Source organism: Ornithorhynchus anatinus, chromosome 1 (genome assembly GCF_004115215.2).
Source record: "Ornithorhynchus anatinus isolate Pmale09 chromosome 1, mOrnAna1.pri.v4, whole genome shotgun sequence".
Classification (NCBI taxonomy): Eukaryota; Metazoa; Chordata; class Mammalia; order Monotremata; family Ornithorhynchidae; genus Ornithorhynchus; species Ornithorhynchus anatinus.
Genome location: NC_041728.1, coordinates 40,765,513 through 40,826,141, shown reverse-complemented (window position 1 = coordinate 40,826,141; position 60,629 = coordinate 40,765,513). Strand labels below are relative to the sequence as shown.

Genomic DNA, 60,629 nt, shown 5'->3' with positions numbered 1-60,629 from the left:
CAAGAGTATTTTTTTAAATATTTTATCATGTTTTTACCGAACGGGCATTGAATGTGTTGTGGTATTGCACAGAAAAGTGATGGCGCTACGGTCCCTAAAACAGATCAGTTCTAGTGTTTTTAATTGTGTCGAAGTTTGTGATGCTTTTGTGCATTCTTGTTTTCTGACTTCTAAAATCTGTTAATAAACTTTTTCACTATGCAATGAGGCCTTGTTTAGCATTACTTAGGAGTGGCGGCTCACTTAACTATCGGTGTCTGACCGGTGCACCCCCAGGAATGGCAGAGGGACCAAAAAAAAAAAAGGCCCACTGTGTGCACAGCACTGTTCAAAACCCTCAATAAATATCACTGATTGACTATTGGATTTTCAGTCTCCCACTCATAAATACAGTTACATCAGCAAAGTTATCTTTGAACTGCAGCACAACTCTACAGAACTCCAGAGTCCAGAAACCCATACACCTTTTCAAGAAGCATTTCTGTGGAAAAGGAATATTTAAAGACATGATACTCTACTTTTTACAACTGATGTGTTCAGAGCTGGGTTGGGCATATTAGTGATGTACTTTGCATCAACGCTAGAGTTCTGGGAAGAACTTTGAGTATTGCCTGGGGCATGATTTCACAAAACGACTGAAGGTGTGGAGAGAAGTCTTGCATCTGGTCCTTAAATGAACCAATTTCCTCTGGAGTCGGTACCTCCCACGCTTCCCTGCAGATCCCAGCCTCCTCCCATTTATGCCAATCTGCTTAAAGCTGGCCTTGTTCTGTCTCCTTCAAGTGATGAAGTACATCAAGTATTCTAAGAAGCAATTATACATGGCCGGCGGGGGGTGGAAGGAATGTAAACCTAATTTCTCCTGCAGTGATTTGTGTGGGTTTCACACGCCTCTGGGGTATTATGTGATGATGTAACATTCTCCTTTTTTTCCAGTTTATTCTAAAAAGTGAATGTTGAAAGGAGGGAAAGTGATTTAAAATTAGTCTCACTTTAAGCAAATGGTAGCCACCAAGTAACACCTAGGAAAAAATTAAGCCATTGGCCAAACACATGCTGGCCCTGCTAAATTTCAAACACAACAAAAAATCCAGAGGAAAGGGCAGATTCCCTGGTAGTACCCCCTTTCAAAGAGGAGATGGAGTGCTAGAACTGCCACTCGCTTGGCTGGCTGGGACCCCCCAACCCAGCCACTGGGAGCTGGGAAGAATGGGGGACTCTCAGTAAAGCAAAGAAATCAGCTTCCCACTCATGCCAGCCCAGACCTTGTTCAGGGACCCTGACTCTCCCTCGTGATCTGACTCCTCCTCCCCTCATCCTCCCCATACCCCTATCTCTTTCTCTTCTCCTTTCCTCCCTCCTCTTCTTCCATCCCTTCCTCTCCTCCACTCTGTCCCTCTCCCTCCTCTTTCCCCCCTTCACTTTCTCCATCTCTTTCTCTCCTCCTTTTTCCTCCATCTCTTTCTCGCTCCTTTCCCTCCTCCACTCCTTCCGTCTCTCTCACCTCCTTTTCCTCCCTCCACCTCATTCTCTCCTCCTTTTCCCCCTTCTTTCCCTTGACTTCTTTCTCATCTTCCTCCTCACTTCCACCTTTGTGTCCCTCCCTTCTCCTCTTCTTCGCCTCCCTGCCTTCTGCCCTTTTTGTCTTCCAAGAAAACACAGCCGTATGTCCTACCACATGCATCTGCCCCTGCACTTGCCCAAGCAGCTGGTGGTCTTCATCCTGAGCTCCTGAAGTGGCTTTACCCCAGAAATCAGCATCGCAGTGGAGATGGTGGTGAACTCTGATATGTAGCCACCCAGAAGCTTGGCAGTCTGGCCCCTGACTCACAGTAGGTACCTAGGGGAGGGAAGAGGTGAAAGAAGGGGGAATGGGAACTCTTTGGCTATGAGATCTAGAGGAGAGGAGCAAGAAGCCCCCTCCCCCCCAACACCACAATAGTGGAGTCCCCTTGTGCCCAGTGTGATGGGGGATTCAACAATGTCCTTTGACTTAGCGGATTGGGGGAATTCAAACTCCTGTGTTCCCTTTTCTGGATCTGTTGTGAACTTTGTGTCTCCTTGGGCTCATACTCAAGATGCAGCGTGTCCTAATGATAAGATGGCCAACTCAGGAGTCAGGGAACTTGGGTTCTAATTTTGGCTTTGCCATTGGCCTTCTGGGTGACCATGGGCAAGTCACTTCACTTCTCTGGGCCTCAGTTACCTCATCTGCAAAATGGGGATTGAATTCCTGTTCTCCCTTTTAGACTGTGAGACCTTTTTGGGATAAGACTGTCCCCAGACTAATTATCTGGTATCTCCCCCCAGCACTTAGTCAACTGTATTGAGCTGTTACTGAGTACGGAATGCTATACTAAGTGCTTAGAAGAATACACTAAAACAAGATAACAGGCGTGTTCCCTGCCCATAGCGAGCTAACAGTCTAGAGGAGGAGACAGACCTTAATATAACTAAATAAATTACCAATATGTACTAAAGTGCTCTGGGGCTGGGAGGGGGAATGAATAAAGGTAGTAAATCAGGGTGATGCAGAAGCGAGTGGAAGAAAGGAAAAGAGGGCCTAGTCAGGGAAGGCCTCTTGGAGGAGAGGTGCCTTCAATAAGAAGGCTTTAAAGTGGGGAGAGTAATTGTCTGTTGGATATGAAGAGGGAGGATGTTCCAGGCCGGCGGTAGGATGTGGGTGAGATGTCAGCAGTGAGATAGATGAGATGGAGACACTGTGAGAAGGTTAGCATTAAAGGAGCGAAGTGTGCAGGATGGGTTGTAGTAGAAGAGCGAGTTGATGTAGGAAGGGTCAGGGGATTGAGTGTTTTAACGCTGTTGGTAAGGATTTTCTGTTTGATGCAGAGGTGGATGGGCAACCACTGGAGGTTCTTGAGGAGGGGGGAAACATGGACTTAACGTTTTTGTAGAAAAATGATCTGGGCAGCAGAGTGTTGGAAGGAATGGACTAGGGAGAGGCAGGAGACAGGGAGGTCAGCAAGGAGGCTGATACGATAATCAAAGTGGGATAAAATAAATGCTTGGATAAATATTAGAAGTTTGGATGGAAAGGAAAAGGCAGGTTTAAGCAATGTCATGAAGCTCAAACCAACAGGATTTAGTGATGGATTGAATATGTGTGTTGAATGAGAGGAGTCAAGGATAACCCTAAGGTTAAAGGCTTGTGATACAGAAAGGACGGTGGTGCTGTCTACAGTGATGAGAAGGTCAGGGGAAGGACAGGGTGTGGGTGGAAAGATAAGTTCCATTTTGGAATTAAGTTTGAGGTGACATGACGCAAGGACCTCCAAGTAGAGATGTCTTGAAGGCAGAGGAAATGTGAGACTGTGGACAGAGAGAGAGAGCAGGGCTGTAATCATCCACATAGAGGTGGTGGTTGAAGCCTTGTGAGCGAATGAGTTCTCCAGGGAGTGGGTGTAGATGGAGAATACAGTGCTTGGCACATAGTAAATCTTTAACCAGTACTTATTATTAAGTAGAGTCAATCTGCTGATAACACTGGGCCATTGTGTAATCACGATAGTTAGTCCTGGGCAAACCCCCGTATGGTTGCCCGATGCTTGTGATTCTTAAATCTGGTCAGTAGATAAATAAATGTCATTACTGAAGCCCCCAAGCTGTAAAACTAAACTTCAGTATTCCCAGGCCTCCTTCCTTATGCTTCTTGTTTGACTTCTATTTAGTGTGTTATTCTGACCTTGCCAGGAGCTCTTTTCTAATGTTGAAATGTGAATTCCATAAAGTTGATCTATAGTGTTTTTAAGTCCCCTTCTTAACCCACCAGATAAGAGGTCTTTGAGTGGAAACTAATTTTTCTCAGTATATCCTCAAGTACTTATGCACTGGAAGGGCACAATAAATGATTTATGAAGGTAAGGATTCAGCCTTTTATTATTATTATCACTATTGTTGTATTAAGCTCTTACTATGTGTCAAGCACTGTTCTAAACATGGGGGTAGAGACAAATTAATCAGGTAGGACACAACCCACAAGGGGCTCACAGTCTTAGCAGAAGGGAGAATAAGTACTAAATCCCCATTTTACAGATGAGGAAACAGGTCCAGAGAAGCAAATTGATTTGTTCAAGGTCCCACAGCAGGCGACTGGCTGAGCCAAGTTTAGAACCCAGGTCCTCTGACCTCTGACTACTAGGCCCTTTCTCTTCCCACCAGGCCACGCTGCTTCCCAGATGTGGATTACTATGACTGAAATGCTCCCAAGAAGCCCATGTTCACACTTAGGTGATTGGGGAGGGTCCCGCCTCAGTCCTGTCAACTCCTGAAACAGGTGCCCGGTAAGAGAAGGAGACTGGAGGCCGGATGTATCAAAGGCTGCCTCGAAACAGGTCAGTTCTGCCAAGCTGCTTCTTACCATCCAGACCAGAAAACCCCCTCCTGAAGCAAAACCTAAAATCCACCCACTGGCTTTTTGACAAATTCTCTGTCCCTCAGTTTCCCCATCTGTAAAATGGAGACTTGACACCTGCTCTCCCTCCCTCTTAGACCGAGAACACTGTGAGGGACAGGGTCTGTGTCCAACCCTAGTGCCTAGCAAAGTACATGGCACAAAGTGAGGGCTTAATGAGTACCACAGTTATTTACTTTTTATTATTGTTCTCCTCTCAGCCCCTTCAGGATCTTGTGATCTTGACAGTTTGTGCTTACTCCTCCCTAGAAGACACCTCCTTCCACATCAGGGCAGGGCAGCATTTCCAAAGAGAAACCAACCCTATTCTCTCCACTGGGCCAGGCTGTTGATGGGGAAAATCCTCACTACACTTTATCAACCACCCCTCATTTTCCCTGGGCCCAACACTACTTGCTCTTTTTCTATGGATCGATTTAACTTCCCCTCAGAGGCTGATGGCATTTTCCAGTAGCACTCCATCCCGGCCAACTTCTACCGCTGGACCTTCCCCATCGTCCATCCTGCCTGACCTCAGTGGGTGTCTCATTCAGGCCCAGATGGGACCTGTGAGGTGAGCAGGTAAAGGGGAGGTAGGCATTCGGGTGGGGAGATGCCCTGAAGGGGAGATGTACCTGTCAGCTGTGGAAGGAAAAGAAACCTCTTATCTTGAGATCCAGTGGTGTTCTTCAGCCCTCAGAATTGGAAGAGGTTGGGGAAGATTTCCACATCTACCTCCGGGCCTCTAGTGTGCAGTTGCCCTTGGTCCTCCCCTGTTTACACCCGTGACCCAGTAGTTCTATGAGGCGGGGGTGGGGGTGGGGGTGGGGGGGGCGCACCATCAGCACCGCCTTTCTGTTCTAGCTGTAGAGTCAATTAGCCATTTTTTCCCTAGGGAAGGAGTTTAAACACCCACACCCGTTAGCTTAATTCAAATTCCCTGCTCAGATTTTTTTTTTTTACTGGAGCCGATAACAAGGAGCTATCAGCTAAAAGGAGGCATTGGCTTTCATTTTTCTCTTTTTTTCTCTTTCCCTGCCTTTCCTGAACACACAAGTGAGAAGTTTATTTAGCTACAGTCAAAATCTCAGCATGCAATTACGCCAGATGCCAGGCTTTCTGACCCGTAACCTGTCCCGGGGCTTAGCCGGACCTAGAAAAGGACAAAACAAAGTCTTCAGGCATTTTCTTAAGTTTTTATTAAGCTTCTTCCTGCCCGGTTCAAACCAGAACAGAATTCTCTCCCTTTACAGGGCCAAACGGAGAGATAGCTTTTTCCTTCTCCTGAGTGACAGTGTGGAAAGGGGACTGGTGTTGGGTGGCAGGAGGAAGAAGGCATAGGTCCTCTGGTGGCCTTGCTGCTCCTGGGCATTCAGGGCCCTGTGCCTGACCCGGTTCTGTTCAGCCTGACCGACCACCACTCCATGATCCTCTGGGGAGGGGAGGGATGAATCAGGCTGGGCTTCAGGCTCGCAGCTCTGGAGGCGTGTCGGGCTGCCGGCAGGGGTGGGTCACTTGAAAGGCCTCAAGGTTCAGCAGCGCCTCGTTGATGCGCTTGATGGTGGGGTAGGGGGCAAGGTTCACCTTAAACCTGTGGCCAAACAGCAGCAGTGAGCGAGGACTCCAAGCAGGCAGAGGGTTGTGGGGGAAGCCTGTTCTGGGGGACAGCAGCCCTCCCCCCAGTCCTACTGGTACTGCTCACCAGCATGCCGACTAAAAGGGGTTTCCTCTTTCTTCAGGAACCAAAGGGAAGGGGTGGGGCTTCTTATGGTTTTTAAGCACTTACTACATACTCAGGCACTGTACTAAGCGCTGGGGTAGATACAAGGTGATCAGGTTGGACACAGTCTATGTCTCACGTGGGCTCACAGTCCATTTTACAGACAAGGTAACTGAGGCCCAGTGAAGCGACTTGCCCAAGGTCACACAGCAAATGGTGGGGTGGGGATTAGAACCCAGGTCTTTCTGACTCCTAGGTCTGTGCTTTATCCACTAGGCCACACTGCTGAGCTGCAGCTGGTCAGGGAGCAGAGCTGTTCCAGCCTGCGACGAAGTGCTTGCTCATCTGCCTTGCTCCAGTTCAGCAGCGCTGGGCACGAGGATGGCTCGTGGTATAGGGGAGGAGGGGTTGGATGCCAAGGAACGCTAACACACTCACCTCTCAGCATTGGCTACCTGAGGCACCAGGCAGAGGTCCGCCATGGAGACCTGCAATGCAAGTTGAGCTGGTTCAGAACCGGTGGCTGCCCTTTTTCACCTTCCCCACCCCTCAGCCAGCCCCCTCCGCTCTGAGGACAGCTCTGCGGCCCCGATGTCCCACATCTCCCTCCCTCTTGGCAGGACCTATGGGGTCACAGACACGCCCTCAGGCACGTGGTGCTGTCACCTGGGCTGTAAAATGGGTCCTGCAGCTCAAAACCACAAACCTTTCCCTGCACTTCTGCAATGCGCCCCGTCCCTTCCCAAATACTGGCTCCTGGCATTCCAGGGAGACAGTGAGGAAGTGGCTCCGCTCAGGGAAAGAACACAAGACTGGCAAGCAGAAGACCTGGGTTCTAATCTATGCCATTTGCCTGCTGTGTGATCTTCAGTAAGTCCCTTAACTCCTTTGTGCCTCAATGTTCTCATTTCCTGAAACTGAACTCCATGTGGGACAGAGACTGGGTCAGACCTGATTATCTTATCTACCCCAGCATCTAATACAGTGCTGGTCATACTAACAGCTTAATGAATAACACCTATTACTAGTGCTCCAGTCTCTTGCTGCAGGTTCTCAGAACTTAGACTTGCCTGTCACTTGAGCCCCAGCATGAAGGGAGGGGTTCCAAATGGGGTGGAGTGAGGGGGACACCCTTGGAGCCCCATCTAGTTGGTGGAATCATTTTGGAATCAAATGTCACCCCCCTGTGGGGACCGGCAGGTGAGAGGGGCCAGGAGGGTTTAGTTTAACTCCTGTGTTTTGAACTGTTGCCCCCTGGGTGCTCAGGCACCTCTTGGGAGGCCACTGAGGGAAGGATGTGGGGGAAGGTGAGGAGAGGGCGAATGCTGGTGAACAAGCCAGCCTGGGCCTCAGCTTCCTGTTTGACTTTCTTCTGGCTTCTTAGCAGCCTCAGGGAGAGGCCTGGGCTGCTGCTCAGGGTCTGGGGGGCTTTTCCCCAGGCAGAAGGTAGGGTGACGAGGGGAGGGAGTGTGGCGGTGGTGGAGGAGACGCGGGGGCACTAGCAGCTGGTTTAATTCCAAAGGGCATCACGTCTTCTATGGCCGGCAGAGCAAGGCAAGTTCTTCCAGCCTATGGCAGAGGGGCCGCCAGGAGGGATGTAGCTCCCAGCTGCGACTCTAGTCCCGGGGAGTCCTGAGACTGTTCTCTTCCTCTCCATCTCCCTGCTTCCCTCCCCCTCAGATGCTGGTGGCTGCAGTGGGGCCCAGCTGGGGGAGGGGGCTCCTGGGCCTCCCCCAAGGGAAGGGGCCACAGGCAGCAGCCTGCCCTGGTCCCACAGGCCCTACTGTTGCCAGGCTACAGGCTCGACTCGCTTCCCCTCTGCTTGGCGCCCTGGGCCTGGTCTGAGTTGCCGTGGCCGCTGACAGGGAAAGACAGCCCCAGGCCTACAGAACCTAACTAGGGGTGGGATGCAAACAAGCCCATGTCTGAGACCCTGGATGAAGGTGGTAATAACCATACACTGGGAGTTGGGCCCCACAGCCAGGCCCTGCCTCTCTGCAAGGGGTCAGACCATTACCCACTACCTGCTTTTCTTGACTGCCTGTTGTCTGGCAAGACATCACAGGCAAACTGGACTGCCTGCAGCTGAGGAAGGGGGAATCTGAAGGAATAAGCTGACCCTGGACATGGAGGAGGTGGAGGCAGCAGAACCCTCTCCCTCACAGACAAGACGCCACCCCACTGTTGAGCTAAGCGGGGCAGAACGGAAGGGTGGGCCGCGGGCCCCTTACCTCATCTCCCATGCAGTACTTCCCGGCCGTGCCCTGCAGGATCTGCTCCAGAGCTGGGAGGAGACCAAGCCCGTTAGCCGGGGAGAACTGATTTCCGCCCTCTCGCCCACCCCTCCGCTTCTTCCTTCAGCAGGGATGGGAGTTTGTGGGACACAGGGTGGAATGAACTTGTGGAGTCAGGCTGCATCTGAGGAGCATGGAAGCTCTCCACATCAGGCACAAACTCCTGACCTCCCCCTGTTTACCTTCCCTCCTCTCCTACTCCCTCCTTCTGCTTTGCTTCTCAAGCCAGCCTATTCACGGAGTCTCATTCTCACCTATCCTCTGACCTCTTGCTCCCACCCTCCTGCTTCGTATGTGGAGGACCACTATTCTCCCCATCTCCAAAGCCCTTCTCAAATTCCAGCTCCTCTGGGAAGGCTTCCTTGATTTGCTTGTATCCACCTCAGTGCTTATCACAGTGCCTGGCACAAAGTAATTAACAAATACCATTATTATTATTACTCTCTCATCTCTCATCTTATCATCCCACTGCCCCCCACCAAAGCCTAGGATACTCAGTCCTCCCCAGTCCATACAGGCTTTCATTCTTATCTTGGAAACCTTACTGCCTCCCCTACCTGTTATTTCAGTGTTTGTCTCCCTCCCTAGCTTGAAAATAGTATCTAATAATAAAACTATTTGTTAAGCACTTAATCACTCTATTGTATTCTTCCAAGCACTTGATACAGTGTTCTTCACTTAAAAGCTCAATAAATATCACTAATGTGCTTCCTTATCTTTCCTATTAGATTAGTACTTCTATTGTATTTTCCTAAGCACTGAAGTGCTCTGCAATAAATGCCATTGGTTGATATTTTTTGAAGAAGGGGGAGGTGTTTCACAGTCCAAGAAGTTGCTTCTCTTACTAAGGAATTTACTTGTCCCCCTGACCTTGATCTACTCATCTCCATCCTGTGGCGGGCAGCCTCTCCTAAGCCCAAAAGAGGGAAGAGAAGTCAACTCAAAAGGGCCAGGGGACCTGGTCACAGAATTCCACAGCAGTGATAGTGGGGAAGACTAGATTTTCACTTGCCATTAAACCATGGCCCGATTAACCCCAACTCTCTTCCGAGCAACCCCTCTCGAGCCCAGTTCCTGGGCTGAAAAATTATAACCTCATCCTGTCGATGACTTCTTTATCCTGGGCTTTGGCACTCTAGGGCGCTGATACCACAGGGGCTGTTTAACATGGCCTAGCAATGTCTCAAAGTAAGATGGGAAGATGCCCTAATTGGATGAGCCACGGAACTCACCTTTGAAACCCTGGCAGATGCACTGCTGTGCCCAGGCCAGCTGTTTCTCCTGTTCCACTTGCTTCAGGACAGACAGGTTCTGAGAGTCCCAAAGAAAACCCACAGTTAACATTCTGGGACTTCATTTGCTTCACCAATTCAGTCCCAGGAACCAAAATCGTCCCCACCCTCGACCCCCAAACTTCCTCTTACCTGTAATTTATTTTTACTATCCCTAAAGCTAGGGATCATGCCTACTAACTCTGTAATACGTCTCCAAAGTGCTTAGTACAGTGCTCTGCCCACAATCAGTGCTCACTAAATACTAATGTTTGAATATACCCACACCGGGTCAACACTCAAGTCTCCCTTATATTTCAAAACAGAAAAACACAAAAAGTCATTCTACTGGGCTCCCTGGCCACTCTAGTTTTCTCGTCTCCTTCGGTTAAAACACCTAGAATGGGTAGACTATTCCTGCAGCCATCACGTCCTCTTCCCCTGTTCTCTTCCTGACCCGATATGGTCAGGTTTTCAACACCCTCTCTTCCCCAAGTCCCCACTTTCCGAAGTCACCGATGAACTTCTCACAGTAGAGTCTGACGGGCCCTACTCCTACCTAATCCTTCACTTATTTATTTATTACTTATTTTATTCACATTAATGTCCGTCTCCCCCTCTAGACTTGCAAGCTTATTATGGCAAGGAATGTGTCGGCTAATTCTGTTGTATTGCACTCTCCCAAGTGCTTAGAACAGTGCTCTGCATATAGTAAGTGCTCAATAAATACCACTGATTGATTGATGCCCCTCTGAAGAATATCTGATCTTGGGGGTTTTTTATGGTATTTGTTAAGCACTTATTATGGGTCAAACACTGTTCTAAGCTCTGGGATGGGTACAAGTTAATTAGATCAGACACAATCCCTGTCCTGCATGGAGCTCACAGTCTAAGCAGGAGGGAGACCAGGTATTTTAATCCCTGTTTCAGTTGAAGAAACTGAGGCCCAGAGAAGGGCACAGAGACTCGTACAAGTTCACACACAGCAAGCGATTGGCCGAGCCAGGATTAGAACCGAGGGCCTCTGACTCCCTGTTTTCTGATTGCCAACTCTCCTGGTTCTGTCTTTCGGATGCTCCTTCACTGATTGCCCTTGCACCTCACCCCCTTCCCATGGGTGCCCCCAAGGCTCTGTGGGCCAGCATTCAAACTTATTTATTGAGCATTTACTGTGTGCAGGGAACTGTACTAAGTGCTTGGAAAGTACAATTCGGCAACAAATAGAGACAATCCCTATCCCAGTTTAGTACAATGCGTGGCATTTAGTAAATGCAGAACAAAGACCACAATTATGATCATTTTCATCAAATACTCTCTTAAAACCTCTTCATCTCAGAAGTTACCACCACCACCCTCCCTGTGCCTGAAGCCCCCAACCTTGGACTCATTCCTGATTCCTCACTGTCATTCCGCTCTCACATTCAATCTACTGCTAAAGCCTGCCACTTTCACCACCAAAAACATTTTGCCCACCTCCCCCTTCCTCTCCGCTCATCCAGGTGGTTCAAGCAGTCCTCCTGTCCCGATGGTCTCCTCACTGATGCTCCTGCCTCCGGCCTCACCCCCGTTCAGCCCATACTCCATTCTGCTGCACAGATCCTCTTTCTGAAATGTCACCCTTACTCCCAGCCCCACAGCACTAATACATATCTGTAATGATTTATTTATATTAAACTGTAAGCTCTAGATTGTAAACTTGTAGCAGGGGATATGTCTGTTATATTGTACTCTCCCAAGTACTTAGTACAGTGCTCTGCACACAGTGAGTGCTCAATACATACAACTGACTTACATGGCTCCCCCTCCTCAAAATCCTCTTATGGTAACCCGCCTCCCTCTGTATGCAGCTAAAATGCCTTTCCGTTGGCCTTAAGGCTCTCCACCTTTCTCATCAGCTTTCCTCACCCCCGGTTCTCATCTTCACACTCCTCCCTCCTCCCAGGAGGTCTCCCACTTCCTCACTGGGCCCACTCTGATCTGCCCTTAGCTTTCCCCACCTTCAAAATCCTCCTAAAATCCCACCTCCTCACCTATGTCTTCCCCAACCAACTCTTAGTACCACGATCCTTAACCCTACGGCTGGCTCTTTTCATTTATGCCCATCCTTAGTTCTAGTGTATATATGCAAAGCCAGTGTTTTTCCAAGTCTGTGTCCCCCGATAGGGCAGAGTACCTTGTCTTGGGCTTCTGTTGTGTCGCCCAAGCACATTCAGTATATTACACTGCACTCAGTAAATGCTCAATAAATACCATAACTACTCCAGTAGCCCAAAGCCCAGTTCCTCAACTCTCTCTGGTGCAGGGAGGCAAAGAAATGAATCAGTGAGGAGCAGCATAGCCTAGTGGATTAAGCATGGGTCTGGGAATTTGAAGGACCTGGGTTCTAAGCCCAGCTCCACCACTTGTCTAGTGTGCGACCTTGGGCAAGTCATTTAACCTCTCTGTGCCTTAGTTACCTCATTTGTAAAATGTGGATTAAGACTGTGAGCCCCATGTGGGACATGGACTGTGTCCAACCTGATTACCTTCTATCTACCCCAAAGGTTAGTACAATGCCTGGTACATAGTAAGCACTTAACAAATACCATAAAAAAAAAAATGTCCCAACACTTCAGCTGCCCACGTGTCTACCACCCACGGGGTTTGAAAACACCTCAAATTTTTGTGAGTGGAGTAGGAGAACACAGAGGTATGTGCCAGGGGCTCTAGACAGCAGTGGTCAGACATCCCTTGATTGAGCACTTACCGTGTGCAGAGCACTCTACCTCACTCTTGGGAACACAGTTGGCAGTCACCATCCCTACTCAGGAGCTAACAGTCAAGCTAACAACTTCCCCTAAGACGAGTTAGATGTTCCAGCCCTTCCCAGCGATGCCTTTGGGATCCCCTGGCCGACCCCATCTTGGGATCGAAGTTCAGGGTCACCGAGTTCCCCTGCGAGGATCTTCCCGTTGCCTGGCCATCCTCGGGGGACGGGCCCCACCCCGGACCTCCCGGCTGACCTGCTCCACGAGAGCCCGTACCTGCAGGGGCTGGATGCCGGCGGCAATCACGTTGGAGATCATGCGGACGCTGGCTCTTTTCTTGGGATCCCGGGGCAGGATGCTCGGGCTGGGCCGCGTCTCCTCCAGGTACTCGATGATGGCCAGCTGCAGCCGTGGGAAAGGAGAGAGAGGAGAGGCGCTCAGCTGACGGCGGGCCAGGTAAGAGAACCGCTTCCAAGGGAAGGATGACGTGGCCATAGGAGATGCCAAATGGGCTCGTAGCCTCACTAGGACTATGGACAGGGGAGGCCTTCAGTCTGAAGTCCTTTCTTTCCTCTGCCACCTCCAGTAGGGGCTTTGCTCTCCCCTTCCTCCTTTTCTGAGGGAGAATGATTCCCTGTTCGAGAAAGTTCCCTGCTCTGGGGATTCACTTCTTGTAGCTCTACCAAACTCTCGGTTATAGAGCTAAGGCCATCAGGTGACCCAAACCCAAAGTTCTTTGATACCAGACACCCCTAAACTGGAAACTGAACTCAGGCCCCCAGTCCTTCACCCCCTCAGGAATACAAGTGGAGACTGAGGTGTTGGGATCCCGAGCCCAGACTGGCCCAGCATACTCACTGATTGGGAAATGGTGATGCCATCGATCTTGAGGGCTGGGACCTGCTGCATGGGGTTCATTGCCTGGAATTCGCCCGTGAACTGCAGAGACAAACCTGGGGAGTCACGGCTATCGCTGGCCAGCAGGCGGTGGCCCTCAACCCGGGATCAATGGGGGCTTCTAACCTCCTGCAGGCTACCCCCCTGGTCCTGCTCCCAGACCCTGACCCACCACCCTGTCTCAGCGCTCTTGTGGGTTCTGAGCATCTCTTGTTCTGCCAGATTTGAGCCCCACAGAGGTTTTGGATCATCTGTGGAGATTCCCCCAGTGGGAATCCATCAGAATGATTAAAAAAGAACAAAACCCCCCCCCTCAAACCCAAACCAAACTCGCTCTAAGGCATTTTTAACTGACTTTCCCCCACTCATTTTGGCATGGTTGGCCAACAGGCCTGCCCTTTTCTTGGTTCCGCTGTTTTTCACCGTAAGATCTAAGATCTATATCATTTTGTCTGTTGCCAGACACACGAGTGCCCCGCTGCAAGCTGTGTCCAAGCAGGTTCTGGGACTGGCTCCTGTAGGGGACATTTCCCAATTCTCTACCGGTTTTCTGGCCAAAAACAAATGGGGAAAATATGTGCTAAGACAGAACTGAGTGAACATCAGGGTCCATGCCAAGGAAAGCAACCTATCACCCAGTTCCCCTAAGTTCCCTTAAATTCCCCTGTCTCCCAGGGCCTCTGTGGGAGACAGAATTCTGGGTGGAATGGATCATTGATCTGATCCAGTAATGGCATTGCTGACATGCCAACTTGCTCGACCTGGACTTCATTCACTCCAAAGAGCTAAGACAAAAAGGTCACTGTAAGACCTAGGAGGAAGAGACTAAGAGCAATGAAGCGCATGACAGGACCATATGGCTGATAGGCGGACCCTCATTGTCCATTCAGAGGCAGTGTGGCCTAGTGGAAAGAGCACGGACCTGGGAGTAAGAGGAGCTGGGTTCTAATTCCAGCTCAGCCACTTGCCTGCTGTGACCTTGGGCCAATCACTTCACTTTCTCAGTTTCCTCCTCTGTCAGATGGGGATTAACTGGTCTCCTTCCCCCTTGGGCTGCCAGCCCCATGTGGATTCGGGGCTCTGTTCAGCCTGATTATCCTGCATCAGTCCCAGCACTCACTACACTGCTTGACATATAGGAAGCATTTACGGAATACCACAGCTTCTATCATTACTCTGCCCCACCGCAACTGGCATTGACCTGAGCCCTCGAGGGCTGGGGAACTCCAAAGAAAACAGAGCCTGGCTCTCTGCTCTGGAAGATAAGAGGTTGAATGCTAAATATTTTTATGGTATTTGTTAAGTGCTCACTATGTGCCAGGCTTTGTCCTGCTACGAGCTAAACAGGTTGGACACAGTGCCCCTCCCACATGGGACTCAGTCTTAATCCCCATTTTACAGATGAAGTAACTGAGGCACAAAGAAGTAAAGTGATTTGCCCAAGTTACAAAGCAGCCAAGAGGCGGAGCCAGGATTAGAAGCCTTGGTCCTTCTGACCCTCAGGCCTGTGCTCTATCCACTAGGCCACGTTGCTTCCCCCAATTCAATGACAGCAACTAACCCCCTTACCCAACCAGGCCTCTAACATTTGGGTCCACCTGCTACACTCCTTACCTGCTGCCCCCCGTCCTTGATGAGGTTAACTGGGATGGTCTCATAGGTGATCCCTTTCAGGGCAAGAGCTGGTGGGGAGAAAAAACAACACATCACGGGCAAGCGAGGGGACAGCAGTATATGTGGGTTCTAATCCCGCCTCTGACACTTGTCACTGTCTCTTCTTCCTCAGACTATGGGCCCCATGTGGGACCTAATCACCTCAAATCTACCCCGGTACTTAGTAGAATGCTTGGCACATGTAAGTACTTAAATGCTACAATTATTATTATTATTACATAGTCAACATAGTAATAATTATGAAGTTTGTTAAGCACTTACTATGTGCCAAGCACTGTTCTAAGCACTGGGGTAGATACAAGGTAATCAGGTTGTCCCACAGAGGGCTCAGAGTCTTAATCCTCATTTCACAGATGAGGTAACTGAGACACAGAGAAGTGAGTGACTTGTCCAGGGTTACTCAGCAGACAAGTGGCAGAGCTGGGAGTAGAACCCATGACCTGCTGATTCCCTGGCCTGGGCTCTATCCCCTATGCCATGCTGTACCTTCTACTCCCCCGAGAAGTTAGTACAGTGCTCTGCACACAGTAAGCGCTCAATAAATATGACTGACTGATTGATCATAACCCAACTGCCTTGTGCTTTAGGGATTCTCTCCCTGCAGCCTCGCACCCTGAGCCTCCAGCTCCCCTAGTCCAGCCCTGACCAGGTCAGCTCTTGTTTAGCTTGCATTATCTAACGAGATAAGAACCGGCAGAGGCCTGGCCGGACGCCCGGCCACCCCCCTGCACCTTGGCCCCAGGCCCCTACAGACAGCGGACGTCACCCGCCAGAGACCTACAGATCTCACTCGTTTTGTACAACTGGTTCCAGAGAGCGGAGCCAGGAGAGGACTTGACTGTCTGAGAAAAATGCCCCCCATCCCACATCAGAGTCCCACCTGTCTTCCAGCCCTAGAAAAGCCAGGGTGAGGACAGCCCAGGGCAGGAGACCCCAACCAACCAGCTGAGCGATGTCCCCAGTCTCCGGCTTCACCTCCCCCACAACTCCCACCTTCCCACGCTAACTGGGCCGGGCCTGGCATGGAGGCCCCGAGAAAGGACGAAAACGGCTTTTACCTATGCGGACCCTCCAGGAGCAGGAGCTTCGGAAATAAGAGTACAGGATAGGCTGAGGAGAGAAAATGCAGGGGAGCAGTTAGCCGGTGCCTTGGTTCCCCAGAGTCCAAAGCAGTGGGACAGGATGCTCTTTCGGCCCGTTAGCACCCCACTGGAGGTCGGTGGGTATGAAGCGGGCCGGCTCTCCTGGGTGTGACCCCCTGTCATCCACCCCTCACCCCCCAGGGCCCAGGACCGAGGCTGCCCCCCGAACCGGCCGGCCGGTCATCCCTGCGGAGAGGCAGCTGGCTATGGACCTTCCTACCTTGCCGGGCTCTGCCATGGTGCTAGTGTGATCCTTGCTCTGCTCAGGCACTTCCCCTGACTCTGTGCTGTGGAGAGGGGAAAGGGGGTGGAGTGCCAACAGCCAATGGGAAGAGCTAGCGTGATTTCATCTAGAGCACTACACTGGGTGACTTTGGCCCAGAAAAGGGTTCATTAGGCTGCATACCCTTCTCTCATCCCCGGAGCCCTGCAGCCAGATCTCGAATCCCCAGTGCCTTCACCCCCCACTAAGCCTGCGTAGATTTCTCCGCCCCATCCCCTCTCTTTGGACATCTGTCCAAGTGCCTAGGGCAGGATCTGAGCAGGGGGGAGTAGTTATGGCTTGATCCCTTGATCTAAACTGAGCAAATTATTCACTGAAGTTGACAGACCACTACTATGGTCAGCAGAACACACTTCCACCCTGCAACTTCCTGCAGAGATTCAAAGTCAGGCTGCAACTCCTCATTTAGCTAACGTTGTGAGGCTGTAAGCTTGCTCGGGGCAAGGCATGTGTCTATCAGCTCTGTTATGCTGAACTCTCCCAAGCGTGTAATACAGTGCCCTGCACAGAATAAATATGACCAGAAAGAGCTCAGAACTGTGAGTCAGGACCCCTGGGTTCTAAGCCCAGCTCCGCCACCTGCCTTCGCTGTGACTTTGGGCAAGTCACTTAACTACTTAGACTCTGAGCCCCATGTGGGACGAGGACTATGTTTGGCCTGATCAACCTGTATCTACCCCAGCACTCAGAAGAGTGTTCAACACACAGACCTAAAGACAATAATAATAATAATCTGTGCCTGTTTCCTCACCTGGAAAATATCTATTCTCCTTTCCTCTTAGACCGTGAGTTCCAGATCTGAATGCATTTTATCTATCCTAATGTTCAGCATATAGTAAATGCTAAACAGATACCACAACTACCATTCTTATTATTCTAGCCAGGTCAGAGCCATGGGGGTCTTGTCGGAGCCATTCTCGGTAGTCAATGGACTATGAGTAGTGGCCCTGGTCCCGTTCAACTAATTCTAGGCCACCCTGTTGGAAGGTGCATCACGGGAGCTGGATGCAGGTGTGAGAATACATTTCTGCAGCTCTGGAAAACTCTTCCGACTTGACGGACTTGGAGCATTTTCTAAAGTCCTGGAATCGGATGGTACCCTCGAGGTCCTGACCCTCAGACATGCAAATCACAGGAAACAGTTTCACCAAATCGGCCAGGCATTACCGAGGACAAGAAGTCTATAGAAAACAGGTGTCAGCCTATACTAGGGAAGCCATGTGTTTAAGCTGCTGGAAATGCCAAGCAAAATGTTGCACAGAATTCTGCTATGATTATTATGGCATTTGTTAAGTGCTTACTATATATCAAGCACTGCTCTAAGTGCTGGGGCAGATACAAATTAATTAGGTTAGACAGTCCAGGTCCCACATGGGGCTCTTGTATATGTATATATGTGTATATGTGTGTGTGTATATATATATATATATATATATATAAAAGCAGCATGGCTCAGTGGAAAGAGCACGGGCTTGGGAGTCAGAGGTCAATGGGTTCGAATCCCGGCTCATACTAAGCACTTAACAAATACCAACATTATTATTATTATTATATATTAGTAAATGTATTGATGCCTGTTTACTTACATTGATGTAAGTCCATCCTCCACCCCGCCTGCCAGACTGAGCCCATTGTAGGCAGGGATTGTCTCTCAATTGCTTACTGTACTTTCCAAGTGCTTTATACAGTGTTCTGCACACAGTAAGTGCTCAGTAAATACAACTGAATAAATGAATGAATGAATACGACTGCCTGAGATGAGGTAAGGAATGCCTGTTATATTGTACTCTCCCAAGTGCTTTACTATAGCGTTCTGCACACAACGAACACCCAATAAATATGATGGATTGATGAGGTGACTGAGGCCCAGAAAAGCTAAGGGACTTGCCTGAGGTCACAAAGAAGACAAATGGCAGAGTCAGGACTAGAACCCAGGTCCTTCTGACTCCCAGGCCCGTGTTCTATCCACTATGTCACATAAACCCCTTTGCTTCAGCTCCCCTTCCCTTCCACATCACTTCGACTTGCTCCCTTTGCTCTCCCCACCGACCCTGCCCCACAGCACTTATGTATATATGCATATATCTATAATTCCATTTATATTGATGCCTGTTTACTTGTTTTGCTGTCTCCCTGCCCACCCCCCCGACTGTAAGCCCGTTGTGTCTCTCTTTATTGCTGTATTGTACTTTCCAAGTCCTTAGTACACTGCTCTGCACACAGTAAGCGCTCAATAAATACGATTGAATGAATGCTTCTCTACACAATTCTACCAGCCTCATTTATGGGCCAGACTCAATATCAAATAGTAAAAGGAGATGAAGTTCTGGAACCTAGCAATCCCCTCTCCCTGAAGCTCTGCTCTTCTAAAAACGGCTATACTGGGTGGCCCAGATGAAGAGAATAAATGAATGGCCACAGCTGCTGTAAGGACGGCTCTAATTAGGAAACTAGAAGCAAGGTGGGCAGAGAAGACTATTTAAAACCATGGTAAAGAAAAGCCTCAAGGGCTGCTCCTTCCCAACTGATAACCCAGACTCAACTGCCAAGGATACCCTGATGGGACACACTATTAAGGAAGGAGGGGTTCTTTTTGAGCAAAAGCTTTGGAAGGAATGAGACACAAGAAGGCAAGTGAGGAAACAGCACCAGCTGCTGCAGACATCCAATACATTACCACAAGAGATGGGGCTTTTTGAGGGCACCATGTGGACCGGACTATGGGTCCCGCCGTGACCTTTTGAGCCAATCCACGGAGGTGAGTTTTACTGTAATTGGGTGTTGTCTTTGTATACCAGGAGCTAAATATATATATATATAATACATCTAAATGTGTAGATATATAAATTTTCACAATCAAGACTACACAAGAGTTTAGTGATGCCTAATGTAACAGAATATAACAAGGACAGGAATTTTGTACTTTTCTAGAGACTTTGGAAAACAAATTTCAATTTATAGTAAGTACAGTCACATATCCAAGGACCATATAACCCTGCAATATCTTGGGGTATTACTGCAAGGGAAAATGGAGGGGGAGAGGGAGGGGAGGAAGGGTTCAGAACAGATAGAGGGGACCAGAAAGGCCCCTAACTACAAAGCAGGGAAATAATTGGGGGATGGGGCAGTGAAGAGGGATTTACAGGATCATTTGAATTTACCCGGAGGTTCTGCTTATGACCTGATTGGTTCCGGAACAGAAACTTAATAATGGCACATTAGCAGTTTATGGGGAAAAACACACACCCCGCAATACAGCCATTCATAAAACATCCACGTTTTTGAGAACCATATCATGGTTGTATCGTAGAGTACACCTCTACTATAAAACTGCTTACTCTGAATCGAGTCAATATGAAATTAAGAATTAAGTTCCCAGAAGTCTTATTTCTTTTTTTGAAAGGAGTCAGGTCTACATAACTGCCCATGGTAATAATAATTACGGTATTTGTTAAGTGCTTAGTACATGCCAGGTAATCGGGTTGGATACGCTCCCTGTCTCACATGGGGCTCATGGTATAATGAATTCTACTTGCTTACTCCCCATGGTAGGAAATTTATTTTCCTCACCTATGCCCTTTCCCCATATTTGCAACCTAATTAGTTGAATTTAAGTTTGGTTTACTACCAGGCAGATTTTTTTCTATGAGAACTAGGCCAGTTTTAGGATGGCAGATTTTAGGTTAGTTAAGATGGCAAGTTTTTTCACTGGTCCCCCATCCTGTACAGGTTTTTAGAGATTTTAGGTTTCCGGGCAGTCCCTGCCTAGACTGTGCCATTCTCTCTCATCCTCTGCTCTCATTGTGGTGGAATAGGGCCCAGAGGGGTCTTGGGATGTGTTCAGTTTGTTGTTCACAAATGCTGCCGATGGACAGTTTTCCCTTCACTTCTGGAGGCAGCTGCTGCTCGCCACAAGGATTAACTGCAGCAAATACTGGTCTTTCGGGACCCGGTACAAAGATCTCTGTGGGCTGTGGGATCTATGGGAAACAGCATGATCTAATAAGAAGTGGTATTTAAGCACTTACTAGGTGCCAGGTACTGTGTTAAGCACTGGGGGGAATACAAGCAAATCAGGATGGACACAGTCATGGGGCTCACAGTCTCAATCCCCATTTTACAAGTGAGGTAACCGAGGCACATAGAAGTGAAGTGACTTGCCCAAGGTCATACAGCAGATGAGTGGCAGAGACAGGATTAAAACTCATGACCTTCTGACTCCCAACCCCGTGTTCTATCCATTTAACCAGACTCCATCACTTGTTTGCTGTATGACCTTGGGCAAGTCACTTTACTTCTCTGGCCTCCAAATGGGATTGACTGGGAACCCCCTGTGGACTGTGTCCATCCTAATGAGCTTGTATCTTAGTACAGTGCCCGGCCCATGGTAAATGCTTAACAAATACCATTAAAAATAAAACAGGGTTTTGTTTTAAAGGTATTTGTTAAGTGTTTAAATGCCATAAAGAACCATGTCTATGCAGATTATTTCAAAAAGGAAATATCGAATGCTAATTTAGCAAGATGACTAACACTCCCTCGGGGGCTGGAACCTTGTCTAATTCCCACCTCCAGATCCTTTCCCGGGTCATGCACGTAGTAAGCGTTTATTAAATATTACTGCTTACTACTACTGCTTCTAACCCTTGACTCTGTCTCACTCGATGCATACAATGGATGGAAGTAAAGTCATTATAATAATAATAATGTTGGTATTTAAGTGCTTACTATGTGCAGAGCACTGTTCTAAGCTCTAGGGTAGATACAGGATCATCAGGCTGTCCCACATGAGGCTCACAGTTAATCCCCCTTTTACAGATGAGGTAACTGAGGCCCAGAAAAGTTAAGTGACTTGCCCACAGTCACACAGCTGACAAGTGGGAGAGCCGGGCAGGGAAGTGTCTACAAGAGCAGCATGGCGCAGTGGAAAGAGCACGGGCTTTGGAGTCAGGGCTCATGAGTTCGAATCCCAACTCTGCCACTTGTCAGCTGTGTGACTGTGGGCAAGTCACTTAACTTCTCTGTGCCTCAGTTCCCTCATCTGTAAAATGGGGATGAAGACTGAGAGCCCCATGTGGGACAACCTGATTCCCCTGTGTCTACCCCAGCGCTTAGAACAGTGCTCTGCACATAGTAAGCGCTTAACAAATACCAACATTATTATTATTATAGTAAGCGCTTAACAAATACCAACATTATTATTATTATTAAGAGCACTGATTTTGTTAATGAATTGTACATCGGCTTGATTCTATTTAGTTGCCATTGTTTTTATGAGATGTTCTTCCCCTTGACTCTATTTATTGCCATTGTTCTTGTCTGTCCATCTCCCCCGATTAGACTGTAAGCCCGTCAAACGGCAGGGACTGTCTCTATCTGTTGCCGACTTGTTCATTCCAAGCGCTTAGTACAGTGCTCTGCACATAGTAAGTGCTCAATAAATACTATTGAATGAAAGAGCATGGGCTTGGGAGTCTGGAGTCGTGGGTTCTAATCTGGGCTCAGGCCGCTTATCAGCTGTGTGACTTGGGGCATGTCACTTCACTGGGCCTCAGTTCCCTCATCTGTAAAATGGGGATTAATAATAATAATAATGGTTGTTATGTGTTTAAGCGATTACTATGTGCCAAGCACTGTTCTAAGCGCTGCAAGGTAATCAGGGTGTCCTATGTGGGGGCTTACAGTCATAATCCCCGTTTTCTAGATGAGGTAACTGAAGCACAGGGAAATGACTTGCCCAAGGTCACATGGCTGATAAGGGGCCTGACTTGGGAGGAGAACCCACGACCTCTGACTCCCACCCCGGGGCTCTTTACACTGAGCCATGCTGCTTCTCATTGTGTTTGTGAGCCCCACGTGGGGCAACCTTGATTACCTTGCAAGCACCCCAGTGCTTAGCACAGTGCTTGGCGTGGCTCAGTGGAAAGAGCCCGGGCTTGGGAATCAGAGGTCATGGGTTCGAATCCTGGCTCTGCCTCTTGTCCGCTGTGTGACTGTGGGCAAGTCACTTCACTTCTCTGGGCCTCTGACCTCATCTGTCAGATGGGGATGAAGCCTGTGAGCCTCCCGTGGGACAACCTGATGACCCTGTATCTCCCCCACCGCTTAGAACAGTGCTCTGCACATAGTAAGCGCTTAAATACCAACATTATTAATACTATTCTCTGGGCCTTCATCTGCCTCTAGTCAGCTGTGTGACCTTAGGCAAGTCACTTAACTTCTCTGTGCCTCAGTTACTTCATCTGTCAAATGGGGATTAAAACTGTGATCCCCACGTGGGACAAACCTTGTATCCCCAGCGCTTAGAACAGTGCTTTGCACATAGTAAGCGCTTAACCAATACCACAATTTTATTTATCTGTCAAATGGGGATAAAGACTGGGCGCCTCACGTGGGACCTGATGACCCTGTATCTCCCAGCGCCTAGAACAGTGCTCTGCACATAGTAAGCACTTTTAACCAATAGCACAATTTATTTTATTTATCTGTCAAATGGGGATGAAGCCTGGGGGCCTCACGTGGGACAACCCGATGAGCCTGGATCTGCCCCAGCGCCTCGAACAGTGCTCTGCAGAGAGTAAGCGCTTAACAAATACCAACATTATTATTGTTATTACCTTCCCTTTCCTCCTCCCGTCTGGCACAGACCTTCCCTGCAGCTGCCGTCGCTTGCATCCTATCCCTTTCTTCCTCTTCTTCTTCCCGCTCCCGGAGCAGAGCGCACCGCTCAATCCCCCTCCTCGGGCAGGGACCTGCCCCGCCTCCCTCCCCCGAACTACAATCCCCATCATGCTCCGCGCCGCGCCCCTGGGATCCCGACTACGACTCCCACAATGCCCTGCGCCGTCTTCCGGGAAAAGGGGGTTGAGGGACTACATTTCCCAGAGACCCCCGCGCCGAGAGAAGGAAGGAGGAGCCCGTGGTTTGACCCCGGGGCCCGCAGCGGGAGGAGGAGGAGGATGCCGGGGCGGGGGGCAGGGGTAGCAGAGGCCGGGCCGCGCCTCCGGCGGGGCCGCTGGGGCAAGGGGTCGGCGGGGCCGGCCGGGAAGGCAGTGGGCCGCGGCGGGCCGGCGGCGGGCTGGATCCCGCTGGCTCTCGTGACGCTCTCGGCCTTCGCCACCCGCTTCCACCGCCTGCCGGAGCCGCCCCACGTCTGGTGAGCGGAGGGGGAGGGGCGGGGGGGGAGGGAGGGAGGGAGGGAGAGAGAGAGAGAGAGACGCCGCGGCGCCATGGCAACGGGAGGACGGGGCCCGGCCCTTCCGATTGGCCGACGGGCGGGGCCCGGCCCTTCCGATTGGCCGACGGGCGGGGCCCGGCCCTTCCGATTGGCCGACGGGCGGGGCCCGGCCCTTCCGATTGGCCGACGGGCGGGGCCCGGCCCTTCCGATTGGCCGACGGGCGGGGCCCGGCCCTTCCGATTGGCCGACGGGCGGGGCCCGGCCCTTCCGATTGGCCGACGGGCGGGGCCCGGCCCTTCCGATTGGCCGACGGCCCTGACTGACGGGCCAGCCCGGACGCACGAGCTTCTGGCCTGCAAGCTGCAGCTGGAGCAGGGCAAAGTGGGCTGTCTGACCATCGTATTTCAGTCAGTCATTCATTCATTCAATAGTATTGATTGAGCGCTGACTATGCAGAGCACTGGACTAAGCGCTTGGAGCGGACAGTTGGGCAACAGAGAGAGACCATCCCTGACCATCGCAGTCTAATAATAATAGTAATAATAATAATGTTGGTATTGGTTAAGCGTCTGTCTGGGGGGGACAGACGGCAGAGCAAAAGAGAACAAAACAAAGACAAGAGCACATCATCATGATACATAGAATCAAGGGGAGGTGCACCTCACTAACAACATAAATAGGGTAATAAATAATAATGAATAATATTAAGGATGGTGTTTGTGCCAAGCACTCTTCTAAGCGCTGGGGTAGATAGGTCAGCGTGGCTCGGTGGAAAAGAGCCTGGGCTTCGGATTCAGAGGTCATGAGTTCGACTCCCGGCTCTGCCACTTGTCAGCTGGGTGACTGTAGGCAAGTCACTTCACTTCTCTGGGCCTCAGTTCCCTCATCTGTAAAATGGGGATTAACTGTGAGCCTCGCGTGGGACAACCTCATTCCCCTGTCTCTACCCCAGCGCTTAGAACAGTGCTCTGCACATAGTAAGCGCTTAACAAATACCAACATTATTATTAAGTTGCCCCCCACTGCCCGTGGGGCTCACGGTCTTCATTCCCCTTTTGTCAGATGAGGGAACTGAGGCCCAGAGAAGTGAAGTGACTTGCCCAAGGTCACACAGCTGGTAAGTAGCGGAGTTGGGATTAGAACCCATAACCTCTGACTCCCAAGCCCGCGCTTTTGCCACTAGATCAGGCTGCTTCTGAGGCGGACGTTGGGAGCGATGACCTTCTGCTGGCCAAACCGCCTTAATCCTAGGCCACCCGATGGTGACCTCTAAGATAATAATAATTATAATGATGGTATTTGTTAAGTGCTTACTATGTGTCAAGCACTGTACTAAGCGCTGGGGTAGATGCAAGGTAATCAGCTTGTCCCATGAGGGGATCCCAGTCTTAATCCCCATTTGACAGATGAGGTAACTGAGGCACAGAGAAGTGAGGTGACTTGCATAAGGTCACACAGCAGACAAGTGGCAGAGTCAGGATTAGAACCCACATCCTCCGACTTGCAAGCCCGTGCTCTTTCCACTAAGCCACGCTGCGTCTCATAATGATGGAATTTCAGCGCTATGTGCCAAGCACTGTTCTAAGCACTGGGATACATACAAGGTAATCAGATTGTCCCACGTAGAGCTCACAGTTTCAGTCCCCATTTGATACATGAGGTAACTGAGGCACAGAGAAGTTAAGTGGCTTGCCCAAGGTCACACAGCAGTCAAGCAGCAGAGTAGAGATTAGAACTCATGTCCTCTCCAAAGGCCGTGCTCCTGCCACTGAGCCATTTCAGCGCTTACTATGTGCCAAGCACTGTTCTAAACTCTGGGGTAGATGCAGGCTAATCTGGTTGGACCCAATCTTGAGCTCAAAGTCTAAGAGTCTCCGTGTCTCTTCCACCCCCAGTGTCCTTAATTTCACGTCGGTAGGAGAGGAATCTAGTTTTTGCAATTCGATTTCTAGTCTTCCTGGGTCCTTTTAGTGGTGATGGCATTTCCTAAGCGTTTACTTTGTGGGAAGCACTTTTCTCAGCACTGGAGTGGCTATAAATTAATCACATTGGACGCTGTCCCGCATTCATTCATTTCAGTAGTATTTATTGAGCGCTTACTATGTTTAGAGCACTGTACTAAGTGCTTGGAATGTACAAATCGGTAACAGATAGAGGTGGTCCCTGGCCTTTGACGGGCTTACAGTCTAATCGGGGGAGACGGACAGACAAGAACAATAGCAATGGCTCAGTCCTCAAAGTAGGAGGGCGGACAGGTATTGAACACCCATTTTACAGGTGAGGAAACCGAGGCACAGAGAAGTTGCTCAAGGTCACATTGCAGGAAAGGGGCAGAGCTGGGATTAGAAACCAGTTCTTCTAAGTCCCAGATCTTTGCCTTTAAATAGGGGTATTTATGTGCTTTGAGGGGTGAATACAAGATAATCAGATCAGATAAGTTCCCTGTCCCACGTGGTGCTCACAGTCTAAGGGTGTGTGTGTGTGTGTGTGTGTGTGTGTGTGTGTGTGTGTGTGGTGGGGGGAGGATGTGGATGGGACAGGTATTTTACAGAAGAAGAAACTGAGTCCCAGCGAGGTTCATTGACTCACACAGCAGGCTCACACAAGGTCACAGAGTAGGCAGGTGGTGGAGCTGGATTAGGACCCAGGTCCTCTGACCCCCAAACCCACACGCTTTCCGCTGGGCCACACGGCTTCCGCCCTTCGGAGGGGATTGCCAAAAGATCTGCCCTTGCTCCCTCACCCATGGAATGGAGGCAGTTCTAACGGCAAGGAAGAGCCAAGACTTGATGCCGGAAGGCTAGGTCTGACGACAGGCCTGGGAAAAGAGATGGGTGGTGGATTTCAGCCTCTCGCCTCCCAAAGTCTTTTTTATATGGTATTTATTAAGCGCTTCCTATGTGCCAGGCACCATACTGAGCGCCGGGGTAGGTACAAGCTAATCAAGTAGGACCCAGGCCCTGTCCCACATGGGCCTCACAGTCTTAATCCCCATTTTCCGGATGAGGTAACTAAGAGGAGTGAAGTGACTTGCCCAAGGTCCCCCAGCCAACGTGGTGGAGTCGGGATTAGAACCCAGGTCCTCGGACTCCCAGGCCCGGGCTCTTTCCGTTAGGCCATGCTGCTTTTCTCTAAGTTAAATATCAAGCGGGCATTTAATTGGGAAGAGAGAAAACTGGGAGTTAGTACTCATCTGTGAGGGAGAAAAGTAGTCATTCATTCAATAGTATTTATTGAGCGCTTACTATGTGCAGAACACTGTACTAAGCGCTTGGAATATACAAATTGGTAACAGAGACAGTCCCTGCTCTTTGACAGGCTTACAGTCTAATCGGAGGAGACAGACAAAAACAATAGCAATAAATAGAATCAAGGGGATGAACATCTCATTAAAACAATGGCAAATAAATAGAATCAAGGTGATGTACATCTCATTAATAAAATAAATAGGGTAATGAAAATATATACAGTTGAGCGGATGAGTACAGTGCTGAGGGGAGGGGACGGGAGATGGGGAGGAGCAGAGGGAAAGGGGGTAAAGAGGGCTTAGCTGAGGAGAGGTGAAGGGGGGTGTAGAGGGAGAGCAGAGGGAAAAGGGGAAGCTCAGTCTGGGAAGGCCTCTTGGAGGAGGTGAGTTTTAAGTAGGGTTTTGAAGAGGGGAAGAGAATCAGTTTGGCGGAGGTGAGGAGGGAGGGCGTTCCAGGACCGCGGGAGGACGTGGGCCAGGGGAGGACGTGGGCCAGGGGTCGACGGGGGATGGTGAGAAGGTGGGCGGCAGAGGAGCAGAGCGTGCGGGATGGGCAGTAGAAAGAGAGATGGGAGGAGAGGTAGTATCGGTCAGGTGGCTACACAGTGGCTGCTGGGCAGAGAAGAATGGAAGAGTCTTTTCAAGAGTTGGATTTGCTTCCCTCGCACTGGGGAGTGCACAATTACTGGCTGTACCAATGCTGGCTCTTCTGCTTCTAGAGTCAAGGGAGGGTGTCTGACGGCGCTTCGTATACAGGAGCGGAATATTGACCTCACACTCCGCTCCTCTGACACCCGTCTACTCTCCGTACCCCGATATCATCCGTCCTACCGCCTCCAGCATGGTGTAGTTGATAGAGCATGGGCCTGGGAATCAAAAGGCCGCGGGTTCTAATCTCAGGTCTGCTGTGTGACCTTGGGCAAGCCACTTCACTTCTCTGTGTCTCAGTTACCTCATCTGTAAAAGAGGGATTGAGACTATGAGCCCCACGTGGGACAGGGACCGTGTCCAATCCGATTTTAGCTTGTATCCATCCCAGTGCTTAGTACAGTACCTGCACATAGTTGGTGCTTACTGAATACTGTTGTTATTATTATTATCACCTCTTGCTCATGTTCTCTCTGGGGCCCAGAATTCCCACCCCCTTCATATCTGACAGTCCACCACCTTCAAAACCTTCCTAAAATCACATCCTTCCTCTCAGATGAGGAGGTGGAAACAAATAAGCCCCTTATTTCCTCTATCCGCCCACCCTTCTGTGAACATTATGCAATTGGTTGTGCATCTCTTAAGCACTTTGATTCCCCAACCCAAAATGCTTATGTAAATATTCTTATATTTCCCCTATCCCTAATCTATTCTAATCTCACCCCCCCCCCCCCCAGTTGACTCTAATTTCTGGGTAGGGGTCACATCTACCAACCTGTTGTATTGTTCTTTCCCAAGAGTTTAGTACTGTGCCCTGCACACAGTAAGTACTCAATAAATACCACTGCTGGGCTGTGTTTAATAATAGTAATAGTGGTATCTATCGAGCATGTTATCATATGCCAATCACTGTACTGAGTGCTAGATAGATACAGGTTAATGAGGTGGGGCACAGTCCCTGCCCCACGAGGAGCTCACAGTCAAACGGAGAGGCAGACCAGATGATTGATCCCCATTTTCAGATAAGAAAACGGAGACATGGAGAAATTAAGTGACTTGCCTAAAAGTCACCCAGCAGGCAAGTGGTAGAGCCAGGATTCATTCATTCATTCAGTAGTATTTATTGAGCGCTTACTATGTACAGAGCACTGTAATAAGAGCTTGGAATGTACAAATCGGTAACAGATAGAGACAGTCCCTGCCCTTTGACGGGCTTATGGTCTAATTGGGGGAGACGGACAGATAAGAACAATAGCAATAAATAGAATCAAGGGGATGTACATCTCATTAAAACAATAGCAAATAAATAGAATCAAGGTAATGTACATCTCATTAACAAAATAAATAGGGTAATGAAAATACAGTTGAGCGGATGAGTACAGTGCTGAGGGGAGGGGGAGGAGCAGAGGGAAAGAGGGGAAAAGAGGGCTTAGCTGAGGAGAGGTGAAGGGGGGGTAGAGGGGGAGCAGAGGGAAAAGGGGAGCTCAGTCTGGGAGGGCCTCTTGGAGGAGGTGAGCTTTAAGTACCCAGGTCTCCTGACTCCCAGACCCATGCTCTCTCCACTAGGCAACACTGCACCTAACCCACTATATTCCCAAGGTATACAGGAGCTGTGCGGGTTTTGCTCTCAAAGCTTGCATGTTTCACGAGAAGAGGAGAAGCACATTTTGCAAGTCTGCGTTTGGTTTCCTTTTTAACCTTGGGAAGGTCTGACTGAGGATCACAGGGTCAGTGGACAGTAAGCGCTCAATAGATACGATTGAATGAGATCAGCACTCTGTTGGTTTTGCTGGGCCAAAACTTGCAGGAGGAGAAGGTCGACGAGCCTCGCTTCTCCCAGCCGCTGCGATACCGCGCCTACGCTGGGTCCTGGGGCTTTTCAGACGAGTTCAGTTGAAGGCTGCGGTTTGCCTGCTGCCACCCCCAAATCACTTTTCCCTTTTGTTCTTCCTCTAGTTGGGACGAGACACACTTTGGAAAAATGGGAAGTTACTACATCAATCGCACCTTTTTTTTTGATGTCCACCCACCCCTGGGGAAGGTAAGGAGCTCTACTCTCTGCACTGGGGAATCTCTGTCCACGGCTGTCCGTCCCAGCTAGGCTTGAGGGGACTGGGGAGGCATGCGTTACCGTAATAATTGTGGTATTTAAGTCCTTACTGTGTACCAGGCACTGTTCTAAGCTCTGGGTAGGTATAAGATTGGTTGGACAAAGTCCCCATCCACATTTAGGGAGCGGGAGAACAGGAATTTAATCCCCACTTGACAGAGGAACTGAGGCAAGGTGAAGTGAAGTGACTTGGCCAAGGTCACCCAGCAGGCCAGTAGCACAGCGGGGATTAGAACCCAGATCCTCCGACTCCCAGGCTCGAGCTCTTTTCACTGGGCCACACTGCTTCTCCTTTCTCCCCTCAACATTCCCTTGCCAGTTGTTCTACTATGAGGGAGGAATGGGTGCGAAACACTATCTTCTTCCTGGGCAGAGGGACATACAGCCTTCTGCAATTTTCTTTTTTCTTTCTAGAAAGTGCTTGGTTCCTTCTGTCAGAATGAGACAGTGAGGAGGAATGAGAATGGCAGCAGATAGGTGGTTTCTAATGGTGGGGAGGGTTCTTCAGATGCAGAATGAGTCAGGTGAAATAACTTTTTTTTTTTGAGGAACAGAAACAAAGCGCTTTCTCCAAGCAGGCACCTTACTCATATATTGAGAGTCTCCGATCTCCCCAGCTCACAGACTTAGTTGAATATCTCTGGCTGGGGCATTCCAGTCCTGAAAGAATGTTTGGACTTGAATCGGCCTGTCCATCTGCAGGGCTGGAGTGCAGATTCACAGGGCGGTTTCGGATGTACAGCCTCAGATGTCTTTCTCGAGCAGCAGGGAGTTCAGAGCAGTAAAGCTGCAGTTTCACCTCCTCGTGTCTCTGAGGTTAGAGGAAACTCATGGGGAATACACTGAATTTGACCTGATGAAGACGCCTCTGATGATGCCCAAGCTATTCTTTTGGCACCTTATATTAAAGCAACATGAGGGCCTTGGGGAATCTCATTTGTTTCATCTGTGGAGGAGTCCTACTTTCCCAGAATTCGGGCTGCACATTCTGGAATTCAAAGAGAGGCTCTCTCTGGGCTTTCCACATCTCCCCCCTCTAGACCACAAGCTCGCTGTCGGTAGGGAATGTGTCTACCAACTCTGTGACAGCCCACCCTCCCAAGCGCTTAGTACAGTGCTCTGCACACAGTCAGTGCTCAATTGATTGCCTGAGAAAGAAATTAAGCCTGTCTGAAAAATGGGCATGCCGGTGGCCCAGATGAGATAAATCCTCTCAGGACTCAGAAGCGACATTGTTATTAGAAAAGGTCACCCTGTGTGACCATGCCACGTTCCATTTCCGTGCACACAAGGCCAGGGACCCTTCCAGCTAATTTCTCTTTGGAAATCTTCAATCAATCAATCAATCATATTTATTGAATGCCTGCCTCATGAAGAGTGCTGCATTAAGTGCTTGGGAGAGTACAATATGACATTATAACAGACACATTCCCTGCTCACAACGAGCTTACAGTCTACAGCTTTGTTATGCTATTTGTGTCAAACTTGATATTTCAGCTGCTGCCAGGACAATTGCCTACAGGCTGAAAGGGGTGTCTGGGTAGGATGGCTTGATTCATTAATAATAATAATACGAGTATTTGTTAAGCACTTACTGCATGCCCAGCACAAGGGTAGTTACGAGGTCATCAGATCAGACACAGTCCCTATTTCACACAGTTGAAGAGGAAGGGAAGCGGTGATTTCATCTCCACTTTGCAGATGAGAAAACCAAGGCCCAGAGAAGTAAAGAAACATACCCAAGGTCACGTAGCAGGCAAGTGGCAGGGGCAGGATTAAAACCCAAGTCTCCTCACTCCCAGGCCTATGCTCTTCCCACTGGGCCACACTGCTCCTCTCCCAAAGGCATTTCAAACAGGGCAGTAGAGTTTGGTGTATTATTAGAAAACGCAAACCTTGTCCTGATTGCTTTATCAATCAGTCGGTTGTATTTTTTGGATGCTTACTCTGTGTAGAGTTCATAAGGGCAGGGAAGGTGTCTGCTAATTCTGTTGTATTCTCCCAAACACTTAGTAAGTGCTCAATAAATACGACTGGTTGCTTGACTGCTTGGGAGATTACAGTACAGCAGAGTTGGGATACACAGTCCTTCCCCATTCATTCATTCAATCGTATCTATTGAGCACTTCCTGTGTGCAGAGCACTATACTAAGCACTAAATACAACAAGCTTAAAGTCTAGAGGGGGAGGCAGACATTAAGTAAATTACAGATGTACGTAAGTGCTTTGGGGCTAAGGATGGGTTGAATAAAGGATGCAAATCCAAGTGATTTAGGTTTGAGAAGACAGGCAGGGCGCTTTGTGTTTGTCAGCAATTTCTTTTGGAATTAAGAGCAATTCACAGCAAAGCCTAGTGAGAAGAAAGCTCTGGTCTCTCTCTGCCTCTGTCCTTTGAAGATTCTCTCTTTTGTTCTCCCTGCTCTTCTTCTATTGATCGCCTTCCTGTCTCTTCCCAACCCCACAACCTTTTTTCCCTTTTTTTTTATAAAAAGAAAAAAGAAAAAAAGGCATTTGTTAAGCACTTCCTATGTGCTGGGCACTGTACTAAACACTGGAGTAGATACAAGCTAATCAGGTTAGACACAGTTCCGGTCACATGTGGTGCTCACAGATGAGGTAACCAAGGCAAAGTGAAGTGATTTGCCCAAGGTCCCACAGCAGGCAAGTGGCAGAGCCGAAATTAGAACCCTGGTCCTTCTGACTCTCAGGCCTATGCTTTATTCACTAGGCCGTGCTCCTCCTCACCGTGGTTCCTTTTCCTAAAGCCCGAATGGCTTTGTTCCCTTTCCCCAGCCCAGCCTGGAAGGAATGGAACACGTGGATAAGGACATTCATTCATTCAATAGTATTTATTGCGTGCTTACTATGTGCAGAGCACTGTACTAAGCGCTTGCAATGTACAATTTGGCAACAGATAGAGACAATCCCTGCCCAGTAATGGACTCATAATCTAAACGGAGGAGACAGACAGCAGAACAAAACAGGTAGTCAGGCATAGATATCATCAAAATAAATAGAATCAAAGATATATACACATCATTAACAAAATAAAGTAATGGATAATATATACAAATATGCACAGTGCTGAGGGGAGGGGAAGGGGAAGAGCAGAGGGCGGGAGAAGGAATGAGGAGGAGCAGAGGGAAAGGGGGGCTCAGTCTGGGAAGGCCTCCTGGAGGAGGTGAGCTCTCAGTAGGGCTTTGAAGAGGGGAAGAGAGTTAGTTTGGTGGATTCATTCATTCAATAGTATTTATTGAGCGCTTACTATGTGCAAAGCACTGTACTAAGCGCTTGGGATGAACAAGTCGGCAACAGATAGAGACAGTCCCTGCCGTTTGACGGGCTTACAGTCTAATCGGGGGAGACGGACAGACAAGAACGATGGCACTAAACAGCGTCAAGGGGAAGAACATCTCGTAAAAACAATGGCAACTAAATAGAATCAAGGCGATGTACAATTCATTAACAAAATAAATAGGGTAACGAAAATATATACAGTCGAGCGGACGAGTACAGTGCTGTGGGGATGGGAAGGGAGAGGTGGAGGAGCAGAGGGAAAAGGGGAAAATGAGGCTTTAGCTGCGGAGAGGTAAAGGGGGGATGGCAGAGGGAGTAGAGGGGGAAGAGGAGCTCAGTCTGGGAACGCCTCTTGGAGGAGGTGATTTTTAAGTAAGGTTTTGAAGAGGGAAAGAGAATCAGTTTGGCGGAGGTGAGGAGGGAGGGTGTTCCAGGACCGCGGGAGGACGTGACCCAGGGGTCAGGGGTCGACGGCGGGATAGGCGAGACCGAGGGACGGCGAGGAGGTGGGCGGCAGAGGAGCGGAGCGTGCGGGGTGGGCGGTAGAAAGAGAGAAGGGAGGAGAGGTAGGAAGGGGCAAGGTGATGGAGAGCCTTGAAGCCTAGAGTGAGGAGTTTTTGTTTGGAGCGGAGGTCGATAGGCAACCACTGGATGTGAGGAGGGAGGGCATTCTAGGACAGCGGTAGGATGTGGGCCAGGGATTGACGGACGGGCGCGAATGGGGGACCGGGATTAGGTGAGCAGCAGAGGAGCGGAGTGGACGGGGTGGGCAGTAGAAGGAGAGAAGGGAGGTGAGGGAAGAGGGGGCAAGGTGATGGAGTCCTTTGAAGCCAAGAGTGAGGAGTTTTTGTTTCATGCGAAGGTTGGTAAGCAACCACTGGAGGTTTTTGAGGAGGGGAGGGACATGTCCAGAGCATTTCTGTAGAGAGATGATTCTGGGCAGCGGAATGAAGAATAGACTAGAGTGGGGAGAGACAGGAGGAAGAGAGATCTGAGAGGAGCCTGACACAATAATCCAGTCGGGATATTATTAGAGCTAGTACCAGCACGGTAGCAGTTTGGATGGAGAGGAAAGGGTGGATCTTGGCAATGGTTCCATCTCTGCTGCCTTCCCCCATTTCCCCAGCAAACAAAATGAGGCCGAAGGGCAGCGCTGCTCATTCTCCTGCACATAAGATTGCCCTTTCACCTATTAGGCACCCATCTTTTCAAAATATTCATTCATTCAATAATATTTATTGAGCCCTTACTATGTGCGGAGCACTGTACTAAGTGCTTGGAATGGACAAATCGGTAACAGATAGAGACAGTCCCTGCCCTTTGACAGGCTTACAGTCTAATCGATGCAGCTTGCCCAGATCCTAGGGGCTTCCCCCACAGACCCCAGTCCTGTCCCATTTCTCATTCCTACGAGCCCTTGGCATAGAGAACACTCGTTTTCAACACTGAGGTCCGAGATAGAGGTCTGTAAACTCTGCAGCAGCAGCATGAAAGACCATCGAGGTTGGTCAGTGGACCTTCACGTCCACGACACTGGGGGGCTTGAGGCCGTGGGTCCGGCTGGAGTACAGGGAGGAGGAAAACTCATCGCCTTAATGCCTCTCTCTGTCTCTCACTTTTTGTCTTCCCCGTCTATGGGCGTGGGGCTGATAACTGTAGTTTACAAAATCCAGAAGAATGCAGAGGGCAAATCCCTTAAAGCCAGGAGGCATGTACTGAAGCTCGAGGGCGGTAGATGGAGCTGAGAGAGGGAGGTGCATCACACAGCCATGGATAACTGTAAGGAAATCGCTACCTCAGGTTGCTGTCGGGGTCAAATAGGACAGGTTACAGAGGGATTATGGATATGTTTGCGGACAGGAGATCCGCAGGGGCTATTAGACAAGATAGAAGGGATGTAGAGGGGAAAGGTAGGGGCAGTAGAAAATGGAGAAGGGCTACATAAATAGAGGGATGTCCATATGGAGGGCTTGGCAGGAAGAAAGTGGCGGGTTGTCAGATGGACCCTTCCTAACCCTGAGGCTCGTGGAAGGAGGGCAAAGTGGACTCTTGGCTACCTCCGTTCTCACAGGTCGGAGCTGGCCGGATGGACCACCGGCCGGCCCCAGTCAGGTGTTTCTTCTGCTCTTTTGTTCTCCCCAGATGCTGATAGGACTAGCTGGCTATTTGAGCGGCTATGATGGCACCTTCCCTTTCCAGAAGCCAGGGGACCGATACGAACATCACAGCTATGTGGGGATGAGAGGGGTAAGACCATGATAGCCAAACTAGGGACTGGGAAACCAGCTGGCTTAAACCATTCTTACCTTCTGCCCTAACTCTTGGCTAAGAATAATCAGAGTGACCTGGGCCAGTAGAGAGATCTACCGATTTGTTACAGGTTTTGGGATGGATGTCGAACCTTTCCTTTGTCCTTTGCACCTGCCCAGAGCTGTTCATCTCCGACTGAAAGGGGAATTGGGCTAAGGGTTATACAGAGGAAAAAACCTCATCTCTTGGAGTTTCATGGTTAAACATCCTTGGCCTTATTATTATTATCATCGTTATTGTGAATAATTATTATTAATGTAATGGTGTTTATTGAGCACTTACTATGCACTAAACACTGGGGTGGAGTCAAGATTATCAGATTGGACACAGGCCCTGCCCCACAAGGGGCTTGCAGTCATCTTCTTCCCATTTTACGGATGAGAAAATAGAGAATGAGAGGTTGTGACTTGCCCAAGGTAACAAAGTAGACCAGTGACAGGGCTGGGGCTTGAACCGGCCCTCCAGACATACAGGCCTAAATTCTTTCACCACAACCATGTGGCTCCCTCCTGAGTCTCAAGCACCAAACAGAACAGAAAACTCGATCAAGTCGAAGCAGTGTGAAAGCAGCACGGGCCTCAGAGTTAGAGGTTCTAATCCCAGTTTTTCCACTTATCTGCTGAGTGACCTTGGGCCAACCACTTAACTTCTCTGGGCCTCAGGTCCCTCATCTGTAAAATGAGGATTAAGATTGGGAGCCCCTTATGGGACTTGGGCTGTATCCAACCTGATGATCTTGTATCTGCCCCAGAGCTCAATACAGTGTTTGGCACATAGTAAGCGCTTAAAAAATAACTTTTTTTTTTAAAAAAAATCCCAGCTGGTGAACTTGCAGCTTAAAATGTGGGAACCCAATATGATCTTTAGCACTTTTCATACCAGGGTCCTGAAATGCTGTCACCAGCCTCGTTTTGTGATCGCTCCTGATCTTGGGAAGATTTTTCTCAGTCAGGTGACCGACTCTGAATTGAACTAATTCCTCAATCTGGCCCGCCTCCCTTTGGTTATCCAAAGTGGACACCAGATGTAGATGCCGACATTCATCCAGAGGTCCCGTCCCTCCCCCGGGGCCATTGTGCTCAGCTGGTGTTTTGGAAGGATGGGGCGAGTCAGTGAGAATGTGAGAAACACCACTGCCTGTGTTTTTCTTCAGGAAGAATCACAGTGCTCAGTGCCATTTAATAATGAGCCCATGCAGCATTTCTCTGCAAAGAGTTCTTTGTCTCCTTTATTCTCCCAGTAGCCTTCACGGCGCCCCTACTTTATAGATGGGAAGATTAAGACATGGAGGGATGAAATCATTCATAGTGGCATATCAGGGAGTACCAGCCCGGGTCCCTGGATTCCTTGCCTAGTGCCCTCTCCCTTCATTGAGAGATACAGCGATGGCAGGGTGGGATTTGTAGAGGAACCCCACCCTTGCCAACATTCCTAATGGAAACCCCAAAATGTCAGGTGCTCCATCTGAATGAGCTGGTCTGAAATAGGATCTTCCCAGTGCCCAGAGGTTACAGGATTATGAGATGACCCTAATGCTTTTGGCTGGTTCTCTGACCAGTTGACCTCATATGGTTCTCATCCATTCTTGCCTAGTTCTGTGCTTTCCTGGGCTCCTGGCTGGTCCCCTTTGCCTACCTCACGGTGCTGGAGCTGACCAAGTCCCTACCTGCGGCCTTGCTGGCGGCTGCCTTCTGACCTTCGTAAGTTGCCCTTGCAGGTGGAAAGAGCTGTCCTGTGTGCTGTCGGCCTGGAGTGAAGCCAAAACTGTTTAAGGCTGAGACTCGGGGTGGTGTGTTTAAAGCACTCCATCACCTTGCCCCCTCCTACCTCACCTCGTTACTCTCCTGCTACAACCAAACCCACACACTTCGCTCCTCTAACGCCAACCTTCTCACTGTACCTCGATCTCATCTATCCCTCCGCCAACCTCTTGCCTATATCCTGCCTCTGGCCTGGAAAGCCTTCCCTCCTCATATCTGACAGAAGGTTACTTTCCCTCACCTTCAAAGCCCTATTAAAGGTACAGGGAGCCTCTCCTGATTAAGCCCTCCTTTCCTTTTCTTCAAATCCCTTCCGTGTCACCCTGACGTGCTACCTTGATTCATCCCCCATCCCAGCCTCACAGAACTTATGTATGTATCTGTAATTGATTTATTTCTGTTAATGTTTGTCTCCTCTACTAGGCTCTAAGCTCACTGTGGGCAGGGACTGTGTTATGTTGTTATATTGTACTCGCCCAAGTGCTTAGTACAGTGCTCTGCACACAGTAAACTCTCAATAAATACTGACTGACTGTGGAATTGTACCTTCCACATTTGTGATTCAGCTATCTACTGATCGCTCTTGCGTGGATGTCACAGTAAGGACGACGATGTTTATTAAACACTTAATATATGCCAGACACTAATATGTGAGATGGAATCAGATCAGACACAGTCCCTGTTCCACGTGAGGTTCGTGACCGAAGAGGAAGGGGGAACAGGTATTTTATCCCCCTTTTACTCATGAGGAAACTGAGGCACAGAGAAATCAAGCAATTTGTCCAAGGTCGCACAACAGGCAAGCGACAGCATGGGGATTAGAACTCAGGTCTTGGACTCCCCATAGCAGGCTCTCGCAGCCATCCTCTCTCTGTGGGTCGCATTCTTAGATGGTGGTCAGAAGAGTGCCCTATTAACGTAGCAGGTTTGTTATTTGGATGTGTGCACGGTATGTTTGGGATTGTCTGGCTTGAATCCATCTAGGAAACTTAACCATCAGTGGAGTCTTCTTCCAGTACAAAGCCCAGCTATACAAAGTTCTGGGGTTTGACACCACCGACCCCAGATAAATGGTAAACAGTGTAGGCAAAGAGGGCTTGACTGCCCCAGCAGGATGGCAGATTTGAGTGACGAAAGAATCGAGAAGGTTCCAGCCTTGACGGCAGTGATGCCCCACCTGAAAGAGGCACGGGGACAACGCATCTAGGGGATGAGGCTCTTGCAAGGAGATCTCCCGCACGTGGGCCCAAAGCCAGGAGCGTAGGCAGGTCACGTTTTTCTCCGATGCCCGTCCTGCCCCTGATGGGGTGAATTTGGGGCCTCCAGGCCACCTGTCCTAAATGGGGCAGCTGAAGCAGCCTCATGTTCTCTTGCTGTGGTCCCAAATGCTGGTCGGTGACGGTATTTATGGAGAGCTTACAGTGTGAAGAGCACTGTGTTAAGCGCTTGGGAGAGTACAGACACGTTCCCCGCCCAAACGAGATTACAGGCTAGAGGGATTGTGTTCCAAAGGAATCGTTGCTCAGGGGACTCGCCGAGTTTAGCCTTGAGGAGGCTCCCCCCTTGAATCCACTCCCCTGATGTGGTCGACCTCTGGTTAGAGACAGACCTGCCCGGGGACCGGACTTTGCAGCTGTCCCCGGCTCACACCGGCGGACACTCCGTCTCTTTGCACCCCTTACTGCCAAGAGGCACGAACCGCCCCCCACAGCTGCAGGAGGGAAGTAGTGTGGCCTAGTGGAAGCATCACAGGCCTGGGAGTCGGAGGACGTGGGTTCTAATTCCAGCTCCGCCACATGTCACACGTCTGCTGTGTGACCTTGGACAAGTCCCTACACTTCTCTGTGCCTCAGTTACCTCATCTCTAAAATGGGGATTGAGACTGTGAGCTCCTTGTGGGACAGGGACTTTGTCCAACACAGTTGTCTTGTAATAATAATAATAATAATGATGGTATTTGTTAAGCGATTACTATATGCCAAGCACTGTTCTAAGCACTGGGGTAGATACAAGGTAATCAGGGAGTCCCATACGAGGCTCACAGTCTTAATCCCCATTTTACAGATGAGGTAACTGAGGCACAGAGAAGCAGTGACTCGCCCAAAGTCACACAGCTGACAAGTGGTGGGGACGGGATTAGAACCCACCAACTCAGACTCCCAAGCCTGTGCTCTTTCCACTAAACCATGTTGCTTCTCTGTACCTACCTCAGTACTTAGAGTAGTGTTTGGCACAAAGCACTTAAAAACAACAACACAGTTATTAGTTTTAGGGACCGGCAGGTCAGACTGGGTAATCTGTGGGGATTTGAGGGAGGAGAGGACAGGGAGGGTGGAGCCCGGGGAGGAGACCGAAAGATAACTCGGGGAGAGCGGTGGGACCATCGCAGGTGTGGTGGAAACTTGGGCACGTTTGACCCTTGCCAGTTTTGCTGTGGGTTTCCGTGGTTGGGATCGAGTGACTTGCGGTTTGGCCGGTCTCTGAGACCTCTTGCTTTTCAGACACAGGTTGCCTCACTCTATCTCAGTATATCCTCCTGGACCCCATCCTGATGTTCTTCATCATGGCTGCCACGCTGAGCATGGTCAAACACCACTCTTGTGCGGACAGGTGAGTGGAATCCCTTCCGGGAGCCGGCTACGTAGCTTTGCCTTTGATGATGGTGATGATGATGATGATAATTTTGGTGTTGGTTAAGCGCTTACTTTGAGCCAAACCCTGTATTAAATAATAGGGGTAGAACCAAAATAATCCAGCCACTCACAGTCCCTGACCCACGTGAAGCTCACAGTCTAAGTAGGAGGGAGAACAGATATCGAATCCCTGTTTTCAGATGAGGAAACTGAGGCACTGAGAAGTAAATGGCCGAGTAGTAAGAACACCGGCAGGGAGTCAGAGGACCTGGGTTCTAATCCCGGCTCTGCCACTTGTCTGCTGTGACCTTGGACAAGTCATTTATGTGCCTCAGTTTCCTCACCTTTACAGTCGGAAATAATAGCCGTTCTACCTCTCCTAGACTGTGAGCCCCTTGTGGGACGGGGACTGTGTCTGACCTGATTATCTTGTATCTAATCGAGCCTGGGACGGACCTGGGGCTTCTGGTCCGGCCTAGGATTCTTCAAGAGCGTGGGGCAGTGTTGGGGATGATCTGTCCGGTCCAGCCTAGAGAAATGGCTTAGCAGCCAGAGAACTTGTGTTCTCCCACTCTTTGCTTCTTGGCCAGTATTGCCCAGCTCACCTTCCACCCCAGCAAACCAATCTAGTCCAATTTAAAGAAGCTAATCCTCCAGCCTGGAGGTTTGTTGTTGTTTTTTTTAAATAGTATTTGTTAAGCGTTTACTCTGTGCCAAGCACTGTATGAAGCCCTGGGGCAAATGCAAGCTAATCAAGTCAGACACAGTCCCCTGTTCCACATTGCTAACCGAGCTGCTCAGACCCCATGCAGAAAGGCTTCCTCAGATTTTCTTTTCATTTCCTATCGGGTAGTGGCTGTAGTTGAGCCAGACTCTTCGAGGAACCAGTTTACGAGGGAGGGAGAGAGAGAGACATGCTTTCTTTCCCTTCTGCCTTCCCCCCTTCTCCCTTCCCTCCCTCTTCCCTTAAATCAGTGTCCTTGATTGAGCCTTGACTCATCTCTTGTCGCTCCTGCAGGCCCTTCTCTACCCCGTGGTGGCTCTGGCTCACCCTGACAGGGGCCAGTCTGGCCGGTGCTCTAGGGGTCAAGTTCGTTGGCCTCTTTATTGTCCTGCATGTAGGACTGAACACAATTTCAGACCTTTGGGAACTGCTGGGAGACCTCAGTCTTACACTGGTGAGCATCTGTAGTGGGGTTTTTCTCTTCTGGAATGATTTCTTTGGTAGCTTTTAATGAGGAATCGGAGGCCCCTAGGTCTCCACAGGGGCTCAGACCAGGGAAGGAACATCGCCGGGTGGGGCGGAGGGACAGATGTGAAGAGGAGAGTGCAGGAGGGGCTGGGGCGTGGGAGAAAAGGAGTCCACAGGTTATTTGGGTTCTGGGTCTAGCAGTGTCCCTGGGAGTCTTGTAATCGGACAGATCTGCTTCCCCTCTTGGGAATTCCCTGGTTCAGTTCAGCTTGGGCGTGGACAGACGGTCACACGTAGAATTACAAGGCTCCATAAGACTTTAACTACTGCTCTGTCAAAGAAAAGCAGTGAAAAGAGCAGTATTAGTAATAATATCTGTAATTGTGGTATTTTATAACGATGCTACTGATGCCTGTTTACTTGTTTTGATGTCTGTCTCCCCCCTTCTAGACTGTGAGCCCATTGTGGGCAGGGATTGTCTCTCTTTGTTGCTGAATCGTACTTCCCAAGCGCTTAGTACAGTGCTGTGCATATAGTAAGCACTCAATAAATACAGTTGAATGAATGAATTTAAGTGCATACTATTTGCCTAGCACTGTACTATATGTCAGAGTAGATAGAAACTAATAATATGGACAGAGTCCCTGCCCGACATGGAGATCACCATCCAAGGAGGAGGGAGAACAGGGAAACAGCGTGGTTTAGTGGATAAAGCGTGGGCCTGGGAGCCAGAGAACTTGGGTTCAAATCGCGGCCCTGCCATTGCCTATGGTGTCCCTTGGGCAAGCCACTTAACTTCTCTGGGGCCGTTTCCTCAACTGTAAAATGGGGATTCAATTGCTGTTCTCCCTCCTGTTTAGACTGTGAGCCCCAAGTGGGACAGGGACTGTATCTGGCTTGATTAACTTGCATCTATCCCAGCGCTTGGAGCGGTGCCAAGCAAATACCGTAAAAATAAACAAAGAACATGAATTGTATTCACATTTTACAGATAAGAAAGCTGAGGCCTAGAGAAGTGAAGTGACTTGTCCCAGCTCACACAGCAGACAGAGTTAGATAAGCACCCAGGTCTTCTAACTCCCGAGCTTGTGCTCTTTCCATTAGGCCACCCTGCTTCTCTGTTATTGTTCCCTGGCAGTTACCTAGAATAATACTGTGTAATTAGCCGGGGCTTTTCTTCTCTGCAGTCCTCATCTCCATCGATCCACCTAGCACTTTTGGTGGGAGTGCAGATCAGCCCATGGCTCAGGATGGAAGCGTTGTGTAATGATAATAATTTGAATAATTGTGGTATTTGTTAGGCGCTTACTATGCACCAAGCACTGAGATAGATATAACGTAATTGGGTTGGACACAGTTCCTGTCCTACATGGGTCTCACGGTCTTAATCCCCCTTTTACAGGCGCAGAGAAGTTAAGTGAGTTGCCCAAGGTCACACAGCAGACACTTGGTGGAACCAGGATTAGAACCCCAGTCTTTCTGACTCTCAGGCCCTGGGTCTCTCCACTAGGCCTCCCCGTTTCCCTGCTCATGTAGGTTGTTCCCTGTCAGCCGGAGCCACCAAATTGGAGAGCTCTGCTTAATAGTAGCCCATCAGGAGCCTTTGGAGTCCATTGTTTACTTCCACTCCCCCGGGCTCTTGGGAACATAATGGGGTGGAGAGGCAGAGTGAGGGGTTGAGGGAGGCCGGGACCCCTCACACCTTTTTCGTCCAGGCCTTTGTCCCCGGCCTTGGGGACACCCCTCGCAGCTTCCTCTTCCAGGCCTTCCTCCCCGGCCGGATTTCATCAGAGTCATCGACCTTTGTGTTGCAGGTAATGCTGGGGAAACACTTGGTGGCTCGGATCTTGTGTCTGATTGTGCTGCCTCTTGCTCTCTACACAGCCCTGTTTGCCGTTCACTTCCTCGTGTTGAATAGAAGGTATTTCCTGCCCCACCCCTCGCTCTCGCCCAGACTTTCTCTGGGTCTTTCGTGCCTTTCTCAGGCCCTGAGCTTCGCTGGGATCATTCCTGAGAAAGGCAGGGGCAGTCAGCTTGAGTGAGGGAAGAATATTCCGCTCCTTCCTGCTCCCCCTCCATCCCCTCCCCCTTCTGTTTACTCAGGTTATCTTGCAAGGTAAAGATCAGTGCCCTGGCAGAAAGAAAATGAGAAACTCCCAAAAGCCACCATGCCTGTTTTGGTAGTCCCTGAGTTAGGTTTTTTTTTGGTTGTTCTTTTAATATAATTTTGAAGCCCTTACTTGGTGCCAGGCACTGCTGTAAACACTGGGTTAGATACATGCTAATCAGTTTGGTCAAGGTCCATGTTTCCCATCGGAGCTCCCAGTCCCCATTGTATAGAGAAGTGAAATGAGTTGGACAAGATCGCACAGCAGACAAGTGGTGGAGCCAGGATTAGAACTCAGGTTTTTATCTTGGTAGTGGGGAGGAGCCGGGAAGGGGAAACTCCTCAACCCATTTTGTTAACTCAAGGAGCGTGACGCTTTGCAGTTCAACCTCAGCTCCCTTGTCCCCAGTACCCCGCCTGTCCTACCCATTAGAAGCAGCATGGATAGAGCACAGGCCTGGGTCTCGGAAGGTCATGGGTTCTAATCCTGTCTCCCCCCTTCTAGACTGTGAGCCCGTTGTGGGCAGGGATTGTCTCTCTTTGTTGCTGAATCGTACTTCCCAAGCGCTTAGTACAGTGCTGTGCATATAGTAAGCACTCAATAAATACAGTTGAATGAATTAATTTAAGTGCATACTATTTGCACTCTACTTGTCTGCTGTGTGACCTTGTTTAAGTCACTTCACTTCTCTGTATTTCGGTTACCTCATCTGTAAAATGAGAGGATTGAGACAGTGAGCACCTCCTGGGCCAGCCTGATTTGCCCGGATCCAAGCAGCACTTAGTACGGTGTCTGACACGTAGTAAACCCTTAACAAATACCACAATCATCATTATTATTATTATTTCATCTTGCTGCGTTTTTTTCCCCCCAGTGGTCCCGGCGATGGTTTCTTCAGCTCTGCCTTCCAATCCCGGCTGACGGGGAACAACCTACACAATGCCTCCATACCAGAGCGTGAGTGTCCGTCTCTAAGAGTGGTAACCGTGGTCTCGGTTGAGCGCTTACTTGGGTGCCAAGCCCTGTGCTAGTTGCTGAGTACCTCTGTCCCTGGGCCCCTTTCCAGAGAGGGAGCTGCAGTAGAGCGACTCTCGGGGGAGGGTTTTCAGGAAAATATCTAGTCCTTTGTTTTTGCAGAAGATGCCAATGATGGCGGAGTTCATCTCCGGGCCCGTGTGCGTGGTGGTCAGAGGGAGATGCCCTGGATCAGGGAGGGATGGGCAGGTCTTCAGCCTTAATTTTTGTGGCCAGGGGGTGAAATGGGATCCACAGGGCACTCTCTGGGTGGGCTAGGCAACAGGAGCAGCGGCTTAAGCTGCCTTGTTCAACCGTCTGCGCTTGTCAGGGGGTGACGGAGGGTGACAGTCCACGTTCTCTGGGAGCCGTTGGTTCGGGGGTTCTGAGGAACCCGTGTGTGTTCGGGGGAGGCCTTGGAGGAGTGGCACAGCTCTGTCACCCCTTCCTCCCCCCAGACCTGGCCTACGGCTCTGTGATCACGGTGAAGAATCTCCCGGAATGGCCAGTGGCTACCTGCACTCTCACTGGCACTTGTACCCTGAGGGAATTGGCGCCCGCCAGCAGGCAGGTGAGCGAGCCGGGCGACAGGCCCCCTCCCCACTCCCTCCTGCCCCTCTGGCCCCCATCCATGATATTTCTTATTTTGGTAATAATATGAGGGAGGAGATGTTCGTCGCCCTATCCTCTCCACTACTCTCTTGGGAATTGGTAGAACCTGGCAGTCTCTAGAGGGAGTTGAACCTGGGGGCCGCCTCACTCTCTAGCCCCGAATGGCCTTACTCCTAACTCAGTTCTCCAGCAACAATCAATGCTGTGTATTGAGCACTTCCCTTCTATTCTCCATCCACATCCACGCCTCGGGGAGAAACTCAGTCGCTCACGTGGCTTCAACTATCAGTTGATTATGCAGGGGACTGCCAAAGCTACGTCTCCAACCCAATCTCCCTCCTTCTCTACAGTTCCACAGAGAGCAGCGTGGCTCAGTGGAAAGAGGCCCGGACTTGGGAGTCAGAGGTCATGAGTTGAAATGCCACCTCTGCCACTTGTCAGCTGTGTGACTGTGGGCAAGTCACTTAACTTCTCTGTGCCTCAATGACCTATCTGTAAAATGGGGGATTAACTGTGAGCCTCACATGGGACAACCTGATTACCCTGTATCTACCCCAGCGCTTAGAAACAGTGCTCTGCACATAGTAAGCGCTTAAACAAATACCAACATTATTATTATTATTATCTCCTCCTGCCTTCAGGGCATCTCTACTTGGGTGACCTGCTGTCACCTAAAACTAAACATGTCAAAAACAGAACTTATCTTCCCACCCAAACCCTGGCCTTCCCATCACCGTAGACAGCACCACCATCCTTCCTGTCTCACAAGTCTATAACCTGCACCATGAAATGTTGGGTAGATATTTGGAATATTTGTTGTTGTTGTGTGTGGTTTTGTTGTTTTATTTTTTTCCAGTGTTTCTGAAGCTATTTGTGGGGTTCTGGGTTTGCCCTCCTAGAGTGTGTGCCTGCAAACTGTGTTGCATTGTACTCTCCCCCATGCTTAGTACAGTGTTCCTCATATAGTAATTGCTCAATAAATAGCATTGATTGACAGTTGACTTTCAAGCGCTTAGTAGTACAGGGGGTTTGCACTCGGTCAATACTATTGATTAATTGATTGTCCTGCCCTCAGGGAGCTTGCAATTTAAAAGCAAACTGCGACAGACAGATGCAGTCCTCCCCCACCCACCCATACACACAGCATCAGATATCCCAAACCAAACCAAAGCAGATCATTGTGAAGGCATCCTGCCTTCATACTCTCTGGCAGCAGTCGTGACCCTTAAGTCACTCCTCATTCCCGGCTTTGGAGACATGGAGATATATGGGAGAGGGGTGCAGAGGGGAGAGGCCCAGATCGATTGGAGCATTCTTGTGTCATTCAGGTCACGACGTATCTTCACAAGGACTATAACAACCTGTGGATTGTGAAAAAACCCAGCGTCAACACAGGTAAGCAGAAAGTGGGCCAGGCCGGCCGGGGAACCGACGTTTCTCGGTGCCGTCTCGTGGTCTCGGTCCTCTTTTTAATGTTCTCCCACCCACGGACGGGTGGGCTGGTGGCGGGAGGGTTTTGGGGCCGAACATTTAGACCCGGGCTTCCCTGGTCTGAAGTCTTCTTCAAAGCGGGCCCGAGAGCAGGCTTAGCCTAGAAGGAGGAGACCCGAGCTGCTTAGTGGACAGAGCCCAGGCCTGGGAATCAGAAGAACCTGGGTTCTAATCCCGGCTCTGCCACATGTCTGCTGTGCATGACCTTGGACAAGTCGCTTAACTTCTCTGGGCCTCAGTTACCTCATCTGTAAAATGGGGATTACGACTGTGAGCCCCATACGGGACAGGGACTGTGTCCAATCTGATTAACTTGGATCTACTGCGGTGCTTAGAATAGTGCATTGGTATGTAGTAAGTGCTAAACAAATACTATTATTATTATTATTGTTATCATCGCTTGCCCGGAAGGAAGGAGCCTACAGGCAGCGCCAGGTAGCAGATGGCAGCTGCCCTCATTTCATGGCGGCCCATTCCAGCACACAGCGGCTCCCGTTGTTCCAGCAGAATAGATGGTTGTCCACCGATCTACAGGAAGTGGCTTCCAAGGCCACCGCGGCTTGGGTCGGGCTGGGCCATGGGCCCCTGGCCAGGGTTTCGCCCTGTGCTTCAGCCACCTGGTGGGAGCCAACCCAACAGACTGACTCCCACGAAGGGCTTCTTCTCTAGAGGGTGACAGATTGCTGCCTGCAGGTCAGGCCTTCCGCTCCAGCCAGGGAGAGGGCAGAGAGCGCCTCCCACTCACCTTCATTTGCACTCTCGCTGGCTCATTGTCTGTTTGATTCACCTATGTTAGGGTGATCCTTCTCGGACGGGAATGGGTATGCTGGCTTTTCCCAGCCTTGCCAACTGTCCTTACCGCCATTCATTTCTCCTCGCCTGCTTTCTCATTTCACCTCCTCCGTCGGCCAGCGTGGTTTTTAGCCTGGTTGTTTGTAAGACGGCTTGCAGAACAGTTTTCTGGCTTTGTTTAAAATCCCTCACCTCTCCTTACCGGGGATGGTTAAATCCACTGGATCTCCTCGAGCCTGTAAGCTTCTGAGTAGGCGCTCAGTAAGTACGATTGAGTGGTCTAAGGTTATGCCTATCACACCTCACCCCACACATGAGTTTTGAACCCCTCTGAAAGGTGTGGAATTAAGTTTAAATTTGGTGAAGTTGAAGAGGAGCCTTGTAGCATTCAGTGCAAAAAGAGGGAAGATAATGAGAATGAGAATTATGGTATTTAAGTGCTTTTCATGTGCCAAACACTGTACTGAGCAGTGGGGTAGATAAAAATATAAGCAGGAAGACACAGTCCTTGTCCCACATGGGGCTCACAATACAAGTGGGAGGGAGAACAGGTAGTGAATCCCCATTTTACAGAGAAGAGAACTGAGGCACAGAGCAGGTCACACAGGTCTCCTAGAAGGCAAGGGACGGATCGGGGATCAGAACCCAGGTCCTCTGACTCCCAGGCCCAAGCTCTTTCCACTAGGCCACTCTGCTTCTCTACATTCAGGAGCAAGGTGGTCTAGTGGAAAGAGCTTGGGTCTGGGAGTCAGGGGACCCGGGTTCTAAGTCTGGCTCCACAGTTTGCCTTCCGTGTAACTTCTCTATGCTTCAGTTTCCCCATCTGTGTTTATGGGAATTCAGTTCTGTTATCTCACCTCCTTGGACTGTGAGCTCCTTGTGGGACAGGGACTCTACCCGACCTGATTATTTTGCATCTACCCACAGTGCTTAGCACAGGGCTTGGTACTCAGTAAGTGCGTAACAAATACTACTTACTACTAGTTCTACTCATAATAATAGTAAGTAGAGCCAAATCTGCTGATGTCCCTGGACCATGATGTCTTCTTGAATGTTAGGCCCAGGCTGAGACATAGGGTTACCGATGCATGTGTATCTTAAGTCTGGTCAGTAGAGAAATGAACACCATTGTTAAAGCCCCAAACTGTAAAGTTAGGCTTCAGTTATTTGGAGACTTCCTTCCCGACATGTCTTGTTTCACTTCGTGACGTCTCTCCCTAGAGTTCTGGAAAGATAATGTTGTTTAGAAATTCTCAGGAATTTCTCCGGAGAGCCAGCAATTTGGTGTTTTAGATGGAATTCTATTTATATCAGGTAGATTTATTATTTCTCCTCAGCAGCCTCAGAGCTGGTAAATTTCTGTTACGACCGGGTCCCAGTCTATTTCCAGAGCCTCAATTCCCCGAGGGCTTTACTGCTTGGCCCGGGTAGCTGCTGTGGCCTGTTCGTATCTCGGTTTCATCGCCATATCTTTTTGCCCATCAGCATCCGTCGGGATTCTTATTGGCCTTGAATACAGAATTGGCCGATCCCCCGCGTTTTCGGGAGCAGTCCCCATGAATGGCAGGGAGGAGCCCAAAACAGGGATTGAGCCAGGTGGCTTTGGTTTTTTTTCTTGATGTTGTTTGTTTTGTGATAAGTGCTTACTATGTGCCAGGCACTGTATTAAGCGCCGGGTACAGGCTAATCAGGTTGGGCACAGTCCGTGTTCCACTTGGGGCTCCCAGTCTTAATCCCCATTTTACAGATGAGGAATCTGAGGCCCAGAGAAGCAAAGTGACTTGCCCAAGACCCCACAGCAGACAAGTGACGAAGCTGGGATTAGAACCCAGGTTCTCTGACGCCCAGGCTTGAGCTCTTTCCACTAGGCCGCGCTGCTTCTCACTGCCTTGTTCAGGGATCATTCCTGTCCTGTGATTTCTCATTTGGTCCATCCCTCAGATCCTTCCTTCACAGTGGAATTTGTGAGACATGGAGACATCATTCGGCTGGAGCACAAAGAGTAAGGCTGTTCGAGGGCCTGGGGGTCAGGGGTCAGGGTGTGGGTTCTCATTTCCCAGTTAGTTGGAATTAAACGGGAAACAGACCAGATGTACCCTTGGTAGATGGGGAAATGTTTAACCGGTGGCCCTGTTTGGGAATTAACTGGGAACTGTTTGGAAGCAGTGTGCTTCCTGCTTCTTCTCATATTGCCTCATACTTTGTCTGGGGGGACCAGAGAGCTGCTGCCTTATACTTCTGTCCACAGACTTCAGGGAGCTCTTGGGGACCCAGAAGAGAGGACCGGTTTTAAAAGTTCAAACCCTCCTTCGCCTCGATCCCCTCTGAGCCCCCCAAATCCTTCAGTTTCGCTTGACGCACCGCAACACCAGTAGTCGGAATTGAAGTTCCACCTTACGTGGCCTGCAGTTTAAGCTAAACACCCTTTTCCTTTGAATTCCAGGACTTCGCGAAACCTACATAGTCACCAGCATGAGGCCCCCATGACCCGGAAGCACTATCAGGTCACTGGCTACGGGGTGGTAAGTCAACGGCCAATGTTCCGAGCGTGGTAGCAAGTATCGGTCCCAGGAGAGCGATTGGCTGCGTCTGTGAAGATGTGTAATGCCAGCTTTGAGGCAGCATTAGGGTAACAATAAGATTGGGGCTGGCTCCTTTTGGAAAAGCTAATCCGTAAAACCGCCGTCCGTACCCTGTAATATTTATATTTTACAGCTTCTTTGTAGCACTAGTAATATTTTTCGTACATGTTAAGTAAGAAGGCTGTTTTGAACTAACTTTGAGGTAAGGGCCGACAACTCAAAGCTGTGGAGATTTTTGTGTCTCTGGATGCGTGTAGAGATAATCTAGTGCCCCTTTGACCTTCTCCAGATTCCTCTTGACATAGCATTGGTTGCTATATCTTGGGAGAGCCTAGGGGACTTTATCTCCATTTAACGTGGAGAGTAGCTTCGTTGGCTCCTTCGTCCAATCCCGTTTTTCTGGGATTAATCCTCTTTGTAGGGTCAGTAAGTAAATTTTTGAATTACAGTTTACAGAGGACACTCCTGCCATATCTCATAGCTGCCGCCCCCCCCCCCCCCCCCCCCCAGTTGGCCAACCTCTGGGGTGGAAAAGGCCAAAATCTAGTCCCGTTGGCCAAGGTGAGGTGAGGGTGGTGGCCAGGTGATGGGCGAGATCTAGGTCCATGAGTCGAAATAGGAGTAGACCCCCAAACTCCCCTATTTTTAGAGTCCAGCGAAAACTGGAATCTGGTATTCAAGAAAACTGTTTCTCTTCCATCCAAACCCTAGATTCTGGGCATGGATCTCCTGTCCTTGGTCATCAATATTAGTCCATCAATATATAGTCATGTAATGAGCGCTTACTCTGTGCGGGCTACTATGTGCCGGGGAGAGAGAGCACAGAGCAAGCACTCGAGTGGCCGACTAAGCCAGCAGTACTCCCAGTGATGGGGCAGATGCCTTGGACACGATGGCTTCCTGGTGGTGGCCCCTGACTGCCCTGGCTTCAAAGGAGGCTGAAGGTAGCCCTTTTAAACCCGATGACTCTTGAGTGAGCTCCATTCCCTTCTCCCTTCTTGTCTGCTCTTTCCCCCCGAACTCCTCTTGCTTCCCGTGTGCTCTCGGCTTGGTCCACCACGCAGAACGGCACGGGAGACTCGAATGATTTCTGGCGGATCGAAGTGATGAACCGCAAAGCTGGGAACCGGATCAAGGTCTTACGCAGCCGGATCCGACTGATCCACCTGGCCACTGGCTGTGTCCTGGGCTCTTCGGGGAAGACGCTACCCAAGTGGTGAGCCCCTGGCCCTCTTGGGGGCTCACGTCCGAGGCCTGGGCCCTTTCGGTCAGGGCGGCTTTCTGTTCAGTACCTGCCAAGACAGTCTATAGGCTGGCTTCCTAATAGTAATAATTGTGGTATTTAAGTGCTTACTATGTGCTTGACACTGTACTAAGCGCTGGGGTAGAAAGATAATCGGGTCCCATGAGAGGCTCACATTCTGTGTAAGAGGGACAAAAGACAGCGAGCCCCCTTTTTGCAGCTGGAACTGAGGCACAGAGAGGTTAAGCGACTGGCCCAAGGTCACAGAGCAGACAGATGGCAGAGCCGGGATTAGAATCTAGGTCCTGTGAATCCCAGGCCCCGGGGTTTTTCCACTAGGTCAGGCTGCTTCCTAAGAACTACATTGCCATTGGACTCTCCTGTCCCAGCGATTTCCCTCAAAGGGGACTGGAGGGGAAAAATGGCCAAAGACAGAAAGAGACCATAAAGGGAGCTCCGAAGCAGGACCTTGCTCTAGCTACAGAGCGTGGGTTTACGGGTTGATCTCTCAACAACACCAGTGAGCAGTCAGGCTGACAGGACTGTATTCTGCCTCTCTCACTAATTGGCTCTGGGGCCTTGGGCAAGTGCTCTTAATGATGATAATGATGATTATGATAATAATAAAAAAGATGGTATTCATTAAGCACTTCTGAACATTGTGCTGGGCCAGATGAAGAGGTAATCAGATCAGATTCAGTCCCTGTCCCACATGGTTCTCTCAGTCTAAGAGGTAGGGAGAACTGGTATTTCAGTTCTTTATTTTACAGGTGAAGAAACAGGTACAGAGTAGCTAAGCGACTTGCCCAAGGTGTCACACCAGGTAAGAGGCAGAGCCGGCATTAGAACCCAAGTCCCCTGACTGGCAAACCTCTGCTCCTTTCTCCCCACCAGTCTCTCTGCCTGAAAAAGTTAAAATACTGTTCTGCTCTGGAGTCTTTTGGAAGAAGACAGGGCAACCTAAAAGAGTCAGCCAAATAGGGTTGGGTTCAAGCGCTCAGAGACATTTGTGGATTCATTTCACAGGGGCTGGGAGCAGCTGGAGGTCACCTGCACCCCTTACCTGAAGGAAACCCCCAATTCTGTCTGGAACATCGAGGACCACATCAATCCTAAATGTGAGTGAGTGCCCCCTTCCACCTGGGCCGGGTTGGAACGGTTATGGACCGTTGGGTCCGAGGGAGCCGCCTTACTTCAAAGTCAGGCTTTTACCGCCCTTACTTGGGTAACTGGGCCAATAATTTGTCCACGTTCCCCAGCACCCTTGACCTTGACTTTTCACCTGCCACATCAACACGCCCTCGATGTAGAACTTGTGTTGATGGGAGGAAATGGTGAGAAACTGCTCTGCCTTATTCCTCTTCCCTTTTTCTTTCCTCCCCCAGTGCCAAATATCAGCCTGGAGGTGCTGAAGCCCAGTTTTCCCGAGATCCTCCTGGAGTCCCACATGGTCATGATCCGGGTGAGATTGCCCTGTTTAAAGCTGGCTCTCCTAGATCTCCCAGGAAATCACCAATTGGGTCATCACACTAGGACTGGCATGTGGAGAGTCACACCTTCCCCCCCATGTGGAAAGCTCCCCAAAGTTGTCAGTCCCCGTGAGCCTTAGCAAGACTCTTCCCTCATCCTCTTCTAACCTAGATATTTAAGCCAAAACCGTTGTCTTGGATGGGGCCCCAGTGGCTTGAATTACATCTTGCTTTCTTCCTTTGAGAGCTGTTTTCCTCTAGGACTCTTCAGGAAATGATTAGTGACCAGCAGATCATAGATTGTTTTATACAGGCGCCCTCCTTGAAAACCAGCAAGGGAAGGTTTAGGCTCCAGGAGAGCCCCTTTGTAACAAGATGAGAAGCTGAATGTTTCTCTAGGATCATGACTGGTCTTTATCCAAATGTTACAAATGATGTCATCACCCGGGTTTGGGAGGTGGCTGCGGGGGCAGCAAGAAATGGCGCCAGGGTCACCAATGGTCAGGGTCACTATTCATAGCTGTCACTGTAGCATGCCACGGCTTACAATACAGCCCTTTTGGGGGTAAGCACTCATCATACAATGCGTCATTCCAGAAAGGCGTTCGAGAATACGGCTTCAGAGCTCAGTTCTCTCTCCCTCAGTTGTTGTTGTCGGACAGGTAGTGGTAAGGAAGGGAAGAGAGGCTTTTCATTTGAAATTTGGAATGGGAGGTAGTCCGAGAAGTGGAAAGATACTGCAGGAGAGAAAGCACTGGTGCTAACAGTGGTCAGGTTGAGTGGAAGCCCGGAGGCCAGGCCGGGGATGGGAGCCTCAGGTCCAGAGGTCAGTTAGCATCCCCAGCTCTAAGCCAGAGAGCCAGACCACTAAGCCGGAGAAGCAACTTGCACCTAGAGATGTATCCTTTCTTTTTCTGTCATTTCTAGGCTGTTAGCTTTCGGTGGGCAGGGGACGGGTCTACCAACTCTGTTGTATTGCCCAAGCATTTAGTACAGTGCTCTGCAGACAGTAAGTGCTCAGTAAATACTACTGACCCAATTTGGAGAATAGAAGTAGTCTACGCCACTGCTGCCAGAGAAGTTTCTCGAGAAGCCTATACCACACCCCACACGGTTTGGGTTTCTGGCCGGTGGTGGGGACTGCTGACCTCCTTTAGCCTTTTCAGTTACACTTGGGCCCGGGGGTAGAATCCACTGCCACTGGAGTCGTCGGGTATTTGTATGTTCCAAGAGTTTCTGGCCAACCGTCGTGTCCAGGCCGAGCACCCACCAGATGCCCTATGAACCGGGGTCATCCCGGCCACCCAGGAAAGCAAGGAAACCAGCTTCTGCCTCCCTGCCCCTCACTATGCGGCCCCCCGCCTCTGGACCGAGCTGCCGCTCGGCCCTGCAGCCCAACGGCCTCCGGTCTTATCTCTTGATCTTCCTGCAGGGGAACAGCGGCCTCAAGCCCAAGGAAAATGAAGTCACATCCAAGCCTTGGCACTGGCCCGTTAACTACCAGGTACGATTTTGAAGCTTCTCCTCCCGTGGCCTTGGCAGAGAAGCCAGCGAGGCACCCTCGGAGGCCCCGTCCTGACTCATGTCACGTCCGGAGCCTCAGTACTTCCTTTCCCAGCCGGGGGTCTCTCTGCAGCGGCTGGAGCCGAGCACTGCGTCCACTGGGATGTGGCCCATCGAAAGGTCTGTGGGCCTAAAGTCGGGATCAGCTGCAGACTTGAGTTCTTTGCCCCGACCCTATGGTCACCCAGCATTTGCGTCCTCAGTAGCCAACATATGATTTGATTCTGAAGGTTCTCTGACGGCTGAATAAGGCCAGTGCAGGGTGGCAAATTCCTTTTTAGAATGGCCCTGGATAAGCAGTTTATTGTTGTATCTTACTTTCCCAAGTGCTTCGTGCAGTGCTCCGCACGTGTTAAATGTTCAATAAATACGATAGAATGAACGAAAGTTGGGGATTCTCAGCTCTCCCTGATTGTTATTTTTCCCCCTCAGGGCCTGCGTTTCTCGGCCATCAACGAACAGATTATGCGTGTATTTACTTGGGAATCCAGTGAGTGCTCTTCTTGAAATTCGTTTCTGACATCTGGCCACGGGGGCTATCTCGCTCTCAATCCTGTCCTTTGTCCATCCCTTATTAGGTGGTCTGGTGGTTGAATCTGCTGAGCATTGGCCTTTATCTCTTCCTGGGAAGCATCACCATGGTGACTCTGCAGAGAGGAGTTCGCTTGCCAGCAGAGGCCAAAGGTCAGGTTCTAGATCTCATTTTAGGAACCAGGCCCAAAGGCTGAAGCACCCCCATCCCAGGGCAAGGGAGAAGCATGTAATGCTCCTCTCATTTTCCTTCCCTTTAGGCCCTGACTGCCCCCTGGGGAAGAGGAGAGCTCCTAGGAGCTGCTTTCTGCTCCAAACCCAGCTCTCTAAGGTCCAACCCTAATCCAGAGGCAGCGAGGCTTAGTGGAGAGAGCACAGGCCCAGAAGTCAGAAGGACCCTGAGTTCTAATCCCCACTCCATCATTTGTCTGCTGTGTGACCTTGGGCAAGTCACTTAACTTCTCTGTGCTCAGTTACCTGATCTGTAAAAACAGGGATTTTGGGCTGTCTCCAACCTGATTAGCTTGTATCTACTGCAGCGTTTAGTACAGTGCCTGGCCCAGAGTATACTTAACAAATACCATGAAAAAAAGTCCCCGACTGGCCATCTGTGCTAGTGGCTAATGCAAGCAGGGAAACCAGGTGCTTTCTGGCAGATTTTGCTTTTAGGTGGTCCTGCCTGCTTCCTTTAGTAGGCTCTCTTCATTCTGCATGCATCTCCACGCTCCTCAGAAACCTTCAGTGATTTCCGCAATCCTCTCTGCATCAAGCAGAGACTCCTACTTTGAGGCAGCTCTCAATCGACCCCATCTCCCTCTGGAATTCACCTGCTCTCGTCTCCCACTGCCACCCCAGCTCGCGTTCTTAGTTCCTCTCAAGTGAACCTGTTCACCAAGCCTTTTCTTCTCATCTGCCCCGACCCATTGCTCCCGCGGCTCCCCCTCTGTGTACCCACCCTGTACTCCACACGTCAGCGGACCACAGCTCTCTCCGTCTTTTAAGTCTGAAATTCCATCTCCTCCAGGAGGCCTTCCCTGACTGACTTTCTCATCTCCCACTGTATATTCCCCCTTTAAGCCCTCTACGCCACCTAAGCACTTAAGTAGACAACATTCCCCACAAGAGTTACATGCAGGTGCTTATACCCTTTTTCTTCTTTTTAGGCTAGAATTTAGCTAGTACTTAGCGCACTTGCTAGATTGTAAGCTCCATAAGGGCTGAGGATCATGCATACTAGTTCTGTGGCATTCTCCTATGCATTTAGTACGCAGCAGTGGAAGGTGCTCAGTAAGTAGTGTTGATTTGATTGATTTGGGGTCGTTGGTGGACGACTGCAAGCCCTGGTTCCTCAAGCCAGGGAAGGGTGGACAGTTGAAGAGTTTAGAGCAGGGAGGAAGGAGCATTCCTTTAGCTGGATGGGTCTGCTTTGGGCTGGCAGAGCTGAGGGAAACTGAGGGATCCATCTGGCGCCTGAGGCTGGATGCCTTCCGTCTGGATGGCTGAATTTGGATCAGTGCATAACTTTGGTGCCAAAAAAGCAGCTTTTTGTCCCGATTTAACCCCAGCAGACTGTGAGTGACCAAGATTGCTCAAGGATTCTGTATTGCATTGTAAACCACGGGATTAGTTGAACGGTACAATCTGTTGTTGTATTGTTCTGGTGGTTATATTATTATTATTATATAATATACAGTATAATATAGTTAAATAGTAATAATGCATCACTAACATTTATTGAGCTCTTACAATGTGAAACACCTGTGATAATTAATGTGAAAAGTCAATAAGACAGCCCTAACCGTTAAGAAGCTCTCAGTCTAAGAGGGGGACAGACTTCACTGAACAATAACCTAATCCAGCTAGTAATTATCATCATCATCATCATTAATGGTATTTGAAGTGCTTAGACTGTGTGGAACACTTTTAATAAGCGCCCGGAAGAGTACAGTACAACAGTTCGGTAGACACGTTCCCTGTCCACGGTGAGCTTACGGTTTAGAGTGGTGGACAGTAATTGTATAAATAGATAGTTTATAATGTCATACTAGGGGAAGTGTTTATTAAATGCTTTCTGTGTGCAGGGCAGTTTACTAAGCACTGGGAAAGAATGCACAGGTGATTATCAGACACAATTCCTGGCTCTCAGGGTGTGCTCAAAGTAGGCAGTGAAAAACAGGTTAAAATTCAACATTGCAGAATGATCTCTCATAAAAGATGAGGTTAAACAGTGCTGTAGTGCATCGCGTAATAATATAATGGTACTTCTTCAGTGATTACTATGTGCCAGCACTGTTCTAAGCCCTGGGGTAGATATAAATTAATCAGGTTGGACACAGTCCCTGTCCCCCATGGGGCTCACTCTCTTAATCCTCATTTTACAGATGAGGTAACTGAGGCCCAGAGAAGTTAAATGACTTGCCTAAGGTCACACGACAGATGTGATGGAGGCCAGGGTTAGTAGGGGATGCTCAGTGAATGCTCCCACCACATAGTTATTATTACTACTGTTTGCTCTCACTTGGAGGGCGCCAGGAATCAAGGCCTGTCTGGGATCCCTGGGTCCCCCCGGCCCCATCCCGCCAGACCTCATGCTGAGTAACCGGGGAGACGGAAGCCGTCGATCCGACGCAAGGCGTGTGGCTGCATTCTAGGGCTGGCCCGCGTCCTGCTGCATGGAGGGGGTCAGGTGCTGGCTTGGGCTGGCTGCTCCACTTACTCCCATTCTTCGCCATTGGGCCGAGTCTCTACTTCCATCACTACTTCCCAGCCATGCTTTTCTCCAGCATGTTAACAGGTAAGCGCCCTCCGGACCGCCTGCCGGGCCATATGCTGGGCCGGATGGAGAAAGACAAGGGGACTGATGAGGGAGTAGAGAAGGGAGTCGAGAAATAACCGAACCCTTGGCTCGGCTACGACAGCGGGGTGGAATGGGTTCAGGTGGTTTGACTCTGCTGGCTGGGTGTGTGTGTGTTTGTGTCTCTGACCCGAGCCTGGCCACTTTCTCCCCTCTGCCCCCTCCTAGGGATCACCTGGGACACCTTCCTGAGGTTCTGCGCCTGGCGCCTGGCATCCTTTCAACCTGGCTAGGAGGATACATATTTTCGGGATCCTGAGCATGATCCTGGGTACTGCCTATAGGTAAGACTGGACCCGGGGGCCCGAGGGGCTGGGCCTCCAGTCAACCCCCTCTTCTCTGGGAAGTTGGCAAGTTTTGCTGCTTAGAATATTGGCTTTTCATTCTCCCTCTTCCAGCCCCCTCCCCATTGTTGTCGTTCTTACTGCTGACTTATCAGCTCCAGAACGTGCTCACCCCAGAAAAATGTGTTTCCTGCCCTGAAGAAGCTTTCTCTCGGAAGCGGAGAAGATGGACACGAGAGCGCACACGCTCTTCTTTCCTCTCAGTTTTTGGTGTGACAGGCACGGGAGGGAAGTAGAGTGGTCAGACAGAGGTGGGGAGGAGGAGGGGAGGTTGGGAAAGGGAAGGGAGAGAGTGGAGAGGTGAGAGGGGCGAAGGAAGCCCAAGTCTGGAAGGTGTCCAGTGTGTAACCAGTCACAGCTGTGAGCCCACTAGGTGTCTCCCCTTCCTAGAAGACATCCCCTGGCCTGGGTGGGATGAATTGCCAATCCCTGGGAGGCATCTCTCCCACTCTTCTACTCCGTGTGCCTCTCTCTTTTTCATCTGTTCTTTGGCATCCTAGCCACGGGTTACCGTGATGTGATATCACCAGACCCGATGAGTTTCTGTCCAGTGTGATGGGTCGAGGGAGACCACGCCACAGCCCCTTCGTACTCTGGTGTTTTGACTGCGGGAATAGCGCTTTCTTCCCAGGCAGTCTCTCTCCCTCCCCCTAACCCTCTTCTTGCCTCCCAAAACCTCCCCTCAGCTCCTCGCAGCAGCTAGAGGGATTGGTGGAATGTCATGACGCTCCTTATCAGCTTGAGGCCGAGACTTTTTCTAAGGGCCCAGGAAAGGTCTTGCCTCCGAACATAATCAAACCAGGCTATCTGGGGAGAGGAAAGCCCTGGCTAGAAGGAGCCAAGGTAGGCTTGGCTTTGTCCCCGACAGATGTCGATGTCTGCAGGCCTCTTATTGATGATTTGTAAGTGCTGGATGTTGGGTAGCTCTTTTTCTGTGCATTGCCCTGAGCACTTGCACGTAATGTGCATTCCTCAGTCCTGGACAGAGAGGGAATAACAGCCAGTGTCAGGTGAGAGTACAGAAGAGTCGGGGGAGGGGGGGGGCGGGGGGCGGTTACGAGAAGGGAAGGCAAAGGGAACATTTTACATTCAGGATCCGAGGGCCCAACCTCAGTCAGTCAGTGAATAATCAGTGGTATCTACTGAGAGCCCTACTGTGTGCAGAACACTATATGAGGCACTTGGGAGAATACAGTACAAAGGAGTCATCCAACCACAAGAATTTACAGATTAGAGGGAGAACTCTTCGGTTTAACACCTTGGAGAAGGAAGGATTGCCCAGATTCCCACCTGATCTTTCCAGTCAATCCGTCAATGGTATTTGAGTGCATACCATATGAACAGCATTGTACTAAGCGCCTGGGAGAGTAAAATAGAGGTGGTAGACACGTTCCCTGCCCACAGTGAGTAAGCTCGTCCTCTAGACTAAGCTCACTGTGTGCAGGAAATGAGCCTACCAACTCTGTTATCTTATAATTATACTCTCCCAGTGCTCTGCACACAGTAAGCGCTCAGTAAATACCATCGATTGATTGGACATTGGATATCACTGAAGGGAGTGGCCTGATTCAGAGAGGACCCTGCCAGATCGAGCTTACAGTTCCATTCTCCCCTGTCCTCCTCGCTGCCTCTGTGCTTACAAAGAGGTCTTTCTGAAGCAGTGAGTTTTTGCCTGAAGCAGTGAGTTTTGCCCTCGACAAGCCTTGGCCCTCTGCCGCTGGAGGGTCTTTTGGAGGGCATTTCCAAAATCAAAACTGGTCTTTTCCCCAACGTGGTATTGGATTCTGCACCATCGGTCCAGTCTCTTTCCCAGACAACAGGATCCCCCACCTGGATGTCTTGCTGAGAGAGTCAGGGTTACTTTGCTCTTGTTTCCCCGTCTCTGTCTCTCAGATGCTGACCCGCTCTCTTGACTTCTTCCCTCTAGCTTCTACCTTTTCCACCCTCTGTCCTACGGAATGGTCGGTCCCCTGGCTCAGGACCCCCACAGCCCAATGGCAGGACTAAGGTGGCTGGACTCATGGGAGTTTTAGAGCTCACGACGGCTTCCCAGGAGGCTCCCAGCAGGCCACCGAGGACCAAATCTGGAGGAAATCGTCCGTGGATCTGGCTCTGTGGTGCTCCTTCAGGCAAGTAGCTGAAGGAACATTCTTCTCCTGAGGACACTGGCAAGCCTGCTGCCCCCAACCCTCCGGTTCTCTAGCAACACACCTCTGGAGCAGAGTCGGCGGTGCCCGAGGCCCGAGACTCCACACATCCCGTGGACGTTCTCCTGGGGCAGTTTTGGGGTGGAACATCTCCCTCTCGGGGTAATCTGGGTTCGTCAGTGAGTGACCAAAGGGGGCGGGCGGGGGGGAAGGGAGGGAGCCTGCAAGGGTTTGAGGTATGTTTGTAAGGAATGTGTTGCCATGTGTGTGAACCTTCAAGGGACTGGTTGTATGCAAGAGCGGTTGACTGGATATCACAGTGTCATGATGTTAAGGGTCAGTTTAGGGTGATCAGTAGCATTTTGAGGTGGTGTTTCATGTTGGAGTTTCTCTGTCATGGCTCGATGTGCTATGAGTCCTTGGGTGAGGGAGAGTGTGATCCTAAAGGGGCTCTGAAAGGGCTGTGGGGAGGGACTCCGAGGACCAGGAGCTTCAGCCCCAGGGCTGGCTGGGACACCCAGGCGGAGCAGATGCGGGGTCGGTGAGTCTCTCTTGTCCTCGCTTCCTTCTACTAAACCAGCATCACCCCTGAATGAGAGAACGGGCCCGGATCCGGGGGCCCCAGATCTCTCCTCACGGATCTCACAATCACCCTGCCAGGCATCCCTCTCTGGTTTAGAACATGTTTTCAGTGGCAGCTGACTGCCTGCTTCCCTGCCTGGGACCTAGACATGAGTTGCGCATCCTAGGGAGAAAAGGATCAATAAGTCAATCCGTCCATGGCATTTCCTGAGCATTTCCTGTGGGTCGAGCCCTGGGCTGAAGCGCTCGGGAGAGCCTGCCAGAGTTCATTCGATACAATTCCTGCTCTCCAGGAGTTTACAGTCTAGCAGGGGTTCCTGTATGTTTTCTGCTTCCCCTCCTCTCATCTTATCTCCCAGCTCCTTGCGGGGGGGCACCAGCTCTCAGCCATTTGGCCTGGGAAACAATCTCCCACTGAGATTCCTTCGGCTCGAAGCGTTTCCAATTGCCCCTTCGCTCTGGGTGGTACCCAGTCGGGCAGGT

At 50.1% G+C, this 60,629-nt stretch overlaps 2 protein-coding genes across 5 annotated transcripts; one reads left to right on the top strand and one right to left on the bottom strand.

The window, feature by feature from the left end:
• Window positions 1-5,587: 5,587 nt before the first annotated feature.
• On the bottom strand, window positions 5,588-23,191 carry GSTZ1 (glutathione S-transferase zeta 1). 4 transcript variants are annotated; one of them, XM_007662877.2, is made up of 10 exons: window positions 23,057-23,113; window positions 16,377-16,443; window positions 16,073-16,124; window positions 14,955-15,022; window positions 13,302-13,382; window positions 12,720-12,845; window positions 9,658-9,736; window positions 8,363-8,415; window positions 6,570-6,619; window positions 5,588-6,002 (listed from the first exon to the last, which is right to left on the bottom strand). In XM_007662877.2, the coding sequence occupies exons 2-10, from the start codon at window positions 16,392-16,394 to the stop codon at window positions 5,876-5,878; spliced, it is 654 nt and encodes a 217-aa protein (XP_007661067.1). In that variant the 5' UTR covers window positions 16,395-16,443; window positions 23,057-23,113; the 3' UTR covers window positions 5,588-5,875. The 4 variants fall into 4 exon arrangements, with proteins under 4 accessions (XP_007661067.1, XP_001505837.3, XP_007661069.1 ...); XM_001505787.5 differs by lacking the exon at window positions 23,057-23,113 and adding an exon at window positions 16,563-16,588; XM_007662879.4 differs by lacking the exon at window positions 16,377-16,443 and having other exon boundaries at window positions 23,057-23,191.
• Window positions 23,192-23,398: 207 nt separating this feature from the next.
• POMT2 (protein O-mannosyltransferase 2) lies at window positions 23,399-59,876 on the top strand. The gene is given in 25 exon segments (XM_029062130.2): window positions 23,399-23,595; window positions 29,469-29,553; window positions 35,062-35,166; window positions 36,823-36,915; window positions 39,475-39,599; window positions 40,641-40,800; window positions 42,629-42,735; window positions 43,797-43,879; window positions 44,395-44,432; window positions 44,435-44,503; window positions 45,874-45,943; window positions 48,773-48,833; window positions 49,275-49,353; window positions 50,478-50,629; window positions 51,683-51,774; window positions 52,042-52,118; window positions 53,558-53,629; window positions 54,121-54,158; window positions 54,160-54,178; window positions 54,267-54,372; window positions 56,871-56,911; window positions 56,914-57,013; window positions 57,242-57,288; window positions 57,290-57,357; window positions 59,345-59,876. Coding segments are annotated over 25 exon segments (2,190 nt in total). The 3' UTR covers window positions 59,451-59,876.
• Window positions 59,877-60,629: the final 753 nt, after the last annotated feature.

Bases quoted from the DNA above. Each gene is read 5' to 3' on its own strand.
- GSTZ1 (XM_001505787.5), bottom strand. The intron at 13,383-14,954 runs GTAAGGAGTGTA...TTGTCTCTGCAG, and splicing joins TCAAGGACGGGGGGCAGCAG to TTCACGGGCGAATTCCAGGC. The intron at 6,003-6,569 runs GTGAGTGTGTTA...GTTTGGCCACAG, and splicing joins CAGGTAGCCAATGCTGAGAG to GTTTAAGGTGAACCTTGCCC.